We start from the raw sequence: 72,089 nt of genomic DNA on the forward strand, positions 1-72,089 counted from the left end.
GTAGCTTGCTACGACTCGTCTACATTCGATGTTGACCGACACCGGCTTTGTTGGGTCAGGTATGCGTGTCCTTGTGCGGTACTGCCACTTTGGTTTATGACTAGACATTTCGATCCGGGTTCTTTGACATTGGAATGCTAGCGACACTATTGCATACATGAGTCAAAAGACGCAAACGGTCCCGGCTAAGGTAAGGCTGCAGTTGTGGAGTTAACCATGCGTGAGACCGCAAAGGGATGCGATGTGTTACAAGCTGGATTCCTATGGCTTAGGATCGGGGTCCCGACAGACGGTGTTTTGTGTGACACGAGGGCGGACATGGTGATCCGAAAGTTCTGGGTAATTTCTCTTCCACACAATTATAAATCAACCATAGCTATTTATTGTACTAATCGGTGTTGTCTCGTTTGCAGACCTACTACAGGTGTGAGGAGGGATACGAGGAGGACGCGGCAAAGGTTATCGAAACCGAATGTCGCCGCCTACTTCAAAACTTTCGGCACGAGGCTCGGGTGCAGGTTGTTCGAGACTACTATGCCACGCGGCGTATTAGGCTTGACAAGGCGAAGTGTCGTGATGCTAAGATGGAGAAGGAGCATTACATGAAGGTAATTACATATTATTAAGGCTTTGTAGTTAGTTTCCTTGATTTGGTTCTTACGCGCTCAAATTTCTCTTTATTAACTTAGGTGCCCCCGAGATGGTGTGTGGATAAGATGGATTGTTGGGAGGCCTTGGTGGATCAGTGGTGCTCTGAAACGTGGGAGGCCAGCCACAACAACGCCAAGGAGAGGCGTGGCAAAATGGTTGGCGTGCCACACCATCAAGGGAGCGTCAACTTAATCCAATTTGGCGAGAACTGGGTATGTGGTTTGCTTCATGCCTCATGCAATACAATTTTCCTTCTCCTTTACCAATACAATTTTCCTCTCTCTCTCTTTTAGGCGCGTCACAATAAGACGGAGGCGCCACAGATGTACGACCTGTATGCGATGGCCCATACTTCCTAGTACAAGAAGGTCAAGGCATTCTCTGAGTCTGACCTCGAGCATCCAGGAACCTTCACCAACATCTCCTCCCACGACAAGCTCGTGAAGTACAGAGATCACGGGAAGGCGAGGAAAGGGGAGGACATTAACCCGAGCGAGGGGCCTATTGATCCAGAGCTGGTGATGATAGCTGGCAACGGGAGGCCCCATGGCTCGATCGCCATTGGAGACGGCCTTATACGTTGTCCTAGCTCTCTCCGGCAGATAAAGGCACGCCAAACAAGCTCTTGTCCGGAGATAACACGTCGTGCATGGCCAGTCGAGCTCGCCATCGAGGTTAGTTTAATGCACTCAAATATCTTTCCGCATTATGTTGTGCGTTGGAACCAATATGCTAACAATGAGTTGTGTTGTAGGCTGCTATTCAGAAAGAGAGAGAGGCAATGCAGGCGGCAATGGCGGAGAAGGATAAGGAAATTAGGGAGCTGGAGGAGAGGACGACTGCATTGGTGGAGGCGGAGAGGGCATGGAATGATGCGTCTACCAGGGCCATATACGAGCTCTTCGTGGTAAGTTTCTTCTTCATGTTATTTCAAATCTTGCATTTGAATGTCCGTTTCATTAATAAATAAAAAGTTTGACTTGTCGAAACCATATGTTTAGTCTATGTGCGAGAAGAACGGCCAAGTCCCTCCGCCGATGCCAGTGGTTAACGTGGCGGGGACGGTGAGTTTCATTTCAGTGGAGTGATCTTAAGAGTGTCCTCATGCTAACTACACATTGCAAACGATGTTTGGTGCAGAATATGTCCCGAAACGCATCGCACGACCCTTCTACAATCGAGCCTTCTCCAGGGCATCCTTCTCCAAGTGAACCAAGCCAGAGCCACCGTGCTTGACCCTAACTTAGGTATGTTATTTCTAGTGTTTTAATAAAATATAGCTAGATGACATAATTAGCTTAGTTAGCTCCAAAAAGACCTATTTAATAAAATATAGCTAGATGACATAGTTAGCTTATTTAGCTTAATTAGCTTAGTTAGGTTAGTTAGCTTAGTTAACTTAGTTAGCTCCTCCTCCTTCTTCTTCCAACAAAGCCTAAATTGGCTAATTATCCATCTAAATGACATAATTAGCTTAGTTAGATCCTAAATGGTCTATTTAATAAAAAATGACCTATACTTAGCTAATTATCCTCGAAATGACATAATTAGCTCCAAAAAGGCATTCTTAGCCAATTTAGCCCGAAGAAGGAGACGAGAGGAGAAGAAAGAGGAAAAATGAAAGGAAGGAAGAAGAAGAAGAGGAGAAGAAGGAGAAGGAGAGGGAGGAGGATAAGAAGAAGGAGGAGAAGGAGGAGAAGAAGGAGAAGGAGCTCCTCCTTCTCCTTCTTCCTCCTTCTCCTTCTCCTTCTTCTTTTCTTCTTCTTCTCCTCTTCCGTCTCCTTCTCCTCCTCCTCCTCCTCCTCCTCCTTCTTTTACTTATTCTTCTCTTTCTCTTATTCTACGTAGCTTAATTAGACTCATCCAACAAAGCCTAAATTGGCTAATTATCCATCTAAATGACATAATTAGCTTAGTTAGCTCCAAAATGGTCTATTTAATAAAAAATGACCTATACTTAGCTAATTATCCTCAAAATGACATAATTAGCTCCAAAAAGGCATTCTTAGCCAATTTAGCCCGAAGAAGGAGACGAGAGGATAAGAAAGAGGAAAAATAAAAGGAAGGAAGAAGAAGAAGAGGAGAAGAAGGAGAAGGAGAAGGAGGAGGATAAGAAGAAGGAGGAGAAGGAGAAGGAGCTCCTCCTTCTCCTTCTTCCTCCTTCTTCCTCCTTCTCCTTCTCCTTCTTCTTTTCTTCTTCTTCTCTTCTTCCGTCTCCTTCTCCTCCTCCTCCTCCTCCTCCTCCTCCTTCTTTTACTTCTTCTTCTCTTTCTCTTATTCTACGTAGCTATATTAGACTCATCCAACAAAGCCTAAATTGGCTAATTATCCATCTAACTGACATAATTAGCTTAGTTAGCTCCTAAATGGTCTATTTAATAAAAAATGACCTATACTTAGCTAATTATCCTCGAAATGACATAATTAGCTCCAAAAAGGCATTCTTAGCCAATTTAGCCCGAAGAAGTAGACGAGAGGAGAAGAAAGAGGAAAAATGAAAGGAAGGAAGAAGAAGAAGAGGAGAAGAAGGAGAAGGAGAGGGAGGAGGATAAGAAGAAGGAGGAGAAGGAGGAGAAGAAGGAGAAGGAGCTCCTCCTTCTCCTTCTTCCTCCTTCTTCCTCCTTCTCCTTCTCCTTCTTCTTTTCTTCTTCTTCTCCTCTTTCGTCTCCTTCTCCTCCTCCTCCTCCTCCTCCTCCTCCTTCTTTTACTTCTTCTTCTCTTTCTCTTATTCTACGTAGCTATATTAGACTCATCCAACAAAGCCTAAATTGGCTAATTATCGATCTAAATGACATAATTAGCTTAGTTAGCTCCTAAATGGTCTATTTAATAAAAAATGAACTATACTTAGCTAATTATCCTCGAAATGACATAATTAGCTCCAAAAAGGCATTCTTAGCCAATTTAGCCCGAAGAAGGAGACGAGAGGAGAAGAAAGAGGAAAAATGAAAGGAAGGAAGAAAAAGAAGAGAAGAAGAAGGAGAAGGAGAGGGAGGAGGATAAGAAGAAGGAGGAGAAGGAGGAGAAGGAGCTCCTCCTTCTCCTTCTTCCTCCTTCTTCATCCTTCTCCTTCTCCTTCTTCTTTTCTTCTTCTCCTCTTCCGTCTCCTTCTCCTCCTCCTCCTCCTCCTTTTACTTCTTCTTCTCTTTCTCTTATTCTACGTAGCTTAATTAGACTCATCCAACAAAGCCTAAGTTGGCTAATTATCCATCTGAATAACATAATTAGCTTAGTTAGCTCCTGAATGGTCTATTTAATAAAAAATGACCTATACATAGCTAATTATCCTCGAAATGACATAATTAGCTCCAAAAAGGCATTCTTAGCCAATTTAGCCCGAAGAAGGAGACGAGAGGAGAAGAAAGAGGAAAAATGAAAGGAAGGAAGAAGAAGAAGAGGAGAAGAAGGAGAAGGAGAGGGAGGAGGATAAGCAGAAGGAGGAGAAGAAGGAGAAGGAGCTCCTCCTTCTCCTTCTTCCTCCTTCTTCCTCCTTCTCCTTCTCCTTCTTCTTTTCTTCTTCTTCTCCTCTTCTGTCTCCTTCTCCTCCTCCTCCTCCCCCTCCTTATTTTACTTCTTCTTCTCTTTCTCTTATTCTACGTAGCTTAATTAGACTCATCCAACATAGCCTAAATTGGCTAATTATCCATCTAAATGACATAATTAGCTTAGTTAGCTCCTAAATGGTCTATTTAATAAAAAATGACTTATACTTAGCTAATTATTGTCAGGACCCCGATCCTAAGCCATAGGAATCCAGCTTGTAACACATCGCATCCCTTTGTGGTCTCACGCACGGTTAACTCCACGGTTGCAGCCTTACCTTAGCCGGGACCGTTTGCGTCTTTTGACTCACGTATGCGATAGTGTCGCTAGCAATCCAATGTCAAAGAACCCGGATCGACATGTCTAGTTATAAACCAAAGTGGCAGTACCGCACAAGGACAGGCATACATGACCCAATAAAGCAGGTGTCGGTCATCAGCGAGTGTAGACGAGTCGTAGCAAGCTACAAGGACTCCATTACATCGCGTGACATTTCCCCAAAGGGGACAGACACAGCAGCTAAGAAGGACACATGCCGGTCAACGAATGTGTCCGGAGCAGTAGCGAACTACCAAGGCTCGTTGGATCACAAAGGGGCATTTCCTTGTAAGGAGTGCTACTAAAGTTGACAACTAGGTAATCGAACCCCATACATATCAAGTACGACACACGTACGCATGGCATACCGATATGTATAGATACATCGATGGCATCACAACATAACCATAAACATACAACCTTTATTTAAGAGGCTCAGAAGAGCCACACACATAATATTATACATCAAGGGTCTCATGACCCGTAATAGCAGTCATACAATTACAAGCCAGCGGAAGAGTTATAAACTGTCTGGGTACGGACAGTGCAACTAGAAGGCACATGGCCTGACTATACTACAGAGCCGACGTAGGGCCAGATCGTAGCTGGGACACCAGCTACTCGTCGTCGTCGATGTCTACGAAGAACCCTCCATTAGGGTCATTAGCAACCTCTGCAACATTTATTAAGCAAACATGAGTACGAAGGTACTCAGCAAGACTTTAGGAGAACTAACTACTCATGCAAGGTATCAAAAGGTATTGTGGGGTTTCATGCCGGAAGCCAGCATTTGACTCGTGGCTAGACAACTTGCATTTTTAAATTAGTTTTGACAACTTGATTTCTCGCACACGAGTCCACTAACACCACAACAATACACTATCGTGGAGTCATTCCGTCTCCATACAGAAATGCCGTCCACGACACTCACGCTTATCTTGACAATTTTATGAGTAGCCATTGAAGTTATCTATGAACAACATATGTCTCCAAGTAGTCCATATCCGCGGACGTGGCTATTCGAATAGATCATAACCCTGCAGGGGTGTACTTCGTCACACACGCTCTCGCCACTTATCGCCATGTGCACGTCATGCACCTCGGCAACCTTCAAGCGGAAGCCCAGCGAGGGAGTCGGCCACGACCGTTAACCACACTAGTACCTAGTCCAGGTTTATCGCCTATCTGAGAGTAACCCGTACGGAAGTCTGGCCGAGGTTTCCGCCACGGCCTCAAACGATGTGCGCAGGGTTCCCAAGCCCACCATCCGGGTGCCACTTGGTACACCGTGCCACTGCCTACCGCATCACGGTCCACCTCTCAGGTCAGCACCATGCACGACCTCTAGCATTACTATAAACACCAGAAACTACTTGCAACTCCTGGACCGAGTACTACGCGATTAATAGGCCGAGCGGGGTCATATTTCAGGGCCCAGCATGTGGTAGTATCTAGTCTTGGATTACATACACGGAACTCAGTTCCTAAGGACGGTTCCAATGAAACAACCCGCCATGTACTCCTACACAACCTTTCACCGGTACCTTTACCAAATCAAGTTCAACACACAACCTTTGCTCACCGAACACATTCCACATTTCTGTTCATCTCCCAAATGACAGACCGTACACAACTCTAAGCATAGCATGCATAGCAGGATAAGGCACATCATAGCTCAAGCAACTACCAGGTATGCTAGGTTGCAAGGTTTGGCTATTTACTGTGACAAGGTTAGGTCATGCAAAGGAAGTGGGTCCAACTATTGTGGCAAAAGCAGTTGAAGCATTTGATCCTAATGCAATAATTAGGTGCAGGAGCAAGAACATGGGATTTATCGGGATGATCAAAAGGGTTGCTTGCCTTCTTGCTCAGAGGAGGAACGATATCCGTCACACGGATATTCGGTGGAATCCGGGGGTGCGGAGCCTACCGAAATGAATGCAACATTCAATAACAATCATATGCAATCAAAATGATGCATGAGCATGGCATGAGAATGCAAAGTGATAAGTTATTATAATCAAGATGTTTTAGGTTTAGAGTTGATTTGAATCACATTCGAATAGCAATTCAAACGGGTATTCTCGGATACCGGTTTAATTGATTCGACCTGATGCTCAGATCAACTTAATGTTAACATGCATGAAATGTCATGTTATGGTACTCATTTATATCTAGGGCAGTGTGTGATCATTGCATTTATAATGAAATTTGGATATTTTTGCAAATTCCATTTATGAAGTGATTAAAAGAATTGAATTATTCCTCATTTCACAATTTAGGGTCCTGTAACTTTTTCAAACATAGTTTAAAATAGCATAATCAGAATCCTTGAATTTTTCTGATACTTTTTCATATATAATTTATTTTCATTGGAGTTACAGATTAATTTCTATGATTTTTGCAATTTTTAGCAATTTCCTGAATTAGTTTTATACTGGAAATTCCATTTATTGCATCAGGCTGACGTCAGCAGGTCAGCCGACCTGTTCAGGTCAAACCTGACAGGGGGGCCCCACTGGTCAGCCTCTCTGGGACTAATCCCGCGCTGACCAGCCCCTAATTGGGGTTTGACCAGGCGTGGGGCCCTCTGTCAGCGACTGAGGGGAGGGCGATTACGCCCTAATGGTCGGCCACGTCGACGCCCACCGGAGGGTGGTCGCCGGCGACCAGACCCGCGGCGGAGGGCTCGCCGGAGGCGACCTAGATGGCGCTGCACAGCACCAAAACGCACGCAGTTGGCAGCTACAGCATGCTCGCGAAGTGGCCGATCTGGCAGGACCAACTGGGGAGGCTAGGGTCGCCGGAAAAGGCGTCGGCGACGAGCCGGAGCGGCGGCCGAAGCTCGGGCGTCCTCGGGGTCTTTGAATTAGGGGGATCTACGCTCGGTTCTTAGCTGCTACGGCATCTACGCGTCGTCCTGGAGCTGCTGGTGCTATCAGAAGGTCGAGCTGATCATCGGAGGGCTATCGGCGACGAGCGGCAGCGGCGGTCCTCGTCGGGCTCCGGTGAAACTAGAGCTAGAGGAAGGGATCGACGGGGAAAACTTAGGGAAAATGACCGCATGCTCACAGGGGGTGCAGAGCAGAGCTCAGACGGCTCGGGGAAGGCCTGGGGGCAACGAATCGACGGGAGAGGTCCGGCGGCCGGAGGAGGAAGACGACGGTGTTGCGGGCGTTGCAGGGCTCGAGGAAGCTTCGGCTTCTGCAGAGATGACCAGGGTGACGAGGCGGGGCTAATGGCGTGCTCTGGGAGGGGATCCTATGGCCAGGGGCACGGCCAGCTCGAGCTCGAGCTCGGCTCTAATGGCGGCAGCAGGGAGAAGGAGGGGATCCGGGAGGAGAGGAAGAACCGAGGCGGGGAATGGATAGGGGAAGCTCTGGGGAGCTTATCCCCGTCGTCGCCAGCGTGAACCGGCGGCCAGGCAGGCACGCAGGTGCGTGGCCGCGCCGGAGGGGGCGGCGGCCACCTCCTGCTGCCTACTGGCGCGAGGGAGGGGACGAGCGGGGAGATGGGCCGGGCCAGGCTTAGGCGACAGGTAAGTTTTTTCCCATTTTCTCTGTTTTTGTTTTCCTCTTTTGCTAATTATTGCTTTGCTAATTATTTCAGCTCCAAAACAAAAAGTAAAAACTAATTTAGACCTCCTGAAATATTTGTTATAATATCCCCACTCATTTCCAAGACTTTCAACATTTTTGGAAAATTATAGTTTCTGATTTCAAATTTTAAATTAGAAACCAGTGGCTTTTGCATTTATTTAAAATGCTTAAAGTGTCAAGAAAATAGTTTTCTCCAATGCTCATTTACTTTCATGATTTATCAGAAAGTTTGAACATTTCTTGAGGCCATTTTGGGTTCATTGATTTTGAACTAGTTGAAATTTCCTTTAATTGAAAGGGTGGCTAGGGTTTTGAGTTTTTCCTTTGCCACTTTGTTGTTTTTGTTGAAACTTCTTAGATGCAAATGCAAAGAAGACATGAGCACAATGCTATCTTGCTTAAGGGTTAGGGATGTGACAACTATCCTCGAAATGACATAATTAGCTCCAAAAAGGCATTCTTAGCCAATTTAGCCCGAAGAAGGAGACGAGAGGAGAAGAAAGAGGAAAAATGAAAGGAAGGAAGAAGAAGAAGAGGAGAAGAAGAAGAAGGAGAGGGAGGAGGATAAGAAGAAGGAGGAGAAGAAGGAGAAGGAGCTCCTCCTGCTCCTTCTTCCACCTTCCTCCTTCTCCTTCTCCTTCTTCTTTTCTTCTTCTTCTCCTCTTCCGTCTCCTTCTCCTCCTCCTCCTCCTCCTCCTTCTTTTACTTCTTCTTCTCTTTCTCTTATTCTACGTAGCTATATTAGACTCATCCAACAAAGCCTAAATTGGCTAATTATCCATCTAAATAACATAATTAGCTTAGTTAGCTCCTAAATGGTCTATTTAATAAAAAATGACCTATACTTAGCTAATTATCCTCGAAACGAAATAATTAGCTCCAAAAAGGCATTCTTAGCCAATTTAGCCTGAAGAAGGAGACGAGAGGAGAAGAAAGAGGAAAAATGAAAGGAAGGAAGAAGAAGAAGAGGAGAAGAAGGAGAAGGAGAGGGAGGAGGATAAGCAGAAGGAGGAGAAGAAGGAGAAGGAGCTCGTCCTTCTCCTTCTTCCTCCTTCTTCCTCCTTCTCCTTCTCCTTCTTCTTTTCTTCTTCTTCTCCTGTTCCGTCTCCTTCTCCTCCTCCTCCTCCTCCTCCTTCTTTTACTTCTTCTCTTTCTCTTATTCTACGTAGCTTAATTAGACTCATCCAACAAAGCCTAAATTGGCTAATTATCCATCTAAATGACATAATTAGCTTAGTTAGCTCCTAAATGGTCTATTTAATAAAAAAATGACCTATACTTAGCTAATTATCCCCGAAATGACATAATAAGGCTTACGTAGCTGCAACATGACCTATTCCCCCTAACTTAGGTATTAAATGGCCTATAATTAGCCTAGCTAGATCAAAAATGGCTTAATAAGCATAGTTTGCTCCGGAATGACCTATTTTACCCAAGTTAGCTCTGAAACGACCTATAGTTAGCTAGGGTTCCACCTAAATGACATAATTAGCTTAGTTAGCTCCTAAATGGTCTATAATTAGCTAATTTCTCTCCGAAATAACCTATATATACACTACTTCATCTACTATTATTCTTCTAACTTTCTTATTTTGTCATTTTGCAGATTACCTTCACTTCACGGGAAGCTTGGCAAATATTGATGGAATGCTTGAAGATGATTTCTTGTAACATGGGTTGTATTGAAACTATTGTTGTATATGAATATATGAAACTTTGTATGCACGTGGATGAAACTGGTGTAATATATGAAACTTTGTATGCACGTGGATGCAACTTGATAGCTGGATATAAGAGGTTATTTTAATATGGTTATGAGTACGGAAAGAAATTTATTTATGTAAAATATATATATATCCTGATTACTGTTAAAAATGTTGGATATAACAAAAAATAAATAAATAAGGGGCCGGTTCCCCTCTTTGCCGTCTGCCCCCACATGGCAAAGGGGGGAGGCAGACGGCAAAGGGGGAATCTGCCCCCTCTCTCTCCCCTCTTTGCCGTCTGCCCCCGCATGGCAAAGGGGGGAGGCAGACGGCAAAGGGGGGGGAATCTGCCCCTCTCTCCCCTCTTTGTCGTCTGCCCCCGCATGGCAAAGGGGCGGAGGCAGACGGCAAAGGGGGGAATCTGCCCCCTCTCTCTCCCCTCTTTGCCGTGTGCCCACGCACGGCAAAGGAGGGGAGGCAGACGGCAAAGGCAGACGGCCTGCCGTTAACACTTAACGGGGACGTTGCACCCTTTGCCGTCCCAGCTAATTTGCCGTCAGCCCACTCCGTCCGCTTTGGGAAAGCTGGCGGCAAAGAACCTCTTCACCGGATTTTTTTTACCGTCTACTTTGCCGTGTGCTGACCGACGGCAAAGCCTTTGCCATCCGTGGTTGCACCCTTTGCCGTCCGCTTTGGCAGACGGCAAATTCATGAATTTCAGTAGTGGTCCAGCCATTTTTCTCATGTTTTTTCATCTATCCAGTAGATCCATAATTTACCTACTGTTTTGCAAAAAGCTGTGTGTAGTCTTCACACTTTGATGTTTTGAACAAACGTCTCCATCATCCTTAGAACGTAGCTCCCGAGAATAGCCAGACTTCGTAAGTCGCCATAGCAACCCAACTCGGCTCTTGATATGGCGGGTCAAGTTTCCCTCTCAGTCCATGAACAAATTACTTAGCGCGTTAGATGAACTTATTTCACCCCTTACAGTAGATGTTCAAGGCGTATAAATTCATACTTTACTTCTTTGTAGCATGGGCGCCGTCTTCAAAAGTGACTGGCTTCCTACCAAGGTCGATGACACCATACTAGTAGACTATGTGAAAACGGGAAACTTGGACCCTCAGAATCTTATCGGCTGGCGTACCGGGTTCGGAGAAGATCTCCCCAACCCCAAAGAAGGGGAAATAGTCGTTTTCGTTGAACACCTGGAGCGAGGTTTTAAGCCGCCCGGATCGAAGTTTCTTAGGGACGCCATGGCTTTCATGAACGTCCGCCTCCAGGATTTGGGACCTAATTCCATAAGTAACTTATGCCAATTCCAAGTGTTCTGTGAGGCTTATCTACGCATTAAGCCCTCTGTCCCCTTATTCTAGTACTTTTTCCATGTGAATCGCCAAACGGAATTTCACAATGGCCCCAGCCTGGAACTCGGCGGTGTCAATGTCCAGCACCACAGGGATAGCCCATTTCCCTCACTCGCCATGCCCAGCCATCCCAAAGGTTGGGGCGAGTCTTGGTTCTACTGTCAAGAGACTTCTCCTGCAGGCGAAAAGAAGCTTCTGGGCTACAGGAAAAATCGCCTTCCAACGAACTTCAAGCTTCCAGATAAGCTTGCCGAGGAGGAGGAATCAGAATTCATCCCAGTACTGTCTGAGTTAAGATCCTTGACAAACAACGGCCTTACTGGGGTTGACCTAATCCGCTGCTGGGTTGAATGGCGTATTCTCCCTCTGAGTCGTCGGGACGGTCTGATGTGCGAATTTGATGGCACCCTAGATCATCCTCAATGTTATTTCCATACGGCTTTAACAGAAAAGGACATCGTCACCATTATCAAGAAGCTGGCTGGCGAGCCTGCGGGAAAATGCGGCCAAATCGGCCTCAAGCCTTTGTGCAAAATTAACCCGGCGCCCAAGGTGAACAAATCTAACCCGCCTTTGGTCTTTACTTCTTATGCTTCTTTTGCATTGTGGTTTTTATAACATATGCTATTTCAGAAAGGCGATAAATTTTGGTCCAAGAAACCCAAAAGGCCAGCCATGAAAAATGTTAAGCCGCCCTCAAAGACAACCAAGGGCAAGGGCAAAGCTGCTGCTACTGAGCCATCCGAAGTCGATGAATCTCAAGTCGGCGATGCACTTTCGGAGGTAAAAATTCATCTTCTTTTCACTCGCCATCTACTACTGTTAATCTTTGTATTTATATCTCTGCCTCTCTTGAAATAGAATGAAGACAACGAAAGCCAGGAGGACTCTGTTGAGGTAATTTATGTTTCCTCCGTTTCATCTCCTTCTCCACCTAAGCCGGCCTGGCGAATTTGTGGGAAAGTTCCCTTCTCACACCCAAATGCTTGTTTGGACCCAAATTTCCTACTGAAGAAAGCACAACATACTTCAAATTGGAAGACCCGAAGTCATTCCGGCGATCTGGTGTCCAGCTTACCAGCAACGAACAAAAGGAAACCAAATGAGGTACTTATGAATAACAATTCTTCATGTTTCTTTGGATCACATCTGTAACCCGCCTATATCTTTGATGTATAATTCTTGCAGAACTCTCCTCCTACATCTGGCGACTCAGTGATGTCGACACTTCCGCCAATGATTCGAGTTCCTGGGTAAGTCTTTTGATAATCTTACTTTGAATTCTGAGGGTAATAAACTTTCAGTTCCTTAATGCGCTTCTCCCTTCTTTTAGGGCACAGGCCAAGAAAAGGAAAACCAGCGGATCAACTCATGTCACAACTTCAGAACCCATCAAAGAATCAGTGCCGATCCAGGACAACCCGGACCAAGGCGAGCCTGAAAATCAAATGGATCTTCCTGACTCGCCCAAGGAAACAATGGATGCCCCTAAGCCGCCAAGTCCATTGATGACAACAGAAGACCCGGATGTTGTAGTTATTACTCGTACCGGCTTCACTAAGCCGGTGGCAACGGTTTTGTCAAGGCATGTGGCATCCTCCTCTCAAGCCATTCCTGAATCTGGACTCTCCAAGGCTAAGCTTTCTGAGTATGAAAATCTGGAGTTCAAGGAACTCTGCTCTGGTTTTGCAAGTCGCCTGGAGGCGAGCTATGAGATGGAGAAAAGCCTGCTGCGGATATTAAAAAACAAACATGAGGTAAGTTTTGTTATATTATATTACTCCCATTAACCCCCAAGGGCCGGGTTTTCAGTAAAAAGATGAGCCGGGTCTTGACAAATTTAGAAAAAACTTTGCGACCAGTAACCCCCAAGGGCCAGGTCATCAGTAAAAAGATGAGCCAGGTCTTGATAAATTTAGAAAAAACTTTGCGACCAGTAACCCCCAAGGGCCGGGTCATCAGTAAAAAGATGAGCCGGGTCTTGATATTGTATAATTTCATCTGAAAAGAAAAAATTATACATTAGCCCCCAAGTGTCAGGGATATTGCTTGCAATAGTTCTGAGACTTGCCCCTTTTTTGTACTTTCAACAGGAAACTCTTGCTCAGACTGAATCGGCGCTTGGCGATTTAAAAAAGAACTTATCTGGTCAGCAAGATGCCCGAGCTAAGTCGGAGGAGAAGTATCAATTGGTCTTGGCTGAACTGGAAAAACTCAAAGATGATTTGAAAAGAACTCAAGCTGACCAAGATGCTGCCATAAAAAGAGCAGAGAAGGCTGAAGCCAGGCTGGCTACTGTGCAACAAGAATTGTCTGGCTTAAAGCGTCATATCTCAAACATGACGCAATCCGTCTTTGGTAAAATTACTCAAACTTTTGGTCTTTTCTCCCCCCTTTTTTCTTTTTAACTAACTCTTATCGTAACCCCTTACTCAGGTCGCTGATTATCATGACCCCTTACTCAGGTCCGAGAGCCGCCAACCTTCAGGAAGATTGTGTGCTGATGCTAAAGGCGATTTACACGCTGACAGAGCAACTGTACACCGGCAGTGTATTAACTGTTAAAGCTGTGACAGGTGCCAAAGAGCCTATAACTTCCATAAAGAAGGTGCTTGGCTGCCTATCCACACTCCCCCCTCAGATTGGCGAGCTAACTTGGTCAGCCGCCCGAAAGGGTGTTCTAACTTCCTTGAGTCGCTGCTTGGCGTATGCTCCAGAGATCAACCCAGAAGAGGTAGCGGCAGGCTTTCCTCAACTCAAAGACGACGGGTCAGAATTCGTTGAGGAGGACTATCAACGTGTTGTCAAGGACTCCCGACTGGCAGCAACCCAACTAGCAGCAAGTCTTGATTTATCAAAGTATCAGGCGGCTTATGACAGCAAAAACAAGAAGGTCAATCCGCCGACCTTCGTGACGACCAGCTTAACTCCTCCGGGACCCAAGAACCCTTTTGACTTGGAAGCAGACCTGGCATCAATCCTGACTAATGAAGATGACTTCGCAGCTCTGGCTAAGTGCAACTGGGTACTGGGCGATTTGCAAATTGAGGTCGGCCAAAGCTCGCAGCAAAATGATCCTAAGGCACCAACAGAATAAACCTCATTGATTTGGCCTGAGAGCCAAGTAATAGGTCTTTTTCATAAGTCGATACTGTTTTTGTCATACTCTTCGAAAGAATCTTTATATCGCCCTTAAGGCGATTTGAAATATTTGACCCACCATTTGAAAATCCTCTATGATGCTTAATCCGCCATGGACGAAGTAATTCTGATCATCATCCTGATTTAAGCTTTGAAAACAACATATGTGAAACCAAATAAATGATAACAAATATTTTCAAGAGGAATCGGAAAGAAAGGTTTAAAACCCTCAAGGCTATGCCAAAAATAAAAACAGCAATTTCGTCGGCTCATAAGGTCGCGACAGGATGGGGCGAGTCAGAAAGCTCGAGCACACACCCAAAACGATGGTTTCGTCGGCTCATAAGGTCGCGACGGGATGGGGCGAGTCCGAAAGCTCGAGCACACACCCAAAATTATGGTTTCGTCAGCTCATAAGGTCGCGACAGGATGAGGCGAGTCAGAAATCTCGAGCACACATCCTAGAATGCAGGTTTCGTCGGCTCATAAGGTCGCGACAGGATGAGGTGAGTCAGAAAGCTCGAGCACACACCCTAGAATGCAGGTTTCATCGGCTCATAAGGTCGCGACAGGATGAGGCGAGTCAGAAAGCTCGAGCACACACCCTAAAATGATGATTATTTCGTCAGCTCATAAGGTCGTGACAGGATGAGGTGAGTCAGAAAGCTCGAGCACACCCTAAAATGATGATGATTTCGTCGGCTCATAAGGTCGCGATAGGATGGGGCGAGTCAGAAAGCTCAAGCGCCACCCTAAAATGATGGTTTCGTCGGCTCATAAGGTCGCGACAAGATGGGGCTAGTCAGAAAGCTCAAGCACACACCCAAAATTATGGTTTCGTCGGCTCATAAGGTCTCCACGGGATGAGGCGAGTCAGAAAGCTCGAGCACACACCCTAGAATGCAGGTTTCGTCGGCTCATAAGGTCGCGACAGGATGAGGCGAGTCAGAAAGCTCGAGCACACACCCTAGAATGCAGGTTTCGTCGGCTCATAAGGTCGCGACAGGATGAGGCGAGTCAGAAAGCTCGAGCACACACCCTAAAATGATGATGATTTCGTCGGCTCATAAGGTCGCGACAGGATGAGGCGAGTCAGAAAGCTCGAGCACACCCTAAAATGATGATGATTTCGTCGGCTCATAAGGTCGCGACAGGATGGGGCGAGTCAGAAAGCTCAAGCGCCACCCTAAAATGATGATGATTTCGTCGGCTCATAAGGTCGCGACAGGATGGGGCGAGTCAGAAAGCTCAAGCGCCACCCTAAAATGCTGATTCTGTCGGCTCATAAGGTCGCAACAGGATGACAAAAATTGTTCTTTTAATGAAGAAGCCCCCATGTCTGGGAGTATATTCAACTTTATTGCTTTATAATGAAACCGAAAAACTTACAAAATGTAGAGCTTAAGAGCTCAAGTGTAATAAGGCCGCGGGTGGGCAATATTCCAGGGGCGAATTGACTCAGCCTCCGTGGTTGGCCGGTTAGGCCGGAGATCCACCAAATAATAAGAGCCATTGCGGAGATTTTTACTGACGACGAACGGTCCGTCCCAAGGTGGTGACAACTTATGCATGCCTGCACGATCTTGTATCAACCGAAGAACCAAGTCGCCTTCCTGAAAGGTCCGACTTTTAACCCGGCGGTTGTGATAACGCCGTAGATCCTGTTGATAGATAGCTGAACGGGCCGCAGCTAGGTCACGTGCCTCCTCTAAGGCGTCCAAAGAGTATTGATGCGCCAGCTCATTGTCTTGTTCCACATATGCGGCGACTCTAGGTGAATCATGCCTTATATCAGTAGGAAGGACAACCTCTGCTCCGTAGACCAGAAAGAAAGGGGTGAAACCCGTGGACCTATTCGTGGTGGTCCGGATACTCCACAATACTAAAGGTAATTCTTCAACCCAACACCCTGGGGTTTTTTCCAGGGGAACCATGAGTCGGGGCTTAATCCCTCGCAAAACCTCCTGATTCGCCCGTTCTGCCTGCTCGTTAGATTGCGGGTGAGCGACTGGAGAAACATCAAGCCGGATATGTTCTCGACGACAAAACTCCTGCATCGCCCCTTGGGACAAGTTGGTACCATTATCAGTAATGATACTGTGCGGGTATCCAAACCAGAAAATCAACTTTTTCAAGAATTTGACCGTTGTTTCCGCATCACAAGCTCCAATAGGTTCCGCCTCAACCCACTTAGTGAACTTATCAACCGCCACCAGCAGATGGGTCTTCTTGTTAGAGGACATTTTAAAAGGGCCGACCATGTCCAGCCCCCAGACTGCAAAAGGCCAAGTGATGGGGATCATTCTTAATTCTTGAGCCGGCACATGAGCCTGCCGCCCATAACGTTGGCATCCTTCGCACCGACGAACTATATCTTCCGCATCTGCATGAGCCGTCAGCCAAAAGAAACCATGACGGAAAGCCTTTGATACCAAAGAGCGCGACCCGGCATGATGCCCACAATCTCCGGAATGAATGTCATTTAAGATTATGCATCCTTCTTCGGAGGAAACGCAACGCTGAAAAACTCCAGAGGCGCTCCGCTTATATAACTCACCATTTATGATGACCATCGATTTGCTGCGTCGAACGATTTGGCGAGCCAAAACTTTGTCTGCTGGTAACTCGCCCCGAACGAGATAAGCCAGATAAGGAAGAACCCAATTCGGAATGACATGGAGAGCCGGCACGAGCTGGGACTCAGGATCTGGTATTGCCAATTCCTCCTCTGATGGTAGAATCACGGATGGTTTATGCAAGATATCCAGAAAAACATTAGGAGGAACCGACTTTCTCTGGGAGCCAAGTCGTGAGAGGGCGTCAGCTGCCTCGTTGAGGCGCCGATCAATATGGTCCACCTGATAACCATGAAAATGACCCGCCACATCAGACACAGCTCGTCTGTAAGCCGCCATCATGGGGTCCCGAGAATCCCAGGTACCTGAAACTTGTGTGCCACCAAATCAGAGTCGCCAAAGCATCTGACTCGTGTTAGATTCATCTCCTTGGCGAGTCGCAAGCCGTGAAGCAAAGCTTCGTATTCCGCCGCATTGTTAGTGCACGGAAACATGAGTCGGAGAACGTAACAGAATTTATCTCCTTGAGGGGATACCAACACCACACCAGCCCCCGAGCCTTCCAGCTGCCTAGATCCATCAAAATAAATAGTCCAGTAAGTGAGATCAGGCCGGTCTTCCGGAGCCTGTAACTCCGTCCAGTCGTTGACGAAATCAACTAAGGCCTGGGACTTGATGGCTGTGCGGGGGGTATACTGTATGTGATGGGGCCCAAGTTCTATTGCCCACTTGGCGATACGTCCTATTGGCTCCCGATTCTCGATGATGTCCCCAAGGGGGGCAGAGCTAACCACTGTGATAGGGTGTTCTTGGAAATAATGCTTAAGTTTTCGACTCGCCATAAACACCCCATATACCAACTTCTGCCAGTGTGGGTACCGCTGCTTGGAAAGAGTTAGCACCTCGCTGATAAAATATACCGGGCGTTGCACTGGGTATTCCTTCCCTTCCTCCTTTCTCTCAACGGCCACTGCCACACTTACTGCTTTGGAATTCGCCGCGATATACAGAAGCATGGGCTCTTTTTCAGTCGGGGCGGCCAGGACCGGCGGGTTAACCAATTGGCGATTCAGGGCTTCGAGCGCCTCGTCTGCCTCATTCGTCCGAACAAACCGATCGGATTTCCTCAATAAGAGATAAAGAGGGATCGCCTTCTCCCCCAGGCGACTCACAAAACGACTTAGGGCCGCAATGCGACCCACCAGTCGTTGAACTTGATTCACGTTCGCCGGCTTTCCAAGGGATGTAACTGCCTCGATCTTGTCTGGGTTAGCTTCAATGATGCGCTCCGATACCAGAAAACCTAGCAATTTCCCTGCAGGCACACCAAAAACACACTTGGTGGGATTTAACTTCATCTGATATACCCGTAGATTATCGAACGTTTCCTTGAGATCCTCTAGTAGTGTCTCCCCCTGGCGGGTTTTGATCACAATATCGTCGACATAGGCATGGACGTTGCGACCGATTTGGTTGCGGAAGCAATTCTGGATGCAGCGTTGATAAGTCGCCCCCGCACTCTTGAGTCCAAAGGGCATGGACACATAACAAAAAGCCCTGAATGGGGTTATAAAGGCTGTTTTCTCTTGATCCTCCACGGCCATCTTGATTTGGTGATATCCTGAGTAGGCGTCAAAAAAACACAATCGTTCGCATCCCGCCACCGAGTCAATGATCTGGTCGATGCGGGGAAGAGCGAAGGGATCTTTTGGACAAGCTCTGTTGAGGTCTGTGTAGTCAATGGACATACGAAAAGTACCATTCTTCTTGAGTACCAAAACCGGGTTAGCCAGCCATTTGGGGTGAAAAACTTCCACGATGAACCCGGTGGCTAAAAGACGGGCGACTTCTTCCCCAACCGCTTTGTGTCGCTCCTCGTTAAATCTGCGAAGGTACTGCTGGATGGGTTTGCACTTTGGGTCAACATTAAGATGGTGCTCAGCGAATTCTCTCGGCACACCAGGCATGTCAGAAGGTTTCCATGCGAAGATGTCCCGATTCTCACGGATGAATTCGATGAGCGCGCTTTCCTATTTGGGGTCCACACCCGTCCCGATGGTGAACTGCTTGGATGAATCGCCAGGCACGAAATCAATTGTCTTTGTGTCGTCCGTTGGCTTGAACTTGAGGGGCGACTCAGAATCTGTAGTCGGATTCTTTAGGGGTGACATGTCCGCCGGGTCAACATTGGCCCGATGGTGTTTGAGCTCTTCCGCAGCACAGGCGACTTCCGCATAAGTCGCGTCCCCTTCTTCACATTCCTTTGCGATCCTTCTATCTCCATCAACCGTGATGGGTCCTTTAGGACCAGGAATTTTGAGCTTGAGGTAGACATAGCACGGGCGAGCCATGAAGTCGGCGTAAGCCGGCCGCCCAAACAGCGCATGGTAGGGGCTTTTCAATTTGACCACCTCGAAGATCAGTGACTCCGACCTATAATTCTGCGCAGTTCCAAATGCCACTGTGAGCCTTACTCGGCCTATGGGATAAGCCGACTTGCCTGGGATGATTCCGTGGAAAACCGTGGTTGAAGGCATCGGGTCTTTTTCCAATAGGTTCATCCTTTGGAAAGTGTCAAAGTATAGGATATTGATGCTGTTGCCACCATCCATTAGCACTTTTGATAGGGTGTAACCCCCAACTTGGGGAGCCACGACCAACGCCAGATCGCCCGGGTTATCAACTCTCGGCGGGTGATCCTCCCTGCTCCACGTTATGGTTTTCTCAGACCAATGGAGGTATCTGGGAAGCGCCGGTTCAGATACACTGTACGCCCGGTGACTCACCTTCTTATCACGCCTGCAAGCATTAGTGGTGAAAACATGATACTGCCCATTACTTAACTGTTTGGGGTTGCTGCGGAAGCCCCCATTATCGTCCTGACCCTGCGGAACCCCCTGTGGGGGTGGCTGCTAGAAGTCTCCTGGCGGGTTATACCGCCGCTGGTGGTGCACCGGGTATTGGCTGCCGCCTGGCTGTGGGCCTCCCTGAGCCCCCTGTTCGGGAAAACTGTCGAAAGGGTTCTGTCTTTGGTTGGGTGCGGCGAATTGCTCCTCGCGCTGGTCCGGGTCATCGTTTTGACTCTTCTTGATCGCCTCCGCCCGAAACTCTCGCATCAAATAGCAGTTCTCCCAAGAGTGAGTCGCCGGACCGTCTGCCGTGGCGTGGTGCGGGCAAGGGCCTTTGAGTAGCTCTTGGTAGTTACGCGGCCTCTTCCCGCTAAACCCCCTGTTTTTATTCTTGCTGTTGTTGGCGTTGGTATTGGAGACTAAATCCGAGGGCTCTTCTTGTGGTCTTCGCTAGCTGTTGGTCCCTTGATTGTGGCGGTTACGTCCGTGGAACCGGGTATGATTCTTGGATGACTCGCCCTTCTTGGGCGACTTAGCCTTACCGTCTTCACCAGGATCTTTGGTGTCATCGGCCTCAGCGTACCTAGTGAGGGTGTCCATCAGCTCTCCCATGTCTTGGACCTTTCGCTTGAGTCACCCCAATTTTTGCACCAAGGGTTCGTAATGGCAATTTTGCTCGAGGATCAGCACAGCCTGAGCCGCCGTAATGCCATCTGACGAATGGATAATTTCTGCAACCCGCCGTGACCAACGGTGAGCCGACTCATCCGGACGCTGAACACAGTGCTGTAGATCGACGATCGTCATCGGACGTTTGCAAGTCCCTCAGAAGTTTTTGATGAAATGCTCTTTTAACTCGACCCAGGTCTGGATGGAGTTGGGAGGTAAGTTTTTCAACCAAGTACGTGCTGACCCTTCGAGCATCATCGCGAAGTATCTGGCGCAAACCGCCTCGTTCACATCGAGCATGTCCATGGCGATTTCATAACTCTCGATCCACGATGCCGGCTCAAGGTCCGGGGTGTAATTAGGCACCTTTCTTGGCCCCTTAAAGTCTTTGGGCATCCTTTCGTTACGAAGGGCGAGGGCCAAGCATGGTATTCCTACTCGCCCTCCACCCCCGACGAGGGGGGCCGGGGTATTTTGGACGTTTGGGAGATCCCGGCCCGGCGGGTTCGGTTCAGGCGGGTGTCCTGTGGGACGTGTCGTGGTCCGCTGTTTACGGCAGGCTGGTCCTTTGGCCGACTCCTGGTGTAACTTGCTTGGGGGTGGAATGCAACCTCTCAAGGCTATGTGAGAACTGGGGGTTTTGAACCACCACCGTCTTCAACATCTCAATGGCGTTCCTTGCTTCTATCTCGGCAGGGGTGTTGCCGTGAATCAGAAGAGACTCTAGATGGCGAGTTGCGGCAAGCACGTTATCCACCGGGTTGGAAAAGTGGCCTTGAGGCGTCCGGAATCGGGGAATGTGATCCTCAACTGGCTGAGCCGGTGGGTTAGGCGGGCGGCCCGGTCCTCCCCCCGGGGCGGCTCCCACCCCAGGGGTTCGTGGAGTGTCGAACAGGCGGGTCGGGTTGAGATCATGGGGCAGGCGACCCTGGTGTCTCCGCTGATAGACGGCGTCGGATGCGCGCTGCTGTCTCTCGAGCCGCCAGCTGTCAGTGCTTAAACGCATCCTTTCGGCCATAATTTGAGCTTGCCGAGTCTCGATCCTGGCGGACTCTATCTCAGCATCCCGATGAGCCTTTGCCACTGCCTCTCTGAGTTTCGCCAGTTCCGTGTTTATCTCCTCCTGGTTTTCTGGTGGTGAGGGGAGTCGCCATTAGCCTTGTGATCTCCGCCGCTAAATCCACCAAGACTGCGGTCGGGCTCCTGGACGTCTCGCCGGTTCCATCGCCTCCAGTAGGGTTTTGTGTGGGTTGAGTCGCCCCTGCCATGTAGATGGCGATCTGGCGGCGGGTTCGGTCAAGGACTTCGGGGGTCCATGGCCAGCGACAAGCCCCAAGACAATCCCCATGCAGAGACCGGATTGAATCTGAGTCGCCCATGGATGATTCGTCATCAGAGTTGACTGGTGTAGTTTCCTGAGTCGCCGAGCGCTCTGGCTCCTCCGATCCCTGCGTGAACCCCACAAAGACCGGGCGAGTCATATTTGGCGTTATTACTGGGCGTATGCACCTGGCCGGCTCGACGATGTCGGTGGAGATGTCCGGCTCAGGCGCGGATGATCCAATCATGCCGATGAAGATGTTGATCTTGCCGAAGGGGACCCTGCAACCAGATTTAATCGAATCCGCTTCAGGTCCCCATCACTGGTTGTCGATGTAGGTTACCCCGTGGCGGCTCCGAGTCATGAGCCCCGTCGCGTAACTCCCAAACCCTGGTAGGGCTCCCTTTGAGAACTCAACTCCACCGTGCGTAGGCCCCACGGTGGGCGCCAACTGTCGTGGTTTTGTCACGGCAGATGTCCTCGTGAAAGGACTTAGTATTGGAGCCATCGCACCTTGGTGGCGACTCAAAGGGGTTAAGCGGGAGAGACACGGCGATTTACCCAGGTTCGGCCCCTCGTGAGGAGGTGAAAGCCTACGTCCTGCTTTGGTTTGTATTGATTTGATTTCGATTACAGGGAGGGCGTAACTCGCCGAACCTAGCAATCGATGATTTCTAACCTGCCCTCTCCTCCCCTGCGACTCGCCTTTATATACAGGTCGAACCCCTAGGGTTTACAAGAGTGCTTTCCTTCCTACAAATCGTGACCCCTGTGGTCTCTAAGTCGCCGTCTTCCAGAGCTTGGAGACCTTCCAGAAATCATAAACCATCATACGACCTTGATCCGGCCAGGACAAGGCCCAAATAATTGTTTGGGTGAATCGCCTGATTGGTAACCCGGCCCAACTAGGGCGGGTCATTAACAGGTAATATCCCCAACAGCGCGGGTTCGATTCCCCCCTTCGGCACCTTTTGTTATTTTATTCGTTGCTCTACACAGTAAGTCCCAGAGGCAGTTTAACCTGATTGGGCTCCCCTCTCTGTCGAGTAAGCTAGCGCAGCGCAGTGGTAGTGTAGGTGGCTTTGCACCAGAGGCACAGGGGTTCGATCCCTGGGGTGCCCCCCTTTTTCTTTTAACTCTTGTTTTATTTATTTTTTTGCTGGATATGCTCTTTTGCTCTGTTTGTTGTTTTGTGCCTTAAACATAAGATGGCAGATGGCATAATATTACTTTATTCCTCTTCTGCTATAGTAGACTAGATGCATGTGTGTGTGTGTGTTCTTGTGAGAAGTGATATGTGTGTGTATGTGATCTTGCTAGTATATTTTGGTGGTGTAATTGGAAGTAGGCATGTGTGCATAGGAGTTGTGAGTGAAGATGATGGTGTAGGTATGGAGATATGTGTGTAGTGAGTGCACACCACATGTGGTACCTACTAGAAGTGTTTGAGAGGTGATGCTTCCATGTTACTTGCATAGTAGTTTTCCCCCTCATGTTGTTCTTGGGTTTAAGTGCTTGTGATGGGGTTTGTGGTGATGATATATGTGTGTGTGTGGAACTTCCATGTCATATTGCTTGTGCTAGTGATAGAATTAGTGATGCATGCCCATTTTTCATCTCATGCATCATGTGATTGTTGCATTTTGTGGTGCTGTTGTTCATTGGCTGTTATTCTTATGTTGGGTAGCACCGGGATCGGAGAACGAATGCGTGGAGTCAGGAGAGTACGTGCAGGACGATCCAGAACCATTCCAAGCTGAGGATATCACAGGGAATGATGATATGACCTTGATTCCATCTCTAGACTTGTTATGCTAGTTTTCGTTTCCATGTCATATTGCTCGCTGCCTACCACTGAAATTAAATTGCCTCTTCATATGCCATGAGCCCAAACACCGTTCTCCTTCCTAGCAAACTTGTATGGCTAGGTAGGCTTTGCTCAGCTACTAATGTTAGCGTTGCTAGATGTAGGTGCTTTGACTCATGTGATAACATGAGCTTTGATATCATTATCTTAAATTCCGTTATTTAATCAATGCACCTATATACTTGGTAAATGACGGGAGGCCTAGCCTTTTGTCGGGTGCTTTGTTCCGTTATTGCCGCCTTAGTTACCGGTTACCGATGTTTGATTCCATAATGATCGCTCCTAACACGTTTGGGGTTGTTATGGGGACCCCCTTGATAAATCGCGTAGTGCTAAGGCTTGTCCGGCAGGACCCAACATTGGTGTTAATTTGCTAATAACTTAATAATAATCTGCATAGGGAGTAGCTACCCCGAGGACTTTAATCAACAACCCGGGCCAGTGCTCCTCATGAGTGTTGGTCCAACCCAGAGCAGCTTATTACGCTCCCCGGGGCAACTCGGTGTTTTGGCGTGGTAACCATCGCTCATCCGGCGTGTCCTGAGACTGAGATACACGGCTCTTATCAGGGTCATCGACACGTTGGGAGGTCCTGCTAGCCTTGTCTTACCTTAGCGGTATATCTTGCGTATAGGAATCCCGGTGAAGCTTTGGTTCTCCCCAGAGTTGAGGTTTTCCTCTAAGGAATCCGACGAGATCACGAGATCCGTGATAGAGGATGCCTTTGCGGCCTGTGTTCATTTATGATGGACTAGTTGGAGCACCCCTGCAGGGTTTAATCTTTCGAAAAGCCGTGCCCGCGGTTATGTGGCAACTTGGAATATTTTGTTAACATCCGGTATTAGAGAACTTGAACATAAGCTAATAAAATTGCCAACTGTGTGCGTAGCCATGACTGTCCCTTCAAAGATCTCTCTTCGATCGGGAACACGGTGGGGTTATGAATGCCATAGGTAGGTGTTCAGGATCACTTAGTGATCAAGTAAACCCGACTGCTAGTGTAGACCACCTTCACTTCTACTTTGCGTAAGTTAGCCACTTAATCAAGCTTAGGATGCTGCAGCCTTATACACTTCACCCTTACCCTACCTAATAACATGACTAGTTTTGGCACCAAGGTCTTAGATTGCTGAGTCCCCGTGGCTCAGGGATTCCTCCGAAACTCCCAGCAGGTACAGGTACCCCCAGAGACAGATGATCCCGACGGCACCCAGCTGGCATGGCAGTACGACGAGGAGACAGACCGCCTCTACGTGAACTATCCAGAGGACTGAGGCGTGGTCGTGATCGTGGGCCTGCAGGCAGGGTATCATAGCATTTCCATGTTTTGTAGTCCTTAGCGGAACTAACTTGATTGTATCTGTGATGTACTCTAAGTTATTAATAAGAAGACAATTGAATCCCGAATTGTCTACTTTTATTATTACTTGTGCTATGTTACTTGCTTGCGAAACGCTTAGATGCGCTTCTTTCCTATTCGGGGGCCTCGACCCCCAGATCGGAAAGGACTGCATCTTGGTCGTTACAAGTTGGTATCAGAGCCTTACGACCATAGGAGCATTTGTGTGATCGTACTTGGCCGAGTCGAGTCTAGAAAATGTTTTGAGTCTTAGTTATATCGGAGAGTAGGATTCTTTTCTCTCCTCTTCTATGCTCTGGTGAGGTTACCATCTTAGGAAGTCTTTAACTCTACTCCTTTTCTCACTCAAAATTTTTTTTAGGATCACGCGGGTATTTTTGAAATTTATATGATTTTGATGTGACGGAATCATGTCCTGGTGCCTCCTATCTGCTCTAAGTATCAGGGGAGTTGAGCTCCAGGGATTCTTGTGCACATCGCCATCATTCAGATTTCTGAGTATCTAAGAACAGAGGGTGTTTGTTGTTGCTTCAATACGGGTAGTGGTGAGATAACCCCGATGTCCCCAGTACTGGTGTAGATTGTTCGGGGGTATTACCACACTTTGTATTGTTGTGATCACGAGGATCTGTTGTGGATGAAGGTCCGAGAAGCTGGTTGTGTGTTGAAGGATGTGATACAGGTGACGGGTTAGTTTAGGAGTTGTGTGAAATACTCCTTGTATCCGTGTACCTGATTGCATGACCAGTTATTTCGGGAATTCATAGGTGGGATATCTAGTAGTATCTTATAGGACTATCTTCCTACAGACGCTTGATTGAGGTTTGGGAAATCTTGGTCATATGTTTGTTCCGAGCAGTTCTAGCTCACACTTGGTTGCAGTGGTCCTTATCGGAATTTTGTCGTCTGTTACTTTGAGGATGCACTCTTGCTATGATTGTTCGAGTGCAATGCTAAATTCTGTTCAGATATTCCTGTCTTTTGATTCAGCAATATCTTCAATTATTCTATGGACTAATATGTTGTCCGTCTTCAGGATGGCTCCACCGACTCATCAGACCCCAGGGCGTGAGGATATGCCGCCTCCACCTCCTCCTCCGCCGCCGCCGCCTCCTCCTGCAGAGGCCTGGCAGGCGATGATGGCAGCTACTAATGCAAACACTCAGATGCTGTTGCAGTTGATCCAGGAGAGAGCCAATCATCAGCGGGGCAATTTTCAGCAGGGTGGCAATCACTTCGCCAATCTGAGTCAGTTCTTGTCAAACCAGCCTAAGACGTTCACTTCTTGCGACCAGCCGTTTGATGCGGAAGATTGGATCCGTGATATGAACAAGCATTTCGAGTGTAGCAATGTGCGTCCGGAGGACTATGTCAAGTTTGCAACGTTTCAGTTGAAGGGGCAGGCTTCTATTTGGTGGCGGCAGCTTAAGGACTCCAGAGGTGGCAGGGTGATGTCTTGGGACGAGTTTTGTCGTGAGTTCAGGTCCCACTACATCCCTTCCAGTTATGTTGAGGAGATGCGTGAGAAGTTCAGGCGTTTGAAGCAGGGCAGCAATTCTGTGTACAAGTACAATGTCGAGTTCCACGAGCTGGCCCGTTATGGGTTGCAGGATGTCCCGGATCAGAAGAGCAAGATCTATCAGTTCAAGGGTGGTTTGAAGAAGGATTTGTAGTTAGCGCTTGCTTTGCACGATCCTGAGGAGTTTGACAAGTTCTACAACTTAGCTCTCCGAGCAGAGGCAACCTTGCTCAGGGTGGAAAACTCCAAGAAGCCCTTCAGAGATTCCAGCTCTTCCTCGACTCAGGTGGTTCAAAAGCAACAGAGGTTTTGGGTTTCTCCTCCTCCTCGGCACTCACAGCAGCTGAAGCACTCAGGTGGACGTGGTTCTTCCCACCCACCCAACCCAGGCTTCCAGCAGAGATACCAGCATCAGAAGCAAGGGCCTCCTCAGACTCAGTTCCGGCAGCCAGCAGATGTCACTTGTCACAAATGTGGGCAGAAGGGTCACTATGCCAACAAAGGTACTTCTCAGCTCCGTCTGCCGCCTCCTCCTCCAGGCAAACCTCCAAGCAACGCTCTTATCAAATTCAACCCCAGATCAGCTCGAGTCAACATGGTGAATGCAGCTGAAGCAGACAACTCCTCTGATGTGATCATGGGTAACCTCCTCGTCAATGATATTCCTGCTAAAGTGTTATTTGATTCTCGTGCTTCGCATTGCTTCATCTCCAAGCCTTTCTTAGCTAAGCATGATATTCCTGCAATTCATTTGGATAGTCCCTTCCATGTGGTTCCTCCGGGCATGCGCATGAGTTCGAACATGAGGGTTCCGGATGCTTCTGTCAAGATAGGCAGTTATTCTTTTCTGGCGTCTCCTATTGTCTTGGGCAATTCTGACATCGACTTGATTCTTGGTATGGATGGGTTGGCCATGAACAAGGCGTCAATTGATTGTGAAGCTAAAGAAGTCAAGCTTACCCACTCTTCGTAGGATGTGATTATATTCGCGGCGCGCGATGATACAATCTGTTTGTTCTCCTTGAATGAAAAGGGTGAGATCAATCCTATTGAGCAAGTTCCAGCAGTCTGTGAATATCAAGATGTGTTTCCTGATGAGCTACCAGGCATGCCTCCGCACCGTGAAGTTGAGTTCGTCATTGAGCTTGAGCTAGGCACAGAGCCAGTGTGCAAACGGCCGTACAAGCTGGGTCCAGAAGAATTGAAGGAACTCAAGAGGCAACTCGATGAGCAGGAGCATTTGGGTTTGATCAGACCAAGCTCGTCTCCGTGGGGATGTGGTGTTCTATTTGTCAAGAAGAAGGATGGTTCGGACCGGCTGTGTGTCGATTACCGCCCATTGAACAAGAAGACAATCACGAACAAATATCCACTTCCGAACATAACTGAGTTGTTCGAATAGTTGAAAGGTGCTAAAGTATTCTCCAAGCTTGATCCTAGAATGGGCTATCATCAGATTCGCATTCGTGAGGAAGACATTCCGAAGACGGCCTTCAGGACTAGTTTTGGCTCGTATGAGTATACGGTCATGTCTTTTGGTCTGGCTAATGCTCCTCCGACTTTTTGTCGATTGATGAACTATATTTTCTCACCATACAAGAATGAATTTGTCTTTCTCTATCTCGAGGACGTTCTGGTCTTTTCTGAGGATGAGGAAGAACATGAGAGACATCTCACGTTGGTGCTTGATAAACTGAGAGAATACAAGTTGTATGCCAAGTTTTCCAAGTGCGAGTTCTGGCTGAAAGAAGTGGTTTATCTTGGGCATATTATCTCTACTGAGGGCATTAAGGTTGACCCGTCCAAGGTTCAAGCCATTGTTGAATGGGAACCTCCGCAGAATGTGAAGCAGCTTCGAAGCTTTCTCGGGCTTGCCGGGTATTGCAGAAGATTCGTTGAGAACTTCTCCAAAATCGCCAAGCCACTCTCTAGTCTTCTTCAGAAGGGTGTCAAGTATGTTTGGTCTCCAGAGTGTCAACTGGCTTTCAATACACTCAAAGAGAAGCTTATCTCCACTCCGGTATTGGCCCCTCCGGATGATTCCAAGCCGTACCAGGTCTTTTGCGACGCTTCTCTCCAGGGTCTTGGTGCAGTCTTGATGCAAGATAGGAAGATGGTTGCTTATACCTCCAGGCAGCTGAAGCCTGCGGAGAAGAACTATCCTGTGCACGATCTCGAGCTAGCAGCTGTTGTGCACGCCTTGATGACTTGGAGACGTCTCTTGTTGGAACGTAAGGTTGAAGTTTTCACCGATCACAAGAGTCTCAAGTATATCTTCACTCAGCCTAACTTGAATCTTCGGCAAACACACTGGGTGGAAATGCTCCAGGATTTTAATCCGAGTGTTGAGTACACGCCAGGCAAGGCAAATGTTGTGGCAGATGCATTCAGCAGGAAGGCATATTGCAACAGTCTGATTCTGCAACCTCTCCAGCCGGGTCTTTCTGAGTCTTTCAGGAAGCTCAATCTTCAGCTAGTTCCTCAGGGTTTTCTTGCGAACCTTCAGATCTCTCCTACCTTGTAAGATCAGGTCAGAGCAGCTCAGCTACTTGACGCTATGGTGAAGAAGGTCAAGATTGGTGTGGGAAAGAGTCTCCCCAAGTATAAGTGTTTCACTGTTGATGCCAGGGACACATTGTTTTTCGAGGATCGCCTTGTCGTCCCGAAAGGTGATCTCAGGAAGGTGATCATGGAAGAAGCTCATAACTCTCTGCTCTCTATTCATCCTGGAAGTTCCAAAATGTACCATGACTTGAAGCAGACATTCTGGTGGACTCGTATGAAACGTGAAATTGCACAATTTGTAAACGAGTGTGATGTATGTCGAAGGGTGAAAGCAGAACATCAAAGACCAGCGGGCCTCTTGTAGCCTTTACCGATTCGCGAGTGGAAGTTTGATCACATTGAGATGGACTTCGTCACCGGGTTTCCGAAGTCCAAGAAGGGCAATGATGCTATCTTCATCGTCATCGACAAATTGAGTAAAGTAGCGCATTTCCTTCCAGTCAAGGATTCCATTTCAGCAGCTCAGTTGGCAGAGGTGTGCACCTCCAGGATTGTCTCTTTGCACGGCGTACCTATGATGATCTTGTCAGATCGTGGAAGTATCTTCACTTCCAAGTTCTGGGACTCCTTTCGGTCTGCTATGGGCACGAAGATCCGCTTCAGCACAGCGTTCCATCCTCAGACTAGTGGTTAAGTGGAGAGAGTGAATCAAGTTCTTGAGGACATGCTGAGAGCCTGTGTTATCTCTTTTGGCATGAAGTGGGAGGATTGTCTGCCTTTCGCGGAGTTTTCGTATAACAATAGTTATCAAGCTAGTTCTGGCAAGGCTCCGTTTGAAATTCTCTATGGAAGGAAGTGCCGTACTCCGCTCAACTGGTCCCAGACAGGCGAGCGTCAGATCCTTGGCAATGACATGATAGAAGAAGCTGAGGATATGTGTCGGATCGTTCGCGACAACCTCAGAGTAGCTCAATCCCGTCAGAAGAGCTATTACGATAGCAAGCACCTTGACATGTCCTATGAGCTTGATGACTTTGTCTATCTCAAGGTGTCACCTATGAAGGGTATGCAGCGCTTTGGCATCAAAGGCAAGCTTGCGCCTCGTTTCGTTGGTCCGTTCAGAGTGGTTGGCAAGAGGGGCGACCTTGCGTACCAGCTCGAACTTCCGTCAACCTTTGCAAATGTCCATGATGTGTTCCATGTTTCTCAGCTTCGGAGGTGTTTCAAGACCCCCGAGCGCACTGTGCATCTTCAAGATATCGACCTTCAGCCTGACCTTTCTTATCGTGAGCATCCAGTTGTGGTTCTCGAGGCGACTGAGCGCAAGACCCGTAACAAGACTGTCAAGTTTCTCAAGGTGCAGTGGTCACACCATTCCGATAAAGAGGCTACGTGGGAACGCGAGGACCACCTCCGTTCCGAATTCCCCGATTTCTTTCAGTCTTAGATCTCGAGGGCGAGATCTTCTTTGTAGTGTGGGAGAATTTGTAGTGCCCCAAGTGTAAAGCTTTCCCTTTTTGTAACCTTCCATGTGGGATCACCTTGACATTGTCATGAGAGCTATCTATGCATGTATGAATTCATGTGTCACCTTGTATTTCTTCTTTTGCATGCATGCATCCATGTCTTACCATTCTTACCATGCCTTGTGTTGCTTGCATCTATACCTTGCCATGTCTTAGAGTGGGTCTTGTAATTTCATGTGTTGATGCACATGTGATGATGGTGTGTGGAGTGTAGGAGTGGTTGCTATGTATTTTCAAAGCTCCTTGCAATTTCAAACCCTTTTCCTTTCCTTTTATCTCATGTTCAAAATTCCATCTTCCCAAAAGCTGTTTTAAAATGTCTTGTGTTTAGAGCTTATTGTGGAGATGATGATGTGATGATTTGGAGTTTTATTCTTGGTCTTGAGGGTGAACACAAATCACAAAACAGAATAAATAAATACTGTTTTGGATTTATGAAAGTAGCCCCATAAATGTTGGAAGTATTTTATTTAAATAGCTGGTTCATTTTCAGGTCCAGGGCAATTTTCCATTTGATTTTATCCCTTTTATTTTGTCATGTGCCTATTATTCTTTCTCTATTTTATTTTTAAAAGGAAATAGACAGGGGGCTCTATTTCTCTATCTCGCGCACTAAGTGGGCTCCCTCCCACCTAGCGGCCCATCCCTCCTTCCCCCCTCGCAGCCCGTCGCGCGCACGATCGTCGTCAACCTCCTTTCCAGCGAGGCAGTGGGACCCTCCAGTCATCCTCTCTCTCCCGTTCCCCTCTGTTCCACCGAGAGGAGCATGCGCACATGGCCACCCGCGCGCCCCTCACTTCCCCTCTCGCCCTATAAAGAGCCTTGGCGTCCGTGCCTCGGCTAGGGTTCCCCCTTCCGCCGCCGCTCCACCCAGATCTCATCTCCCTCCTCTCTGCATCGTCGCAACAAGGTAAGTGTGGCGGATTCGCCATGGCCGATGGTTGAAGGAGGTCGCCGTCGTCGCTGTGGTGCCTCTTCCTCCTCGACGAGAGGTCCAGGAGCTCGTAGGCCTCTCCAGGGGCTCGTTCCCGCCGCTGGATCGACCACATCGCCCCTGCTTCCTCTTCTCCATGACGGCGCGTCTTCTCTGACGAGCAGATTCGCCGGCGCCCGTCTTCCTCTACTTCCACTACGTGATGCTTCCTCCTCGACCCATGCGTGAGGTAGCGCTCCTCCTACTTCCTCCCTGTCCCAGTTCGGGCACCGTAGCCATAGAATCGTTGTGCGCATCACCTCTGTCGCCGGAGCCGCCGATCACCGTCGTCACGCCGTTGTAGAGTCCCTCGGGAGTAATTAGGACGTGAAATGAGTTCATGTGTGTTTGGGCTTCCTCCCCTCCACGAGCCGGAGCTGGATTTGGCTCGCATCGCCGGCGAGACCCCTCCCCTGTTTCGGTCACACGCCGGTAGCAGATAAGCAGGGAGGTTACCTCTTCTGTTTCGCAGCGCGTAGTGGTTTAGACACCATATCGTAGCCCAGTGGTAGCTAGCATGGCATGCCTGATGGAGGGCGCGGGTTCGATTCCCCCCTTCGGCACCTTTTGTTATTTTTGTCGTTGCTTTGCACAGTAAGTCCCAGAGGCAGTTTAACCTGAGTGGGCTCCCCTCTCTGTCGAGTAAGCTAGCGCAGAGCAGTGGTAGTGTAGGTGGCTTTGCACCAGAGGCACATGGGTTCGATCCCTGGGGTGCCCCCCTTTTTCTTTTAACTCTTGTTTTATTTATTTTTTTGCTGGATATGCTCTTTTGCTCTGTTTGTTGTTTTATGCCTTAAACATAAGATGGCAGATGGCATAATATTACTTTGTTCCTTTGCTGCTATAGTAGACTAGATGCATGTGTGTGTGTGTTCTTGTGAGAAGTGATATGTGTGTGTATGTCATCTTGCTAGTATATGTTGGTGGTGTAATTGCAAGTAGGCATGTGTGCATAGGAGTTGTGAGTGAAGATGATGGTGTAGGTATGGAGATATGTGTGTAGTGAGTGCACACCACATGTGGTACCTACTAGAAGTGTGTGAGAGGTGATGCTTCCATGTTACTTGCATAGTAGTTTTCCCCCTCATGTTGTTCTTGGGTTTAAGTGCTTGTGATGGGGTTTGTGGTGATGATATGTGTGTGTGTGTGGAACTTCCCACCTTTGCAAACTATGCACCTTCACATGTCCATATGTGAGAGGGCATGGTGTTGTGTGTGGGGGGTGACTTAGTGAGAAGTATCTGTGTTGTTGATGTGCATGACACAAACATGGGGTTCAAACCCCCATGTCACTTTGTAATTATGCACATGAGCTCAACCTTTGTAGTTGTTGTCTTAGTAGGAACTACATGAAATGATGCCCATTCCCTAGGCATGATTTGGAGTAGTTTTTCTCTCCCTTAAATTTGTGGTCACTTGTTCCAAGTAAGTGCCCACATATTATATATGATTTTGGGGTAGAATCTCCCAAGGAATCCAGTGGTGAAGTTTGTTTTTCCATTAGGATACTTTATGGAGTTGACATATTCAGATTTGTTGCAAGTTTGATCCTTGATTCCATGGAATAGGTGGATCCCAAGGGCATGAGTTTTTGTGTGATAGTAGTAGGGGTTTTGCTCTACACCATAGTGGTGTCATTTATCACTTGGTGTTATGTGTGTGCAAACTATGCCTAGACAAAGTGGGCATGTGGCTGAAAATTTCCAGTTTAGTGAAATCTGAAATTTCACCAAGTCTGGGATTCTGGAAACATTTTCTTCTCTTATAGATGAGGATGTGCTGGTCATTGTGTTGAGAACTAGCCTTAGTTCAGTGCTAGGAGTTTGGACCTGATATGTTTGTGAAGCTCCCTGTCAAATTTAAAATCATTTGGAGTCCAGTAGGTTGTGTTTTGATTGCTGTCAAAAATCTTCAGAACAAAGACAGAAACTCAGGTGCAGGAATTTTCACTAAGTCCCTGAGATTTGATGGTTTTGGGAAAGTTTGTGGCCTTGTATCTTCTAGAGCTTAATTCCTTTTTCTGTGATTCTTGCTGGTGCTTGTAGTGTTCTTGCTAGGAAACAGCCACATATATTATTTGTCATGTTTGGAGGCCTGTAGCTATGTTGCATGTAGCTCCCAAAGAGCTAAGATGCAGATTATGGCAGATTATGTAGTATAGTCATTTTGATCAATGTGTGTGCTTAGTTGATGTTGTGGTGTTCTTCCTTGCTCAAATACATTCATGTTGGGTTGTTATATGTCTTGGCAACCTGGGAATACCAGATTTGTGCCAATTGTGGGTGTGGTTTTGATTCTTCCACATAGAGCTTCATATCTTGTTTCGTTGATTCCCGTTGGTCCGTAGCTCCGTTTGCAATGTTCTTTATATGGTTTTGCATCATTTTCACGAGCCGCATCTATTCATGCCATCCTCATGCATGTCAAAATAGCTTAGTGTACAGTTCTGTCCAGGAACTTGTAGTAGTTTAATTTGCTTGTGCTAGTGATAGAATTAGTGATGCATGCCCATTTTTCATCTCATGCATCATGTGATTGTTGCATCTTGTGGTGCTGCTGTTCATTGGCTGTTATTCTTATGTTGGGTAGCACCGGGATCGGAGAACGAATACGTGGATTCAGGAGAGTACGTGCAGGACGATCCAGAACCATTCCAAGCTGAGGATATCACAGGCAAGATGATATGACCTTGATTCCATCTCTAGACTTGTTATGCTAGTTTTCGTTTCCATGTCATATTGCTCGCTGCCTACCACTGAAATTAAATTGCCTCTTCATATGCCATGAGCCCAAACACCGTTCTCCTTCCTAGCAAACTTGTATGGCTAGGTAGGCTTTGCTCGGCTACTAATGTTAGCGTTGCTAGATGCAGGTGCTTTGACTCATGTGATAACATGAGCTTTGATATCATTATCTTAAATTCTGTTATTTAATCAATGCACCTATATACTTGGTAAATGACGGGAGGCCTAGCCTTTTGCCGAGTGCTTTGTTCCTTTATTGCCGCCTTAGTTACCGGTTACCGGTGTTTGATTCCATAATGATCGCTCCTAACACATTCGGGGTTGTTATGGGGACCCCCTTGATAAATCGCGTAGTGCTAAAGCTTGTCCGGCAGGACCCAACATTGGTGTTAATTTGCTAATAACTTAATAATAATCTGCATAGGGAGTAGCTACCCCGAGGACTTTAATCAACAACCCGGGCCAGTGCTCCTCATGAGTGTTGGTCCAACCCAGAGCAGCTTATTACGCTCCCCGGGGCAACTCGGTGTTTTGGCGTGGTAACCATCGCTCATCCGGCGTGTCCTGAGACTGAGATACACGGCTCTTATCAGGGTCATCGACACGTTGGGAGGTCCTGCTAGCCTTGTCTTACCTTAGCGGTATATCTTGCGTATAGGAATCCCGGTGAAGCTTTGGTTCTCCCCAGAGTTGAGGTTTTCCTCTAAGGAATCCGACGAGATCACGAGATCCGTGATAGAGGATGCCTTTGCGGCCTGTGTTCATTTATGATGGACTAGTTGGAGCACCCCTGCAGGGTTTAATCTTTCGAAAAGCCGTGCCCGCGGTTATGTGGCAACTTGGAATATTTTGTTAACATCCGGTATTAGAGAACTTAAACATAAGCTAATAAAATTGCCAACTGTGTGCGTAGCCGTGACTGTCCCTTCGAAGATCTCTCTTCGATCGGGAATACGCTGGGGTTATGAATGCCGTAGGTAGGTGTTCAGGATCACTTAGTGATCAAGTAAACCCGACCGCTAGTGTAGACCACCTTCACTTCTACTTTGCGTAAGTTAGCCACTTAATCAAGATTAGGATGTTGCAGCCTTATACACTTCACCCTTACCCTACCTAATAACATGACTAGTTCTGGCACCAAGGTCTTAGATTGCAGAGTCCCCGTGGCTCACGGATTCCTCCGAAACTCCCAGCAGGTACAGGTACCCCAGAGACAGATGATCCCGACGGCACCCAGCTGGCGTGGCAGTACGACGAGGAGATAGACCGCCTCTACGTGAACTATCCAAAGGACTGAGGCGTGGTCATGATTGTCACATCCCTAACCCTTAAGCAAGTTAGTCTTGTGCTCATGTCTTCTTTGAAGTTGCATCTAAGATTTTCCAACAAGATCAAGGAAGTGGCAAAGGAAAAACTCAAAACCCTAGCCACTACTTTAAATAAAGGAAATCTCATACTAGTTAAAATCAATGAACCCAAAATGGCCTCAAGAAATGTTCAAACTTTCTCATAAATCATGAAAGTAAATGAGCATTGGAGAAAACTATTTTCTTGACACTTTATGCATTTTAAATTAATGCAAAAATCCACTGGTTTCAAATTTTAAATTTGAAATCAGAAACTATAAATTTTCAAAAATGTTGAAAACTTTGGAAATGGTTGGGAATATTATAACAAATATTCAGGTGTGTTTAAAATAGTTTTTACAACCTTTTTGGAGCTGAAATAAATAGCAAATCAATGTCAGAAATTAAAACAGAAATAAAATAGAAGGAAATGGAAAAGAGGTTACCTGTCGCCTGAGGAGGCCCAGCCCACCAGGGGCAGGGTCGTCTTCTTCCTCTGCCTTCTGGCAGAGGGGAGATCGGCCACGGCGGCCCCCTCCACCTCCTGCTTCACCGTGGCGAGCTCCAGAGCCCCCGGGACAGCGCGACAACGGGGATAAGCTCCCCGAGGCCTCCTCTATCCATTCCCAGCGTTAGCTCTCTCCCTCCTCTCGGATCTTTTCCTCCCTCCTGCTGCCGCCATTACCACGAGCTCGAGCTCGAGCCGCAGTGCTTCTAGCCACGGGAACCCTCCTCCGAGTAGTCTGTTAGCTCCGCCTCGTCATTCTGGTCATCTCTGCAGAAGCCGAAGCTTCCCCGAGCTCTGCATCGCCCCAACGCCGTCGTCTTCCACCTCCGGCCGCCGGACCTCTCCCGTCGATTCGCTCCCTCCGGCGCACCCCCGAGCCCCTCAACAACACCATCGGAACCGCCGTGAGCTCGTCGTCGTTTCCCCTCTCGCCCCACGCTCTTCCGTGCATCGTAGCCCCGTTCCCCACCAAGGCCGAGAGCTCCTCGCCGCCGGTCATGTCGTCGTCGTCGCTGTGGTGTCTGTTCCACGCGCTCGAGCTAGGGATCGAGCTCCTGGAGTCTCCAGGAGTGTGATGAGCCCATCAGCTGTCCTCCCCGTGCCCTAGAGCCATCTCTCGTAGAAGGCCGAGCTTCGGCCGCCGCTTCGGCTCGTCGCCGGTGCCTCTCCCGGCGACCCTAGCTTCCCCTGATGCCCCCGCTAGATGCGGCGTTGCACCAGCTACCCGTAGCTCCTTTCTGCGCCCAAAACCGACGGCCGATGCGATGTCTAGCTCTCTCCGGCGAGCCCTCCGCCGCGCCCGTGGTCGCCGCCGGCCATGCACCGGTGGGGGCCGACGTGGCAAAGCTAATCCAGTAGATTAGGAGCTTAATCTCTTGCTGACAGTGGGCCCAAGGCCATGTCAACTCAGTTTAGGGGCTGGTCAGCACGGGATTAGTCCCAGAGAGGCTGACCAGTGGGTCCCCCCTGTCAGGTTTGACCTGAACAGGTCGGCTGACCTGCTGACGTCAGTCTGATGCAATAAAGAGAATTTCCAGTATAGAAATAATTCCAGGAAATTGTTAAAACTTGTAAAAATCATAGAAATTAATCTGTAACTCCAATGAAAATAATTTATATATGAAAAAGTATCAGAAAAATTCAAGGATTCTGATTATGCTATTATCAACTATGTTTGAAAATGTTACAGAACCCTAACATGTAGAATAAGGAATAATTCAATTCTTATAATTACTTTTTAAATGGAATTTGGAAAATATTCAAATTTCATTATGAATGCCATGATCAAACACTGTCCTAATTACAAATCAGTACCTCAACATGACATCTCATGCATGCTAACATCAAGTTGATCTGAGCATCAGGTCGAATCAATTAAACCGGTATCCGAGACTACCTCGTTTGAATTGATATTCGAATGTGATTCAAATCAATCTCAAACCTAACACATGCTAATTATAATAGTTTGTCACCTTGCATTCTCATGCCATGCTCATGCATCATCTTGTTTGCATATGATTGTTATTGATTGTTGCCATTCATTTCGGTAGGCTCTGCACCCCCGGATCCCACCGAATATCCGTCTGACGGATATCGTTCCTCCTCTGAGCAACAAGGCAAGCAACCCTTTTGATCATCCTGATAATTCCATGTTCTTGCTCCTGCACTTATTTATTGCATTAGGATCAAATGCTACAACTGCTTTTGCCACGTTAGTTGAACCCACTTCCTTTGCATGACCTAACCTTGTCACAGTAAATAGCCGAACCTTGCAACCTAGCATACCTGGTAGTTGCCTGAGCTATGATGTGCCTTATCCTGCTATGCATGCTATGCTTAGAGTTGTGTATGGTCTGTCATCTGGGAGATGAACAGAATTGTGAGAATGTGTTCGGTAAGCAAAGGTTGTGTGTTGAATCTGATTTGGTAAAGGTACCGGTGAAAGGCTGTGTAGGAGTACATGGCGGGTTGTTTCATTGGAACCGTCCTTAGGAACTGAGTTCCGTGTATGTAATCCAAGACTAGATACTACCACATGCTGGGCCCTGAAATATGACCCCGCTCGGCCTATTAATCACGTAGTACTCGGTCCAGGAGTTGCAAGTAGTTTCTGGTGTTTATAGTAATGCTGGAGGCCGTGCATGGTGCTGACCTGAGAGGTGGGCTGTGATGCGGTAGGCAGTGGCACGGTGTACCAAGTGGCACCCGGATGGTGGGCTTGGGAACCCTGCGCACATCGTTTGAGGCCGTGGCGAAAACCTCGGCCGGACTTCCGTACGGGTTACTCTCAGATAGGCGATAAACCTGGACTAGGCACTAGTGTGGTTAACGGTCGTGGCCGACTACCTCGATGGGCTTCCGCTTAAAGGTTGCCGAGGTGCATGACGTGCACATGGCGATAAGTGGCGAGAGCGTGTGTGACGAAGTACACCCCTGCAGGGTTATGATCTATTCGAATAGTCGCGTCCGCGGATATGGACTACTTGGAGGCATATGTTGTTCATAGATAACTTCAATGGCTACTCATAAAATTGTCAAGATAAGCGTGAGTGTCGTGGACGGCATTTCCGTAGGGAGACGGAATGGTTCCACGATAGTGTATTGTTGTGGTGTTAGTGGACTCGTGTGCGAGAAATCAAGTTGTCAAAATTATTTAAAAATGCAAGTGTCTAGCCACGAGTCAAATGCTGGCTTTCCGCATGAAACCCCACAATACCTTTTTGATACCTTGCATGAGTAGTTAGTTGTCCTAAAGTCTTGCTGAGTACCTTCGTACTCATGTTTGCTTAATAAATGTTGCAGAGGTTGCTAATGACCCTAATGGAGGGTTCTTCGTAGACATCGACGACGACGAGTAGCTGGTGTCCCAGCTACGATCTGGCCCTACGTAGTATAGTCAGGCCATGTGCCTTCTAGTTGTCCTGTCTGTACTCAGACAGTTTCTAACTCTTCCGCTGGCTTGTAACCGAATGACTTCTATTATGGGTCGTGAGACCCTTAATGTGTAATATTATGCGTGTGGCTCTTCCGAGCCTCTTAAATAAAGGTTGTATGTTTATGGTTATGTTGTGATGCCATCGATGTATCTATACATATCGGTATGCCATGCGTACGTGTCTCGTACTTGATACGTATGGGGTTCGATTACCTAGTCGTGAGCTTTAGTAGCATTCCTTACAAGGAAATGCCCCTTTGTGATCCAACGAGCCTTGGTAGTTCGCTACTGCTCCGGACACATTGGTTGACCGGCATGTGTCCTTCTTAGCTGCTGTGTCTGTCCTCTTTGGGGAAATGTCACGCGATGTAATGGAGTCCTTGTAGCTTGCTACGACTTGTCTACATTCGCTGATGACCGACACCTGCTTTGTTGGGTCATGTATGCCTGTCCTTGTGCGGTACTTCCACTTTGGTTTATGACTAGACATGTTGATCCGGGTTCTTTGACATTGGAATGCTAGTGACACTATTGCATACGTGAGTCAAAAGACGCAAACGGTCCCGGCTAAGGTAAGGCTGCAGCCGTGGAGTTAACCGTGCGTGAGACCACAAAGGGATGCGATGTGTTACCGGCTGGATTCCTATGGCTTAGGATCGGGGTCCCGACAGCGTTGGTATCAGAGCATGACTGACTGTAGGATTACTAAGCCAAACTGGTCGAAGTTGAGTCTAGAATTGCTTTAGTTATATATAAGGGAATTGTTTGTGGAAGGGAACGTAAGACTCTTGATCTCTTCTCAAGATATTCTATTCTGGTCATCCTCGTCTTTTCTGCGGGAATTAAGGACTAGGTTACTCATCTTCTCCTAGGCTCGTGTTTCTGATCGGTAGATTATAGGACTACGGGTCAAGAGATATTGGGTTTCTTTTATTCCTGGGAAAAGGGAAGTAAGTTTGATGATCAGAGAGTTGAACTTGATAGTTGAGTGGTTACGCTATTCCATTTTGGGTTGTCTCAAAATTTGTTTTGAGCATTTACAGTCGTTATGCTGCCCAATTTTTCATTCAAAGCTCTAAGGCTTTTGCATTACTCTCTATTTACATATGCCTGGCCGTCCTTCTCGTCAGGTGGTACGTCTGATCAGGTGCATTGATGTGCCGGGTCATACGGCCATGTTGGTCAGGGTGATGTCGGTGTGCGGTTACCACTGGTACCCCGAGTACACAGTGGAGGAACAGTACCGAGACTTCAACCAGAGCCAGTACATCTGCACTGTTAGGGTATTTCCAGACTAATGTAACGAGACTTCAACCAGAGCTAGTATATCTGCATTGCTAGGTGGACCTGCCTCACTCACCCTCTCTGGCGGAAGTTATGCTTGAGGCAGAGAGGAACAAAAGAGAGACCAACCGACTGTTAGAGCGTACTGAGCAGAATACGGCTTGTCAGCCTAGGAATGCTGCAGTGTCCCTCAACGACTTTGTGAAGCTAAATCCTCCAAAGTTCCATCACTACGTCAATCCCCTCGATGCTGATGACTGGCTGTGTAGCATCTCACGCAAGATTCGCTCTGCGAATTTTTTTGAGGCCGACAAGGTGACCTTTGCGGTGTATTTTCTCGAAGGACCCGCCAATCTGTGGTGGGAGAACTTTGAAGCTATGCGTCCTGCTGAGCTAGCAGCCACATGGGCAGACTTCAGTGCAGCCTTCCGTCTGCACCATATTCCAGAGGGCCTGATGGACAGAAAGAGAGAGGAGTTCTGTGCTTTCACCCACGGCAAGATGACTGTGGATGCCTATAGCCGCGAGTTAGGTAACCTCGCCCGCTATGCAACAGAGGAGGTGTCTACTGACACCAAGAAGCAAGCAAGATTCCGTAAGGGTCTGAGTCTTGAGCTTCGTCGTGATCTGCGCCTCCACGAGTGTGCAAGCTTTCAAGCCCTGGTCAACAAGGCGATCAGTGCCGAGACTGGTCATACCGACTTTGAAGCCACAAGGAAGCACTCCCGTGACTTTGGCTCGTCATCTGGTTCCGCGTTTCCAAAACAAAGGCTGTGGGTTCCGAACAGTTCTCTGCCGCCAAGATACACTCCGAGGCCATCCTACGTGGTGCCTCAGACGAATCAGACCAACCCTCCAGCAAAAACTTATGGTGGTCCACCTAGCAATGTTGCACCACGTGCCAACCAAGTGATATGCTACAAGTGTGGAGAACCAGGGCACTATTCCCGTGAGTGTCCTCAAAATGTGGGTGCCAAGCAACCCGGAAAGTCCGTCGGGCAAGGCAAGTCGGGCAAAGCTTACTATGTGAAGCCAACTCCTGCACGTGGCCGTGTGAACTATGTCTCAGCAGATGAAGCTGCAGAGGATCCCGACGTCATACTGGGTACACTTCTTGTTAATCATCACCCAGCGTATGTTCTCTTTGACACTGGGTCTTCTCATTCCTTCATTTCAGAAAGTTATGCACAGTTGCATAACATGTCTTTTTGTGATATGCCAATTCCATTGGTTGTCCAAACTCCTGGTAGTAAATGGCAAACCTCTAGGATAACCTATGACAATGAAATTCTAGTAGACAGGCTAGTTTTTCTAGCCTCATTGATAGCCCTGAAATCTTCGGATATTAATATCATCTTGGGTATGGACTGGATGTCAGCTCACTATGCCAAGATTGATACTCATTCTAGAAATGTTCAGCTTACCCATCCCTCGGGTGAGATAGTCAATGTCTCTACTCGAGTTGCCAAATGCCAACTCTATTCCCTAAATGCCAACCCTCTTCCGGAACTTGAAGACATCCCGATTGTCCGTGATTTCCCGGATGTTTTTCCAGAGGAACTGCCAGGAATTCCACCTGACAGAGATGTAGAGTTTGTGATAGATCTTGTTCCGGGAACTGTCCCAATAGCGAGAAGACCATATAAGATGGCACCCATGGAGCTAGCCGAACTTAAGAAGCAACTAGATGAGGCCTTGAATAAAGGTTGCATTCGCCCTAGCTCTTCTCCTTGGGCTTGCCCCGTCCTCTTCGTCAAGAAGAAAGACGGAATGGATCGAATGGTTGTAGATTACCGACCAGTTAATCTGGTCACCATAAAGAACAAGTATCCGCTCCCCAGGATCAACGATCTGTACGATCAGCTTGTTGGATCCTCAGTCTTCTCCAAAATGGATTTGAGGTTGGGATACCATCAAATCAAGATCAAGAACGGGGACATTCCAAAAACGGCTTTTGTTACTCGTTATGGCCAATACGAGTACACCGTCATGTCCTTCGGTTTAACCAATGCCCCAGCCACCTTCTCTCGTCTGATGAATTCAATCTTCATGGAGTATTTGGATAAATTCATCGTGGTATACCTCGATGATATTCTCATCTACTCGAAGAACGAACAAGAACATGCCGAGCATCTAAGGCTGGTATTGATGAAACTTCGAGAGCATCGCCTTTATGCCAAGTTTTCAAAATGTGAATTTTGGTTACCAGAAGTGACCTATCTAGGTCATGTAAGCTCTGGTAAGGGTATTGCTGTCAATCCCGAGAGAGTTCAAGCCGTCCTTGATTGGACTCAACCTGAATCGGTTAAGCAAGTTAGGAGTTTTCTTGGTCTAGCGAGCTATTGTCGCCGCTTTGTCGAGAATTTCTCCAAGGTTGCAAAGCCTCTAACTGAACTCCTCAAGAAGGATAAAAGGTTCGAGTGGACACCACAGTGTGAGCATAGTTTTCAGGAACTAAAAAGACGCCTGACTTCCGCTCCTGTGTTGCTACCACCAGATTTTTCTAAGGACTTTGTTATCTATTGCGACGCCTCGCGACAAGGATTAGGTTGCATTCTCATGCAAGATCGTCATGTGATCGCATACGCATCTCGACAGTTGTGTCCACATGAGGATAATTATCCCACACATGACCTTGAGCTTGCAGCCGTGGTCCATGCACTAAAAACCTGGCGACATTACCTTCTGGGTAATCGTTGCGAAATATTCACTGATCACCAAAGTCTGAAATATATCTTCACCCAGCCGGATCTGAATCTCAGGCAAAGACGGTGGGTTGAGTTCATCTCGGATTACGACTTAGGGATAACTTACACCCCGGGGAAGGCCAATGTTATGGCTGATGCACTAAGTCGTAAATCTTATTGTAACAATTTGATGCTACAACAAGGTCAACCACATCTCTATGAGGACTTTTGGAAGTTGAATCTTCATATTGTTCCTCAAGTATTCCTTTCTACCCTGGTGGCGAAGCCTACCCTTAAGGATCAAATTATAGCTGGCCAGAAGCGTGACAAGGGTATATGAAGCATGACAAGGGTATATCATGGATCAAGGAGAATATTATTAGCGGAAACGCTAAAGAATTTTCCATGAATGATCAAGGTGTTGTGTTCTTCCAGAATCTAAGGCAGTTAATTCTTAAGGAGGCCCATGATTCTCCTCTCACCATTCATCCCGGTAATACTAAGATGTATCAGGACCTACGCTAGAGGTTCTGGTGGACTAGGATGAAGAGAGAAATTGTTGAGTTCGTTGCTAACTGCGACGTTTGTCGTCAAGTTAAGGCAGAACATCAAAGGCCTGCTGGCACCCTTCAACCTTTAGCTATTCCTGAATGGAAATGGGATAAAGTTAGTATGGATTTCATTACCAGATTTCCCAAGACCAAGAAAGGAAATAATGTTATCTTTGTGGTCATTGACCGTCTTTCCAAAGTAGCTCATTTTATTCCCGTTCGTGAGAGTATAACAGCTAGCCAGCTAGCGGAGTTATATATCTCTCGAATAGTGTCTCTTCATGGTGTTCCCCTGGAGATTAACTCGGACCGTGGGAGTATCTTTACTTCTCGCTTCTGGGAAAGTTTTCAGAATGCCATGGGGACTCACTTATCTTTTAGCACTGCTTTCCATCCCCAATCAAGTGGTCAAGTAGAAAGAGTGAATCAAATCTTAGAAGATATGCTCCGAGCTTGTGTTATATCATTCGGTATGAATTGGGAGAAGTGCCTTCCATTCGCCGAATTTGCTTATAACAATAGTTATCAATCAAGCTTGGGCAAAACTCCTTTTGAAGTTCTCTATGGACGAAGATGTCGAACACCTCTTAATTGGTCAGAAACCGGAGAGAGGCAACTCTTTGGCCCGGATATGATCCAGGATGCAGAAGAGCAGGTTCGCATTATTCGTGAAAAGTTGAAAACAGCCCAGTCTCGTCAAAAGAGCCAATATGATCGTCATCATAAGGCTGTGACCTTTGAAGTTGACGAGAAGGCTTACCTTCGGGTTACACCTTTGAAGGGTACCCATCGATTCGGTATCAAGGGCAAGTTGGATCCTTGTTACATTGGTCCTTTTCGCATTCTTGCCAAACGAGGAGAAGTTGCCTACCAGTTGGAACTTCCTCCGCATCTTTCCAAGGTTCATGATGTCTTCCACGTCTCGCAACTCAGGCGTTGCTTTTCGGATCCTATCCGTGAAGTGGACCACGAAACGCTTGATCTCCAAGATAACCTTTCTTATCGAGAATACCCTGTTCGTATTCTCGACCAAGATGAGCGTACTACTAGACGTCGGAACATTAAGTTTCTTAAAGTTCAATGGTCAAATCATTCCGAGAAAGAGGCAACATGGGAAAGAGAGGATCGTCTTCGACAAGAGTATCCCATGCTATTCCCGACGACTTCTAAATCTCGGGACGAGATTCTTTTGAGTGGGGGTGAGTTGTCACATCCCTGGAACCCTAACCAAGGTTTAGCATTGTGCTCATATTTTCTTTGCATTGCATCCAAGAAAATGGCAACAAGATCAAAGTAAGTGGTGATGGGAAACTCAAAACCCTAGCCACTTCTTAATTCAAAGGAATTATAAACTTATTCAAATCAATGAACCCAAAATGGCCTCAAGAAAAGTTCAACTTTTCTGATAATTCTTGAAAACAAATAAGCAATGAAGGAAACCATTTCCTTTATACTTTTGGCATTTTAAATAAATGCAAAAGACTATTGGTTTCAAGTTTTAAATTTGAATTCAAAGATTTATAGTTTTCAAAAATGCTGAAAACTTTATGGGTGATTGGAAATATTCCAACTAACACCCCAGCATTTTTCAAACTATTTATGGTTTGTTTGTGAAGCCAAAATAAATGGGAAACAATGTTAGTAAATAAAACAGAAGGAAAAGAGAAAGGAAGAGCTTACCTATTATCTGTCGCCGGCCCAGCCCACGAGGGGCTCCCCGGTCATCTTCCTCCTCCTTCCAGTAGGCAGAGGAGAAGATGAGCACGGCGGCCAAGCCCCGGCTACCTCCTGCCTGCCTGCTCGCCGCTGGAGGCCCCCAGGAGCGCCAGTGCAACGCCCCGAGCCTACTTCTCCTCCTCCCCGTGGCCTTATCTCCTCACCTCGGCCTCTCGTTCCCCTTTCCCCTCTCGGATCTCTCTCTCCCCGAAGCTCCGGTCGCTGTCGATCCATCGCCTTCCGGTCCTCCCCGACCCTGCCGACAGCTTCACAAGAACCGTCATGAGCTCCTCTTCCCGTTCCCCCTCTTCCCGAGGCCATTCCCCTCCTCTAACACCGTTAGTCGCCGGACCCCAAAGGTCCTCGTCGCCGGCCATGTCATTGCCGTCATTGTGTTACCCCGCTCGCGAGACCGAGCTCCGAAATGAACTCCTGGAGCTTTGTAGATGTCGTAGAGCCCTTTCCCGAGCTCGCTAGTGCCCCGCAACGCCACACCCGACGATGCCCGAGCCGCAGCCGCCTCTGACCTCGTCGCCGGCGTGGATTCTGGTGACCACTGGGTCCGGCTCCTCCCCCTTTAGATGCGGCGCTTCACTAGCTAGCTGTAGCACTAAACAGCGCCCAAAACCGATGCCTGTAGCGCCGTTTAGCTCAACTCCGGCGGGTCCTCCGCCGCGCCCATGGTCGCCGCCGGCCATATTCCGGTGGGGGCCGACGTGGTCAACTAGTTAGCCCACTAAACACCCCCCCTAGCCACTGACAGTGGACCCCAGGGTGGGTCAAACCCCAGTTAGGGGCTGGTCAACTCGGGGATTAGTCCCTGGTCACTAACCAATGGACCCCACTGGTCAGGTTTGAACTGGCCCAGTCTCTGTTGACCACAGACGTCACTCTGACGTAATAAAGGGACTTTCTAATATAAAAATAATTCCAAAAATGTCTAAAACTTCTAAAAATCATAGAAAATAATATGTAAGTCCAATGAAAATAATTTATATATGAAAAAGTATCAGAAAAATTCAAGGAATCTGAATATGTCATTTTCAAACATGTTTGAAAATGTTACTGAACCCAAACATGTAGATTAATGAATAAGTTAATTCTTATAAATACTTTGGAGATGGAATTTGGAAATTATTTAAATTTCACTACAAATGATATGATCAAACACTGTCCAAATCACAAACCAGCAACCTAACATGTCACTCCATGCATGTTAAAAGCAAGTTGATCTGAGCATCAGGTCGAATCAATTAAAATGGTATCCGAGAATACCTCGTTTGAAGTAATATTTGAATTTGATTCAAATCAACTTCAAACCTAATAAATGTTAGCTATAATAGTATACCACTTTGCATCCTCATGCCATGCTCATGCATCATCTTGTTGCATATGCTTGTGATTGATTGTTGTCACTCTTTTCGGTAGGCTCCGCTCCTCCGGATTCCACCGAATATCCGACTGACGGATATTGTCCCTCCTCTGAGCAACAAGGCAAGCGACCATTTTGATCATCCCGATAAATCGCATGTTCTCGCTCCTGCACTTACTTATTGCATTAGGATCAAATGCTTCAAATGCTTTTGCCACGTTAGTTGAACCCACTTCCTTTGCATGACCTATCCTTGTCACAGTAAATAGTTGAACCTTGCAACCTAGCATACCTGGTAGTTTCTTGATCCATGATGTGCCTTATCCTGCTATGCATGCTATGCTTAGAGTCGTGTATATGTCTCTCATGTGGGAGATGAATAGAATTGTGAGAATGTGTTCGGTAAGCAAGGGTTGTGTGTTGAACCTGATTTGGTAAAGGTATCGGTGAAAGGATGTGTTGGAGTACATGGCGGGTTGTTTCATTGGAACCGTCCTTAGGAACTGAGTTCCGTGTATGTAATCCAAGACGAGATACTACCACATGCTGGGCCCTGAAATATGACCCCGCTCGACTTATTAAATGCTTAGTACTCGGTCCAGGAGTTGCAAGTAGTTTCTGGTGTTTATAGTCATGCTGGAGGCCGTGCATAGTGCTGACCTGAGAGGTGGGCTGTGATGCGGTAGGCAGTGGCACCGTGTACCAAGTGGCACCCGGATGGTGGGTTTGGGAACCCTACGCACATCGTTTGGGGCCGTGGCGGAAACCTCGGCCGGACTTCCGTGCGGGTTACCCTCAGATAGGTGATAGACGTGGACTAGGTACTAGTGTGGTTAACGGTCGTGCCGACTCCCTCGCTGGGCTTCCGCTTGAAGGTTGCCGAGGTGCATGACGTGCACATGGCGATAAGTGGCGAGAGCGTGTGTGACGAAGTACACCCCTGCAGGGTTATGATCTATTCAAATAGCCGCGTCCACAGATATGGACTACTTGGAGACATATATTGTTCATAGATAACTTAAATGGCTACTCATAAAATTGTCAAGATAAGCGTGAGTGTCGTGGACGGAATTTCCGTATGGAGACGGAATGATTCCATGATGGAGTATTGTTGTGGTGTTAGTGGACTCGTGTGCGAGAGATCAAGTTGTCAAAAGTTGTTTTAAAATGTAAGTTGTCTAGCCACGAGTCAAATGTTGGCTTTCCGCATGAAACCCCACAATACCTTTTTGATACATTGCATGAGTAGATAGTTATCCTAAAGTCTTGCTGAGTACCTCCGTACTCATGTTTGTTTAATAATTGTTGCAGAGGTTGTTAATGACCCTAACGGAGGGTTCTTCCTAGACATCGACGACGACGAGTAGCTGGTGTCCCAGCTACGATCTGGCCCTAGGTTGGGTCTGTAGTATAGTCAGGCCATGTGCCTTCTAGTTTCACCTGTCTGTACTCAGACAGTTTTAAACACTTCCGCTGGCTTGTAACTGAATGTCTGCTATGATGGGTCGTGAGACCCTTACCGTGTAATATTATGTGTGTGGCTCTTCCGAGCCTCTTAAATAAAGTTTGTATGTTTATGGTTATGTTGTGATGCCATCGATGTATCTATACATATCGATATGCCATGCGTACGTGTGTCGTACTTGATAAGTATGGGGTTCGATTACCTAGCCGTAAACTTTAGTAGCACTCCTTACAGGGAAATGCCCCTTTGTGATCCAACGAGCCATGGTAGCTCGGTACTGCTCCGGACACATTGGTTGACCGGCATGTGTCCTTCTTAGCTGTTGTGTCTGTCCTCTTTGGGGAAATGTCACGCGATGTAATGGAGTCCTTGTAGCTTGCTATGACTCGTCTACATTCGCTGGTGACCGACACCTGCTTTGCTGGGTCATGTATGCATGTCCCTATGCGGAACTGCCAGTTTGGTTTATGACTAGACATGTCGATCCGGGTTCTTTGTCATTGGAATGCTAGCGACATAATTGCATACGTGAGTCAAAAGGCGCAAACGGTCCCGGCTAAGGTAAGGCTGCAGCCGTGGGGTTAACCGTGCGTGAGACCACAAAGGGATGCGATGTGTTACAGGCTGGATTCCTATGGCTTAGGATCGAGGTCCCGACAATTACATCCTAAACAAACCACCATGAAGAACCTCCGGAACAAAACAATGATGAAAAGAAATTAAGGATGAAAGAATAAGATTATGGCATTGCAAATAATTAGATGGAACTTTGCAAAGAGATACTTGAGAAAAACTTGACCTTCTAAAGAAAGATGAAGCACTTGAGATAAAGAATTTGATATCATGATCCACTCCGAAAGAAGAATTAAAATCACCTTGAAGAAACAAGAATAAGAAGTATGTAGTGCATATCCTTCACCAAGATAAATTGATGAAGGGCAAAGGATTTAGCATACCACTTATTCTTCTTGAAAAAAAGATGGAAGAGAGAGATAAATAAGGCACACACTTGAAGAATTCTTGAACGAACCACCAGTAAGAATTTGGAATAAAAGAGGATGAAACAAATGAACTAGGCTACATGAGGACAAAAGAGCATGATTTGATTAGAGAATGCTTGAACAAGCCACCGATAAGAATTGCAAATGAATGGGAATACCATGAATGAATGAAGATACATGAGAATGAAGCAATCATGATCCACCTCAAGAATTTAGAACAAACTGGGATATTAGAAATGAATGCAAAACATGAAAATGAAGAGATCTTGAGCTGCCTAACAGAAAACTTGAATGAGGCGCCAGAATACTTGAGATACGAATGAACAAACAACAATTGAGAAGAATTTGAGAATGATAGCTAAAATCTGAGAACAAAGAAATCTTCTAAAATGATAGCCTTCAGAGGATCGAGAAATGAAACAACACTGAAATGCACTGGATAGATATGGGAGGAATTACTCATGATCGGAAACAATCTAAGAGGATTACCACAAGATGAGATGACAAATCTTCAAAAGACTCTACAAATATTTAAGAGGAACACTACTTCAACCTCCAAGATGAGAATGAAGAGAAGGAACACCATCAAGAATTACTGAGACACTCCAAAATAATGAATAAGGAATGGTTGAGCCAATGATGAGAGACAATTCAGATCGGTCTTGAAGAAGGAACATGACTGGTGGAAATCAAACTTAGGTCGTACTTCAAACGAATTAAGAGATCTCTGGAAAATGTTAGAAGAGCTAGGTGAGATCCACGGAAAAGCCTATGGGTTATGGGCCCACTCAAAAGAAACAACTGTAGAAACAATTGATCCGAAAAGAGAGATTGCACAGGAATAAATGAAGAACTTGATGAGATGAGAGCCTTGAAACAATTGAAAGGATTGAAAACAAGAAACTTCTGAGACATCTCCACCACTCCAGATAGAACAGAGAGAGGGGGTGAATAAACAAGAGAGGCTTGAATAAGAATTTCCAACATGGGAAAAACATTGAACGAATGAAAACGATATGATGAACACCGAAAGCTTGAATTGAATCCACCGAGAAGAAAAAAACAAGAATAAAGAATGATGAACTAGCAACTCCTGGGATTCTTCACAATGAATTGCCGGATACGATATAGGATAAAAGATAGCGGAAGCATCATGAAAATAAATGCACTTGGACGATAATTGAATCAATTAAGACAAAGGGCGGGAGGGCTGGAAAAAACAACGACAACTTGGGACAGATGAGATGAACTCCGGAAAGAAATGAGAGATTGATCTTGCAAATATTGGAAAGGATTGAATTAACTTTAAGAGAAGCACACTGGTTGAAAGAATTTTACATGACCACTCCGGTTTGAAGAGAATTGATAAGACAATATGTACGAGCAAAATAATTTGCATTCCCATAAAAATATGAGAACACCACTTAGAAAAGATATGAATCACCACTTGACATCGAAGCAACTCGAATTACCATACTTCAACAGAACAAAGGATGAGGCTTATGAAACAAGCCAGAACAAATTCATGACAAAGATTTCGTTCGATATTTTTGTGGTAAGGTTAGCATCGGCTCGATCATACATTGCATTGTCATATTGAAATGACGCTCGAATATGTTCCCTATGCGTAGCGAACTACAGGGCTTGTCAAAGCATACTGATGACATATAGCGAGACTGTCCTCCGTAAAAACGGCTGTGAACAAACAAATCCACTAGATATCGAACCCCAACCTCACATCATGCATCTGCTGGAAGATTGTCCTATAGGTAACTACTTGAATTCCCACCTAAGAACTCCCGAAATATTTTGGTCATGCAATCGGGTCCACGGATACAAGGAGTAAAATCCATCACTCAACTCCTAGCAATAACACTACCCGTCCAGTGTATCACATCCGTAAACACATAACCAGAGATCTCGGAAACTCATCTATCTCAAACCCTCGTAATCACAATGATACCAAGTATGGTGGTACCCCCAAACTCTCTGCACCAGTACTGGGGATGCCTGGCTTATCTCGCCACTACTAGTATTGAAGCAATTTCAAACATCCTCCTCCTGAGATACTAATAAATATGAATGATAACGATGTGTTGAACAATCCCCTGAAGCTCAACTCCCTAGAAGAAATCAAATCAGACAGGAGGCACCAAGACAAAACTCCGTCACATCAACATTATATATATATTCCAAAATACCCGCGTGATCCTAAAACAAATTGAGTTAGAAGAGGAGAAGAATTAAAATTATTACGTCAAGATTCCTCACCAGAGAATAGAAAAGGAGTAAAAAGAATCCTACTCTCCGATATATAACTAGACTCAAAGCAGATTTTTCACTAGACTCGACTCGGCCAAGTTCGATCAATCAAGGGGGCTCCTGGGTCGGTACTACTCTGATACCAACTTGTAACGCCCAAGTAGCGATCCTATCCTTATTTTGGCACGAGGGCCTCGACAGAGATAGAAGCGTATCTCGTCGTTTTGCAAGAGTTAATATCGTTACAAGTACATGTACAGAAAAGGTGAGTATATGGAATTGGCTTACACTTGCCACAGGCTACAAAAATATCACATCAATACAATAACATATTCAATCACCATGTAGAAGAGCAGGGTCCGGCTACGGATGAAAACAAATGATAAAAGAACGACGTCCATCCTTGCTATCTGAGGTTGCCAGCCTGGAACCCAACCTAGATCGATGAAGAAGAAGAAGAAACTTCAAATAGAATAATCTTTGCGCTCACGTCAAAGTATCGCTTTACCTGTACCTGCAACTAGTGTTGTACTAATCTGTGAGCCATAGGGACTCAGCAATCTCATTTCCAAAGGTATCAAGACTAGAAAAGCTTAATGGGTGAGGTACGGTTAAGTGGTGAGGCTGCAGCAAACGACTAAGCATATATTTGAGGTGGCTAACTTACGAGTACAAGAAATAAGAGGGGGGAATGATCTATGCATAATCGGAAATGAACTAATGATGATCAAATGAATGATCCTCAACAACTACTTATGTCAGACATAACCCCGTCGTGTCCTCTTCCGGATGCAAAACTCACGAGAAGAGACAGTCACGGTTACGCACACAGTTGGCAAGTCTTAATTAAGTTTATTCAAGTTATCTAGAATGGGATGTTAAACAAAGTTTCCAAGTTTTCCACATAAACAACGGGCGCGGCTTTCCAAAAAATTTAACATTGCAGGGGTGCTCCAACTAATCCATCACAAATTACCACAAGCTGCATAGAAAGCCTCGATCACGAAACTCGTGATGTCCTCGGATTCCTTAGTGGAAAACCTCAACTCTAAGATGTCCCAAAGCATCAACGGCATCCCGATGAACAAGATATTCCGTAAAATATAAAACAAGTCCAGCAAGTCCCAACGTGTCGACGAACCCGATAGGATCCACGTATCTCGTTCTCACGAGACGATGAATGAGCACTACGTACGGTGGCCGCATAGAGATCCCCCGAGTTGCCCCAGGTGGACCCGCAAGTGGCTCAGTTTTGGACCAATACTCATGAGGAGCACTGTCCCGGGGGTTGATTAAGTATCCTCGGGTTAATTACTCCCTATGTGGTTCATTAGTTATTAGGCAAATAGTACCAAAGTTCGGCCTTGCCAGACCAGTCTTAAGCTATAACAAAATATCAATGGGGTCCCCATAACAACCATAAGCATGTTAGGAGCGCTCAATTATGGAATATAACACCGGTAGCCAAAACTAGGGTGGCAAAGATGGAACAGAACACCAGGCTAGAAGGCCAAGCCTTCCACCTTTTACCAAGTATATAGGTGCATTAAGTTAAGTATCAATTATATGGTGATATAACAAGGAAACCATGTCTTCACATGGAAGCAACTGCACCTGAAACTAGCAATGCTATCAAAAGGCTGAGCAAGCGTAACATTGTTAGGTAGGTCGTGGAAAGGTTCGAGGTTTTCATGGCAATGTTGGGAGGCTGACATTTAACAGGTGCTAGGCAGCGAGACATAGTGAAAGAAACGAGACAACAAGCATGGCAAGATAGTAATGGTATCTAGGGAAATGGTCATTTTGCGTGTGATTCCGTTTGGAAGAAGAACGAATCTGTGAAGCAGACGAACCAACGTAGTCGAACGGATCCTCACATTCCGGCACGCTTCATAACTCTATCAAGAAGAAGCAAACTGGAACAACAAGAATCAACACACGATATTCACCACAGCACATGCATGACATGATGCACAACACACATGATGCATGATCGGCTTGATTATGCAAGGCATGGCATGGCAATTCACAGCAATCAAACACAACACGTTAAGTGAAGCTCAATATGCAACGAGTTGCATATTGATGAAACTCCATATACGAATTATTTAGTTCACTCCCGATTAGGTACATGGCAATATAAAATTTTGTTTAAACATGGCAAGAGGTGAAGCACAAATAAACTACCTACCTAGGCATTTTAAATGAGGCCGGAAACGGCATATAGCATTTCCAAAACGACCCCACACGTTCACTTCAAAATCTGTCCAGATGTGCCCTAAACACATTTTATGTTTGTTAAACAGCAAAATAAAGTGGAGCACGTGAAACTACACGTCATTCTAGTCGGTTTACATATATAGATCATCTCCAATGGAGTTACGTTCTAAAAGATACGAGCAAAACAAGATCAAGTGACATGGATGCAACATGCATGCAAAAACAAATACACAGGGTGAAAATAAAAGAGAGGTTGTGGGGGTTTGATCCCTGGACCTCGCGGTGCTAGCGTTTCTCACTAGTGAGCTGGGCTGCGAAGCGACTATGACAAAGGTGGTTTGCACAATATGAATCTATGTGAGGAGCCAATCTGAACCATAATCATAACAAACAAGCAAAATAAAACAGGGGCATCTCGGATTCGAACCTGAGACCCCTTGATGAGCATCCTGCTCTGTTGCCATTCGGACTAGGAGACACGTTCTGGCACAATGCGGCTTCGACCGAAAAAATACATGGCGCAGGGTGGAGCTCACCTCGGGCCAGATCGGGCCAGATGCTGGAGGGCTAGGGGCACTCGCGGATGGGCCTCGCACGACGAGTTGATCCACTTGCGGGTCAATGGAACGAGGCAGGGATATCACTCGTCCTCGAGCTCATGGTCCTCACGAGCAAGGCCATGGCGGTAGCCAACTCCGGTAGGAGGCGGGGTGGAGGTCGTTCGGGGACCGGGAACAGCGGGGACGGAGCCGGGGCGGCCGGATCCATGGCGGAGCAACGCAGATCTAAGTGGCGGCGGACTCTAAGGGCGCCGGCGGCCATGGCATCCTGCACATCCAGGAAAGAGAGAGAGAGCACGAGGTGAGAGAAAGGGAGAGCAGAAGAGGGAGGGAGACGAGGTTCGGGGTCGACCCGGTGGTCGTCGGTGGCAGGCTCGCCGGAGATGGGTCGCGGCAGGGCATCGAGTAGCTCTGGATCTGGAGCTCCTCTCCCGATCTGGAGCAAGGCGGCGGGCGGGCTTCGCGGGCTCCGTGCGGGCCTGGGCACGGCGGGCCTCGGTGGCTGGGGGCTGGGGGGCGACGTGGCAGCCCGTGGCTGGCTACAAGCGACGACGCGGTGGAGGCTGGTGGTGACAAGTGGTGTCATGGCAGCAGCCTATCATGGAATTTGAGGAGGAGGGGGCCTAGGAGGCCAAATTTGGCAGGGGAGGCCTTTCTTATATAGGCAGGTTAGCTAGGGTTTGGGTATTTCAACCGTTTTTTGGACCGTATGATGTCGATCGGACGGCTCCGGATGCGGAGGGGCTTAGGGTTGGCATAGGTGGGCTGATGGGCTGTGTTAGAGAGGCTGGGTTGGGAAGAGAGGGAGGTTTGCGGCCCGTGACACACGTTTTTTAAACCGGAAAACGTCTAACGAATAAACCGATAACGGTGTTGCTATGGTCAACCGTTCGGTTATCAAACGAACTCCAATTGCGACAAAATTTGGTAGGTGGCCTACCTACCTTAAAATAAGACCGCATGCCAAGTTTCAACCCAATCAGAAGAAGTTTCAGACACACTTTTAAAAACAAGATTTTAACAATGCACGGGTGCGTGCGTGTGTGCTTGGCTGCAAAACGGTCAACAACTAAAATGGAGAGAACCGACAACTCATAACGGATGCAAATTTTGAAAACTGGTGGCAACGGAGTGCCAATGCAATGTGGATGGTGCTAATGATGCAATGATGAATGTGAAAAACTAATAACTAATGCGGCGACAACAGAATAAAAGGGGAACCTTCTGGAGCGTTGGTCTAGGGCTGTTATGACATTCATGTGAGAAATTTTCCTTTTGTTGTGTGATAATGAAAGTGCTATTAAAATTTCTTATAATCCTATGCAAAATTCTCGAACAAAACATATTCAAGTGCAACATCATTACATTCGTGATCATGTTGGTAAAGCAGATATAGATCTTAAGCATGTTCGTACCGACAAACAATTAGCTGATATCTTTACCAAACCACTTGATGAGAAAGTATTTTATCATTTGAGGAGTGAGTTGAGCGTCGTTGATGCTTCAAACTTGAGCAAGACTCGCTCACATGCATGCAAGGGCATGAGCTTGATTGGCAATTCCTTGATGCCATTGATATGACAGTATCTTATATCTTGGAAAACGATGCTCCCTTGTATTGCATCTAACCTTTTGTAGGTTCTTGGAAAAAATACACCTCACAAGATTGCCATCAACTCACATCAAGAGCAATCTTGTCATGGCCAAGTATCAACAGCCCCTTCTTCAGAGATGGAGGAACAAGACAACAAAATCATATTTTTGACAACTATATGATAATGAAGTTCACTCATGTCATTTGGATATACTATGTTCTTCCTTGCATGAATAACAATTTTAGGTGGAAAGTAAACCAAAACTACAAGGATATCTCCCAACTCAAGATGATGATCATCAACGTTGAGCATCCACGACAAGTTCACCTACATGCCACATCATCAACATCATTCGAAGGTATGTACTCATAACCTTGATCAAGCTTTGCACCAAGTCATGATGTAAAGTAACTCAAGTGATATGAATACATTAAAAAGCTTAATCAAAAAATGGTAACCCCATTGTGCGCTTAACGATGAGTATGACCTATGATCAAGCATTCTTGCTTGACTCCTCAAGTAAAATACTCTAATATAGGTGACCTAGTCACCACCCTACATTTAGATAGAGATTCTTGTATGGTTCACATATGTCATTGCATACTTTCTTGGAACCATTCAACTCTCATCTATATCTTGGTACCTTTGAAGCTCTTTACATATTTACAATAGAGTACCCTTGTGTTATCTAACATTTGTTTTCCCAATTGTACTCCTACTGCTAAGACGCTCAAGAACCTCAAGGTAAGTATATGCATCATATCCTTGTTCATGATGATCTCTTGTCTCGTGCACATATTGTTTGCAAGAGTGAGTCTTGAACATGAAAGTTCTTCATTCACATATGATCGATGCATCTAGCCAAGATTTATATGGCATGTCTTATCCTTCTACCATGTGTGTGCCCATGCAGTCCAAAGAAACTATCCTTTAAAAGGGATTGCACACATTTAGGGGGAGCTTGTACTAGTCATGTATCTTTCAAAGCTGTTATTTTCTAATGCTTATCTTTATTTGAAGCTTTGTTTGTATGTTGTCATCAATTACCAAAAAGGGGGAGATTGAAAGCACATATACTCCCTTGGTGGTTTTGATAATTCATGACAACATACATTGTCTCTTGGACAAACACTTTTACCTAGTATATTTCAGGTATAATCCACAAAGAGCCTTGGCTATAGGATTGTGAGGAGATGCCCCTTAATGCAAGAAAGGGATAGGATTGGCTCAAGCTTCGGGCAAGAATACTCTACATTTTATATTTGTGAGAAATCACTTTGAGTCCATAGGAAAGCCAATACTATTAAAAGGGGATGAGGTATTATGATGAATTGGTTGCTCAAGTGCTTAGAGATAGGCACCAAAAATACTCACCCATTCTCCCACAAAATATCGTTGTCCAAAGCCAAACTAGCAAAATCGGTGCCACCAACAATTCCACTCGGGCCTACCGATTTTACACTTGGCAGATCCTATGACAAACCCCTCATCTCGGTAACACCAACTTTCACATCGGTGCCATCGAGATTCAGTGACAAACTTTATGTTGACAAGATTTCCAGAATCGGAATTTATGAGTTTTAAATCGGTCTCACTGAGATTTGGAAACTGGTCTAGGTCATTGTATCAGTACCACCGAGATTCCTATATCTGTAACATCCCAAATTTCCTAATTTGGAATGTTTTACATTGTAGCTAAGCATCTATGCATATTGATTGAAATAAGTTTGCATTTGAATTCTTTTAATTTTTGCTTTTGCATTTCTATTTTTTCTTCACACGAGAAATGTCGGGGAATAATTCTTGCAAGCAAGAAAGAGAGGAGGAATATGACCCTCCAAAATCAGGGGCACTTTTGAAAATATTTGAGCCAAGAAAACCAGAGTTTTATGGAGAAAATAATTGCAAAAAGAAAATAAAGCCTTTAGAGGTTTTTCTGAAAAAAGTTTTTTTTTAAGTTTTTATTTTGGTCTTGGAAAAATGTTAAACGAGTAGGAATTTTTTTCTGAAAATTTTGGTAAATAATACCCCTATATTTGGAATTTATTTTATTCCCTTTTCATTTTTTTTACTTTCTGTTTTTTTTAAATAGAAAAAACAGAACCTTTTTTTATTGGAAAGCGCTCACACGCTTTATAACCAGATCTGGGCCAGATCCCCTGAGGCCCGGGATCCGATCCCGCTACGGATCGGCCACCGATCCTGCGCCCCTCCACTCTCTCTCGCTACCGCTGGGGCCCACCTGGTCGAGCCCTCCCCTTCCCCGGTCACCCCCTACCTCTCTCCCTCTCTTTCCTTCCCTGACCCGCACCTACCATACCTCGCCGGCGCCGCCCCGATCTCCGATTCCTTTCCTCCTTTGCACCACCCCGGCCCCTATATAAACCCCCCTGCCCCTCCGCACCCCGTTCCCCTCCCCAGACCCGAAGCCCCTCGCCCCACGCCACCGCAACCACCTCGCCGGAGTTCGGCTCCTCGCCGAAGCCCCGGGCTCCCCTGCTGCTCTCCCCGGCCACGACTCACCTCGTCGACGCCACCTCTGGACACGGGAGACGCGCCGCCGTCTCCTCCATCCCTCGGACGCCGCCAAGACCCGCCGGAGCGACGACCTGACTCCACCCCGTCTCGGACCTCGCCGGAGTTGAGCCAGCCCCCGTGTGAGTTCCCCCCCCCCCTCTCCGTAGTCGTCCGATCGTAGTTGTACGGGCGAGATTAGATGATGAGATACCCCTTCGGTTTTTTATCAAAAACTAAAACGGTTTTTATTTACTTATTAGTTAGCCGGCGCTTTTGCTTACATACCGGCCGTTTGCTGGTTATCCCCGCAACACACACCCCTTAGCGAATCAGGAGCTGACACGTACCCCCTCCCGTTCACTAGTTAGCTTATTCTGTTTTACAGTTTTAATTCAAAAACAGAGAGAGTTCAAATGTTGTTTGGCTCATAACTTTTGATCTCGAGATCCAATGAGGTTGATTCTTTTTCCAGTAGATCACAAGTTTTCTGTAGTTTTTAAAAACATATAATTTGTCTATGTTTGAAATATTCAAATTTGAATTAGATCAGATTTAGTTTAAACCATGTTTTGCTTATTCCAGGAGTTTAAAAAATGATTTTGATTTGATTCTTTTTGCTACTGCTTCCTAGTGATTATATATTACTGTGGTATAAGTTTCAAAAAAATTAAATATTTTTACTTGGGGTTTTAACAGAAACAATTTCTGCCTTAGTGAGGTGTAGTGAATTCTTTCACTTAGGCCATAGCTACTTTATACTTGTGATGTTATTTTACTTGTTGATGATTGTAGTGCTTATGGTGTGTATTTGTTTGTATCGGTAGATCACTCGGAGTGCAAAGCTTGTTACTTAGAAGCGCTCGATCAAGAAAACTATCATCAAGGCAAGTCATTTTGATCATACTATCTCCTATGTTTTTCTATGCATGGTAGTTTCACCTTTCTTTGCCCAAATTGCATGTTGCGTAGGTACTTGGAAATTTTAGTATAGGTTGTAGTATCATGTGGTGGGCACACAACAACCTCGATACTTGGCCCGGGACGACAATTTCATATGGCTATGCTTGAATAGACGGGATTTTGGTTGAGTGCATAACACGAGTGATGCGAGGATGATTAAATACCCAAGACCGGTTAAGACAAGATTTTCAAGACCCCGTGAAGAAATGCAACTCCGGGTGAAGGACGGTTTGACGGGCTCCCTGGAGAAACCAGTGGACGACCCTGGGATGCTGGAGACGGCCATGACATCTTGCAGAAAGCTTCACCCAGGCTCGAAGAGATGGACGGAGACTTCAAGACCCAAGGCTTACCTGCACAGCTACAAGTCATTATGGGCTCTGGCTTGGTTGGACAACGCGGCGACTCTGGACAGGCGGTGCTAGCAGATGTAGAAGAACGGTAGGAATGGATGGGCACCGACAGGGATTCATAGGGACCCGTTGAAAGACCATGTTTTGATCATCCGGTCTTCAAACACCCTGAAGTGCGAGGACATACTCGGAGGCGATCAAATCTTGTGGGGAACGTGTGCAAAACTCTGCAGAGTGCCCAACCTAATCGATTAGCCATGTCCACGGTCATGGACAACTTGAGCCGAAGGCATTGAAATTTCCCTGAACTCTCGACACAACTTAATAATGATGTGGGAATTAACAACAACTCGGGTACGAGAATTGGTTGGCGGAACCATCTCGTTAACAACAAACAATGTAGTAATATTTTGCTTTCAGCCTCTCTTGTTGTAGGAGAAAATTGGCTTTATGCAAAACTTATAGCCCCACCTGCCAAATATGCATGTAGAGATAGTTGGTTATTATTTTACCCCTCTCTTTGATGACTTGCCGGCATATTCCATATGCTGACCTACACGGCTGCAACGTATCATGTTGCAGAGTACTTTTCCGACCAGGAGTGAGGCTACGATCTACGCTCAACGACATGCCCTAGAGTCGGATGGACTCGTCTACCTGATGCTTCCGCTAGTCTTCGTTAGATATCTCATGAGATGGCCTTCAGCCACTTTATTTTAATTCATTGTTGGAATAAAGTACTCGTTATGAGATTTCGATTAATAAAGTTGTGTGATTGAACTCTTGATATATACATTGATGTACTGAGTGTGTACCAGCATGATCTTGGGATGGTACGGAAACACCAGAGGCTTGACTCGTATTGAGTCGGGTCGCTATAGAAATGGTATTCAGAGCACACGCTGACCGTAGGACGTAACCTCTAGGAATGGAAAAGCCTTAGGAATGAAACTATTTTCTTATGTCTATAAATCCTCTGTTTCCTCTTCTGATCATTTCTGACTTCTCTCTGATTTTCCAATGTTTTAGATGGCCACCTTCATCCCCGTTAAGTTCACGGAGTTTTGCCAGCCCGACGCCACTATGCCTTTCGGAAAGGAGCTGATACAGATCACCAAGGACTTGAGGATTCCTCTGTTGGCTATCACAGGGAAGCCTACTTCGTCTTACCCGGAGGATTCACGCTACAGGATTGAGGTGCACATTCCCGGAAGGACATTCGAGCCGCGCAGTGAGCCTGTGGACTTCAAGTTCATCGCACCCAACTAGATTCTCGGAAGGGACATGGCGGTCCATTGTGCACTTGGACGTATCAAGGAAGTGTACAGAGGCTGCCCTATTTCACCGGACCTATTCACGGTATCCCGGAGAGGAGAAGATGGAGAAATCATCTCAAGCAAGACCAAGGACGCTCTCCTATCCTATGCCCAGACCTTGGAGAAGCACAGCGGGACTCTGGAGCATCGTGTGATCAAGGACGCCACGAAGATCAAGCAATTGTCGCTCCGCGAACTCGAACTCGAAGAAGCATCCCGGGAAGCCCACTATGAGCACGAATTGGAGGTGAAGGACTTTCTGGAGAGGATCGAGAAGCTGAAGACTCAAGTTGCATACCTGGAGGAGGAACTGGACATGGGCGAGAACCTTCATCCCGAAGGAGACGTAGCCCCCTTGATCAGCAATGACGAGGACTATGAAGAAAGCTCCACCAAAGGACCCACCACCATGCTTTTCTGAGGAGGACACTTAGACTAGACCACCAAATTTATCTTATCGTTAAACGTTTAGGCCGATGTTTAGGTTATCGAATTTTGTATCCCCGTGTGTGAACCTTTTGTGATGGTATTGAATAAAATGTGTGGTGTGATACTTGTTTGTTGCATTTCATATGGGTAGTGTAATTACTCTTTAGACCATTGTTCTATGCTAATCTCACCCCTCTACAAACATCAGATGCCTCCGAGACGTGCCCCTGCTTCCAACTTTCCGCCAGAACTCAGCCAGTTGATTCAGGAACAGAATACCCTGATGCAGCTGATCATCTAGAACCAGAACAATAACAACAACCATCAACCACCCTAGGCCGACAATCTCACCCGTTTCCTGAGGTTGAACCCTCCGACTTTCTCCAGCAGCACTGAGCCCATTGTGGCAGATGATTGGCTCCGCGAGATGGAGCGGGAACTTATCACTGCTGGTTGTACTGAAGCTGAGAAGGTGCGCTTTGCCGCGCATCAACTTGAAGGCCCTGCAGCTGCATGGTGGGAGAACTACACCACCACATACCCATTGTTGGAGTCACTTGGGAGCAGTTCAAGCAAGCCTTCCACACGGCACATGTCTCAGCTGGTGCAATGAGTCTGAAGAAGCGTGAGTTTCGCAACTTACGCCAGGGAAATCGCTCTGTGGCTCAGTATGTCGATGAATTCAGCATGCTCGCCCGTTATGCACCTGGAGATGTGGCCGATGATGCGGCCAAGCAGGAAAAGTTCTTGGAGGGACTCAATGATGAGCTGAGCATTCAGCTGACCATAGCCAACTTCAACAACTACCAGGAGCTGGTAGATAAGGCCCTCATCTTGGAGGGGAAACATCAGCAGATGGAGAACCGCAAGCGGAAGTATGGCAATGGAAAGTTCAACTCCGACACTCAGCAGAAGCCTCGCTACACCCCCTATTCAGGGAATACCGGGACTGGATCCGGTAAGTTTGGAGGACACGTCCAGCATAACCACCCAGTGCACAACCATGGAGGAAATGGGAACCACCGCAACAACAGCAACTTCAGGAATGGTGGTACTGGCACTCAGCATCATTCAGCTCCAGCTCAGAAGGATCTGAATCACATCACCTGCTTCAAGTGTCAGAAGACGAGACACTATGCCACTGAATGTCCCCAGAACAAGCAGGGAAATGGAAACGGCAACGGCAACTCTGCAGCAAAGAAGCCCAATCCTTTTCCTCGAGCTCAGGTGTATCACATTGATGTTGAAGAGGTCTATGATCACCCCGATACTGTGGTTGGTAAGTTTTTGCTAAATTCACGTCCAGTATTGGTACTTTTTGATTCCGGTGCAACGCATTCATTCATATCAAGGGTAGTTGTGGAAAAGTATAGTTTGCCAACTAGAACCCTCAGCCAGCCTATTAAGGTCAGTTCCCCAGGAGGCATGATGACAGCCGGGATAGGATGCCATGCTTTGAGTCTCAACATCGGGAACCATAATTTTCCCACTGACCTCATCGTATTAGAGTCCCAGGGATTGGATGTAATCCTAGGCATGGATTGGTTGGCCAAGTATGAAGGGAATATTGATTGTTCCCTTAAGTCTATTTTGCTCACCACCCCCGAGCAAAAGCGGATTAAGTACGTGTCTCAGCGCCCGACACGGAGTAAACGAGTAAACTCTCTCACGGGAGTAGTCCAGGAGGAAGTACCAATTGTACAGGAATACCCAGATGTATTTCCGGTGGAATTGCCGGGCATGCCACCTGATAGAGAGATTGAGTTCATGATTGAGCTATTACCCGGAACAGCCCCGATATCCAAGAGACCCTATCGGATGCCCGCAAATGACTTGGTAGAAATCAAGAAGCAAATTAAGGAGTTGTTGGACAAAGGGTATATTCGCCCAAGTTCTTCACCTTGGGGAGCCCCAGTGCTCTTGGTTGAAAAGAAGGATAAGTCCTTGAGAATGGTTGTCGATTATCGTGCATTGAACGAGGTGACCATCAAGAACAAGTACCCCTTGCCGATGATCAATGATCTGTCTGACCAGTTAGTTGGAGCCCGAATATTCTCCAAGATCGATCTTCGATCCGGGTATCATCAGCTGAAGATTCGTGAACAGGATATACCCAAGACAGCCTTCACCACTCGGTATGGCTTGTATGAGTACACGGTCATGTCATTTGGACTGACTAATGCTCCGGCATATTTTATGAATCTGATGAACAAGGTATTTATGGAATACTTGGACAAGTTTGTCGTGGTGTTCATCGATGACATACTGATATTCTCCAAGAACGAGGAGGAACACAAGGAACATCTGCGTCTAGTTCTGGAGAAACTTCGAGAGCATAAGTTGTATGCAAAGTTTAGCAAATGTGAGTTTTGGTTGAAGGAAGTCGGATTCCTCGGACACGTCATCTCAGGAGAAGGAATAGCAGTGGACCCTGCCAAGGTCGCAGCAGTCACCGAATGGGTAGCACCCACGTCAGTCAAGGAGATCCGCAGTTTCCTCGAACTTGCCGGATATTACCGGAGGTTCATTGAGAATTTCTCAAAGATCGCCAAGCCCATGACAGAGTTGTTGAAGGAGTCCAAGTATGTTTGGACTGAGGAATGTGAAACCAGTTTTCAAGAGTTGAAGAAACGCCTGGTTACAGCCCCAGTGCTGATATTGCCGAACATTTGGAAGGATTTCCAGTTTTACTGTGACGCTTCTCGTCAAGGACTCGGAGGAGTGCTCATGCAAGAAGGTAAAGTTGTAGCCTATGCATCCCGACAGCTCAGACCCCATGAGTTGAATTATGCCACGCATGACTTGGAGCTAGCAGCCGTAGTGCACGCTCTCAAGACCTCGAGACATTTCCTGATCGGAAATAGTTGTGATGTTTACACTGATCACAAGAGCCTGAAATATATCTTCACGCAGAAGGAGTTGAACCTCAGACAAAGGCGATGGCTAGAATTGATCAAGGACTATGACATGAGATTGCATTATCACCCAGGCAAGGCAAATGTTGTAGCCGATGCGTTGAGCCGCAAGAGTTATGTGAACACACTCATAGCATGAGGGTTACCCCAGGAGTTAGCCGATGACCTCCGAGTGCTCAAATTGGAAATAGTTCCAAGAGGATTTGTTGCCACACTAGAAATTCAGTCCACTTTGACAGAAAAGATCCGCGAAGCACAGAAATCAGACAAGGAGATAGCTGAGATTAAGCAGAAAATGAAAGACGGGAAGGCTAAAGGTTTTCGTGAGGATGAACACGGAACTTTATGGTTTGAGGATCGCATTTATGTGCCCAATGATCCCGAACTCAGGAAGTTGATACTTCAGGAGGCCCATGATTCCCCGTACTCGATACACCCCGGCAACACCAAGATGTATCTGGATCTGAAAGAAAGTTTCTGGTGGACAGGAATGAAGAAAGACATTGCCGAGTTTGTAGCAATATGCGATGTTTGTCAGCGAGTAAAAGCCGAGCATCAGAAGCCAGCAGGTTTGCTTCAACCTCTGCCGATACCCGAGTGGAAATGGAAAATCTTGGTATGGACTTCATCACAGGGTTACCCAGGACCCGTTCTGGCTATGATTCTATTTGGGTTGTGGTCGATCATTTGACCAAGGTAGCTCACTTCATTCCTGTGAAGACTACTTACACGAGTGCCAAGCTAGCCAAGATATATATGACCAGGATCGTATGTCTGCATGGAGTACCAAAGAGTATTGTGTCAGATAGAGGGACTCAGTTCACATCAAAATTTTGGCACCAACTGCATGAAACCTTGGGAACGAGATTGGAGTTCAGTACAGCTTTTCACCCACAGACAGATGGACAGACCGAGAGAGTCAATCAGATTCTGGAGGACATGTTGAGAGCTTGCGCACTAGACTATGGGTCTAGTTGGGATGACAATTTGCCTTATGCCGAGTTCTCATACAACAACAGCTATCAGACCAGTCTGAAGATGGCCCCTTTCGAAGCTCTATACAGAAGGAGGTGCAGAACACCGTTGATGTGGGATGGAGTTGGAGACCGACAACTTTTTGGTTCCGACCTTATCCGAGATTCTGAAGAGAAGGTCAATCTGATTCGTGACCGACTCAAGATAGCTCAGTCCAGGCAGAAAAGTTATGCCGACAGCAAACGCAAGGAAGTAATATACGAAGTGGGAGACTTAGCATATCTTCGGGTGTCTCCGCTTCGAGGAATCAAGAGATTTTGTGTGAAAGGAAAGTTAGCACCCCGATTCATTGGCCCCTACAAAATTCTTGAACATAGAGGCGAAGTTGCATATAAACTAGAACTGCCGGAAGGATTGTCCGGAGTTCATGATGTCTTCCATGTTTCCCAGTTGAAGAAATGCCACGCTGAGATGGCTGATGTTCCGTTGAGAAATACAGTGCCCCTAGAGGCCATACAGCTTGATAGTGATCTGACGTATGAGGAGAAACCCGTCATGATTCTCGAGACTGCCAACAGAGTTACCCGCCGCAAGATCATCAAGTTCTGCAAGGTGTTGTGGAGCCACCACACCGAGGAAGAAGCCACCTAGGAACGAGAAGAGGATCTTCGTCGAGACCACCCGCACCTATTTTCTAGCCAACCCGAATCTCGAGGGCGAGATTCATCTTAAGGTGGGTAGGTTTGCAACATCCCAAGTTTCCTAATTTGGAATGTTTTACATTGTAGCTAAGCATCTATGCATATTGACTGAAATAAAGTTTGCATTTGAATTCTTTCGATTTTTGCTTTTGCATTTCTATTTTTTCTTCACACGAGAAATGCCGGGGAATAATTCTTGCAAGCAAGAAAGAGAGGAGGAATATGACCCTCCAAAATCAGGGGCACTTTTGAAAATATTTGAGCCAAGAAAAACCAAAGTTTTATGGAGAAAATAATTGCAAAAAGAAAATAAAGCCTTTAGAGGTTTTTCTGAAAAAACTTTTTTTTAAAAGTTTTTATTTTGGTCTTGGAAAAATGTTAAATGAGTAGGAATTTTTTTCTGAAAATTTTGGTATATAATACCCCTATATTTGGAATTTATTTTATTCCCTTTTCATTTTTTTTACTTTCTGTTTTTTTTAAATAGAAAAAACGGAATCTTTTTATTGGAAAGCACTTGGGCGCTTTATAACCAGATCTGGGCCAGATCCCCTGAGGCCCGGGATCCGATCCCGCTACGGATCGGACACCGATCCCACGCCCCTCCCCTCCCTCTCGCTGCCGCTGGGGCCCACCTGGCCGAGCCCTCCCCTTCCTCGGTCACCCCCTACCTCTCTCCCTCTCTTTCCTTCCCCGACCCGCACCTACCATACCTCGCCGGCGCCGCCCCGATCTCCGATTCCTTTCCTCCTTTGCACCACCCCGGCCCCTATATAAACCCCCCTGCCCCTCCGCACCCCGTTCCCCTCCCCAGACCCGAAGCCCCTCGCACCACGCCACCGCAACCACCTCGCCGAAGCCCCGGGCTCCCCTGCTGCTCTCCCCGGCCACGACTCACCTCGGCGACGCCACCTCTGGACGCGGGAGACGCGTCGCCGTCTCCTCCATCCCTCGAACACCGCCGAGACCCGCCGGAGCGACGACCCCGACTCCACCCCGCCTCGGACCTCGCCGGAGTTGAGCCAGCCCCCCTGTGAGTTCCCCCCCCCCCCCCGCTCTCCGTAGCCGTCTGATCGTAGTTGTACGGGCGAGATTAGATGATGAGATACCCCTTCAGTTTTTTATCAAAAGCCGAAACGGTTTTTATTTACTTATTAGTTAGCCGAAGCTTTTGCTTACATACCGGCCGTTTGCTGGTTATCCCCGCAACACACACCCCTTAGCGAATCAGGAGCTGACACGTACCCCATCCCGTTCACTAGTTAGCTTATTATGTTTTTCAGTTTTAATTCAAAAACAGAGAGAGTTCTAATTTTGTTTGGCTCATAACTTTTGATCTAGAGATCCAATGAGGTTGATTCTTTTTCCAGTAGATCACAATTTTTCTGTAGGTTTTAAAAACATGTAATTTGTCTATGTTTGAAATATTCAAATTTGAATTAGATCAGATTTAGTTTAAACCTTGTTTTGCTTATTCCAGGAGTTTAAAAATAATTTTTATTTGATTCTTTTTGCTACTTCTTCCTAGTGATTATATATTACTGTGGTATAAGTTTCAAAAAAATTAAATATTTTTACTTGGGGTTTTAACAGAAACAATTTCTGCCTTAGTGAGGTGTAGTGAATTCTTTCACTTAGGCCATAGCTACTTTATACTTGTGATGTTATTTTACTTGTTGATGATTGTAGTGCTTATGGTGTGTATTTGTTTGTATTGGTAGATCACCCGGAGTGCGAAGCTTGTTACTTAGAAGCGCTCGATCAAGACAACTATCATCAAGGCAAGTCATTTTGATCGTACTATCTCCTATGTTTTTCTATGCATGGTAGTTTCACCTTTCTTTGCCCAAATTGCATGCTACGTAGGTACTTGGAAATTTTAGTATAGGTTGTAGTATCATGTGGTAGGCACACAACAACCCCGATACTTGGCCTGGGATGACAATTTCATATGGCTATGCTTGAGTAGACGGGATTTTGGTTGAGTGCATAACACGAGTGATGCGAGGATGATTAAATAACCAAGACCGGTTAAGACAAGATTTTCAAGACCCCGTGAAGAAATGCAACTCTCGGTGAAGGACGGTTTGACAGGCTCCTTGGAGAAACCAATGGACGACCCCGGGATGCTGGAGACGGCCATGACATCTTGCGGAAAGCTTCACCCAGGCTCGAAGAGACGGACGGAGGCTTCAAGACCCAAGGCTTACCTGCACAACCACAAGTCATTATGGGCTCTGGCTTGGTTGGACAACGCGGCGACTCTGGACAGGCGGTGCTAGCAGATGTAGAACAACGGTAGGAATGGATGGGCACCGACAGGGATTCCAGAGGGACCCGTTGAAAGACCATGTTTTGATCATCCGGTCTTCAAACACCCCGAAGTGCGAGGACATACTCGGAGGCGATCAAATCTTGTGGGGAACGTGTGCAAAACTCTGCAGAGTGCCCAACCTAATCGATTAGCCGTGTCCACGGTCATGGACAACTTGAGCCGAAGGCATTGAAATTTCCCTAAACTCTCGACACAACTTAATAATGATGTGGGAATTAACAACAACTCGGGTACGAGAATTGGTTGGAGGAACCATCTCGTTAACAACAAACAATGTAGTAATATTTTGCTTTCAGCCCCTCTTGTTGTAGGATAAAATTGGCTTGATGGAAAACTTATAGCCCCACCTGCCAAATATGCATGTAGAGATAGTTGGTTATTATTTTACCCCTCTCTTTGATGACTTGCCGGCATATTCCATATGCTGACCTACACGGCTGCAACGTATCATGTTGCAGAGTACTTTTCCTACCAGGAGTGAGGCTACGATTTACACTCAACGACATGCCCTGGAGTCGCATGGACTCGTCTACCTGATGCTTCCGCTAGTCTTCGTTAGATATCTCATGAGATGGCCTTCAGCCACTTTATTGTAATTCATTATTGTAATAAAGTACTCGTTATGAGATTTCGATTAATAAAGTTGTGTGATTGAACTCTTGATATATACATTGATGTACTGAGTGTGTACCAACATGATCTTGGGATGGTACGGAAACACCAGAGCCTTGAGTCGGGTCGCTACAATATCGATCTCACCGGGAATTCAAAAGTTGCCTCATTTAGTGCAACTCAGTACCACCGAGATTCTTTTCGGTATCACCGATTTAGGCAATAATATTTTAACTGTTGGATTTTTGGAGATGCCTATATATACCCCTCCACCTACCTCTCATTCGCACAGGAAGCACTCAAAACACACTTACACTTGCCAGATCCACTTTTCTAAAAGAGAACCACCTACTCATGTGTTGAGATCAAGAGATTCCATTCCAACAATTTGAACCTTGATTTCTAGCCTCCCCAAGTTGCTTTCCACAAGATCAATCTCTCCTACCCTTGCCAAATATAAGGGAGAGTGACTGAGTGTTGATGAGACTATCTTTAGAAGCACAAGAGCAAGGAATTCATTGTTCTACCATATCTATTACCTTTTGGAGGGTGGTGCCTGTTGGGGAACGTTGCATGGGAAACAAAAAAATTCCTACGCACACGAAGACCTATCATGGTGATGATCATCTACGAGAGGGAGATTGGATCTACATACCCGTGTAGATTGCTAAGCGGTAAGCGTTAAGAAACGCCGTTGATGTAGTGGAATGTCTTCACGATCCAAACCGCCGTCATCCCACGATTCGTCCCGAACTAGTACCGAACGGACGGCACCTCCGTGTTCAACACACGTACAACTCGATGACGATCTCCACCTTGTTGATCCAGCAAGAGAGACAAAGAGGTAGCCGAATTCTCCGGCAGCACGACGGCATGGCGGTGATGGTGGTGGAACTACTCCGGCAGGGCTTCGTCGTGCCGTACCGATCTAGCGACGATATGTCACGAAGTAGTGGAGGGAGAGAGGTTTGCACAAAATCTTAAGAGACAAAAACCCTAAAACCCTCCACTATATATAGGAGGAAACAAGGGGTGGTGACCTTGCCTCCTACTCCAAGTAGGAGGGGTCGGCGGAGCGAAGGAGGAAGGAATCCTCCTCCAATTCGGTTTGGAGGAGGACTCCTTTCCTTCTTTCCCACCCCCTCTCTTTTTTTCTTTATTTTTCATTTATTGGTCTTGGCCAAAATAGCCCTATTGGGCTGGCCTCACGAGCCCACTAAGGGCTGGTGCACCACCCATGTGCCTACTAGGTTATCTCCCGGGTGGGTGGCCCCTCCCGGTAAAACCCCAGAACCCATTCGTCACTCCCGGTATTTTACCGGTAATGCCCGAAATCTTTCTGGAGGCCAAATGCAACAATCCTATATATCAATCTTCGTTTCCGGACCACTCCAGAGACATTCGTGACGTCCAGGATCTCATCCGGGACTCCGAAGAACATTCGGTTACCAATATCAATAATTCAACTATACCGAAAACGTCACCGAACCTTAAGTGTGCAGATCCTGCGGGCTCGGGAACTATGTAGACATGACCGAGACACTCTCTGGCCAATATCCAATAGCGGGACCTGGACGTCCATATTGGACCCTACATATTCTACGAAGATCTTATTAGTTGAACCTCTATGTCAAGGATTCACACAATCCTGTATATCATTCCCTTTGTCCTTTGGTATGTTACTTGCCCGAGATTCGATCGTCGGTATCTCCATACCTATTTCAATCTCATTACCGGCAAGTCTCTTTACTCGTTCCGTAATACAAGACCATGTGACTAACTCTTTAGTCACATTGCTTGCAAGGCTTGTTTGTGATGTTATATTACCGAGTGGGCCCCGAGATACCTCTCCGTCACACGGAGTGAAAAATCCCAGTCTTGATACATGCTAACTCAACGGACACCTTCGGAGATGCATGTAGAGTACCTTTATAGTCACTCAGTAACATTGCGACGTTTGATACAGACAAGGCATTCCTCCGGTGTCAGTGAGTTACATGATCTCATGGTCGTAGGAATGAGTACTTGACATGCAGAAAACAATAGCAAAAAAATGACACAATCATATGCTACGTTTATAGTTTGGGTCTTGTCCATCACATCATTCTCCTAATGATGTGATCCCGACATCAAGTGACAACACTTGTCTATGGCTAGGAAACCTTAACCATCCTTGATCAACACGCTAGTCAACCAGAGACTTGCTAGGGACATTGATTTGTCTATATATCCACACATGCATTTATGTTTCCATTCAATACAGTTATAGCATGGATAATAAACAATTATCTTGAAACAGGAAATATAATAATAACTATTTTATTATTGCATCTAGGGCATATTTCCAATAGTCTCCCACTTGCACTAGAGTCAATAATCTAGCCTCACATATTCATGTGATTTACAATGTAATGAATCTAACACCCATACAGTTCTGGTGTTGTTCATGCTTTTCTCGTGGAAGAGGTTTAGTCAATGGATCTGCAATATTCAGATCTGTGTGCACTTTGCAAATATTTATGTCTTCCTCCTTGATGTAATCGCCGATGGCGTTGAAGCGTCGCTTTATGTGTCTAGTCCTCTTGTGAAACCTAGGTTCCTTGGCTAGAGCAATGGCACCAGTGTTGTCACAGTACCATATCTAACAAAGTACGATTGCGATGTTCGGACACACCATTACGCTGTGGTGTTCCAAGCGGTGTCAACTGTGAAACAATTCCACATTGTATTAAGTGAGCACCAAACTCGTAACTCGGATATTCTCCTCCTCTATCAGATCATATGAATTTGATCTTCTTGCTACGATGATTTTCAACTTCACTCTGAAATTGTTTAAAAAAAATAAATGTTTCGGACTTGTGCTTCATCAAGTAGATATAGCCATACCTACTCAAATCATCAGTGAAGGTCAGAAAATAACGATATCCGTCGCGCGCCTCTATGCTCATTGGTCTGCACACATTAGTATGTATGATCTCCAATGAGTCACTCGCACGCTCCATTGTTCCGGAGAACGGAGTCTTAGTTATCTTGCCCATGAGGCATGGTTTGCATGTGTCAAGTGATTCAAAATCAAGTGACTCCAAAAGCCATCGGCATGGAGTTTCTTCATGCGCTTAACACCAATATGACCTAAGCGGCAGTGCCACAAGAAAGTGGCGCTATCATTGTTAACTCTACATCTTTTGGTCTCAATGTTATGGATATGAGTGTCATCACAATCGAGATTCAATATGA

The sequence above is a fragment of the Hordeum vulgare genome, chromosome 4H, assembly GCF_904849725.1.
Source record: "Hordeum vulgare subsp. vulgare chromosome 4H, MorexV3_pseudomolecules_assembly, whole genome shotgun sequence".
Lineage (NCBI taxonomy): Eukaryota > Viridiplantae > Streptophyta > Magnoliopsida > Poales > Poaceae > Hordeum > Hordeum vulgare.